Raw genomic sequence first — 72,089 nt, 5'->3', positions numbered from 1 at the left:
TCCCTTATCCCCAAGTTTAGTATTGTCATCGCCTTCGTCGTCGCTCAGCACAAGCTTTCTTTTGCGAGAATCTGCTTGCCCAGTCGGATTGGGAGCTTTGGATTGGGAGTTTGACCTAATTTTTGGTCCCCCACTCCCATGGACGGTCTGACGACGGGGAGATCGGCGTTGAGCAATTGGGGGGTCAGACTTCATCAAAGCAAATTCCTAAATAAGATGCTTTCCACGGTCAGTTCATTCAATACGTAGACACAATCATATTATGAGGAAAGTTGAAGAACTTTAACACATACCGGTGGAGGGGGGTTGAATGCGTTATATGGCACAACTGGCAGCAGACGTGAATAGCTGATGACGATAGCGTTTGAGAAGATCTTGTACATCCTCTCCTTCATGATCTTAAAGTCCAATGAATCTGGATCTTCATGGTTTGGATCATGCTTTCCATCGAATTCAAAAGCCGTGCGAGATCTTTCCTTAATTGGAGCTAGTCAGCTCTTGATGAAGTGCCGAGTGATTTGTTCTCCTTGCAGACCTTGCTCCTTTAGCTTCAGCATGCGTTCCATCAGCTCTAGAGCTTGGGCAGCTTCATGTCCCATGGGCAGTGAGTTCCAAGTTTCTTGGTATATTGGGGGAAGGCAGGAGTACTCGGGAAGAGCAGGCTCGGGATTTTGGACATAAAACCAGTTTGCATGCCATCCTTTGATTGAGGTCTTGAAGGGCATGGAAAAATATTTTTGGCTCAAGGTCCCTCTCAGTTGAAATCCAGCCCCCCCAACTACGCATGGTTTGTTCTTGTTTGGTTGGGGCTTGAGGAAGAAGATTCGGCGGAACAGGGCAAAATGAGGCCTAATGCCCAAGAAAGCTTCACAGACATGGATGAAATTGGCAATGTGGACTATGGAGTTTGGATTCAAATACAGATTGATTCCATAGAAATTTAAGATCCCACGGAAAAACTTTGAAGTTGGAAGAGCAAATCCGCCATAGAAGAAGTGAGAGAAAACCATGACCTCGTGTGTATCGGGGGTTGGGAAAGCTTCACCAAATGCTGGCTGCCACCCGATGATCTCCTTTGCTGGGAGAACGCCGTGCGCCACCATCTCCTTCAAGTTCTCCTCCGTCACGTCGGACGGCAACCATTGGCTTTCAAAGCTTTCCATTTCTTCCGCCATCGATTTGATCCGAATGAGTTGATTTGATTCGAGGGATGGCTGGGGAGAGATGTGGAATCGAAGCGGTGAGTTGCGTGGAGGATTTTTGTGAACTTTTGAAAGTGGATTGGGGCGGAATGGTGAACCCTAGTTTCGCCGGCACAGCTCTGTACTGTAGCAAGGAATGGGGGAAATGGCGAGAGTTCCGGCGGGGAAGACGAAGCGCTGCTTAGACTTCGGGATTTTTGTTAAGGGTTTCGGGGGTGCTAATGGGCCTAGGCCTGAACAGTACTTCAGCCCAATATTATTAACAGCATGGCCCGTTGTGCTCCTTAGGGACTTAGGCATTTTTGCTTTGGCAATTTATGCTCGCAATGGTGTGGCCTAATGCTGATAAAATCCTTTTTAATGCGGTTATATAATTCTTTGGAATTATTGCAATGCAAATTAAAAGGTACCCTGCAGAAAAGTGTCATACTATTTTTGTAAGCTTTTTTAGGCTGCAAAAGCTGTCAGGGTTGATTTGGGATGACTTATTTTTACAATGGTCATTCTCTTGGCGTGTTATATGCCTATTTTAATTATGGTGAGAGTCATAGCCTAGGCTATTAGACTTATTAATTACCATAATTTTTACAACATTTGATAGATCATCGTGAGAGTTTTTACTTGGATGCCTGTCAAATATGTTCATTTGTGAACCTTTTAGAGTGTTATTCACTCGGATTCTTTTTACTATGGCTAGAAAGCAGTCGGCAAAATGTCTTGTCGGACGCCGCATGTGCTTTTGCCATATGATGCTTGATTGTGCAATTATTTTGTTCTTGACTATATGTTTAGTTTGTTTTAACTAATCATATAGTCGGGGGCTACACCTAATTAGGTGCATCTATTCGATGCACCATGTTTTTTATTTTTTCGCCCTTTACAGTCTTCGTCTTTGCTACTTGGCAGCCCTTAGCAGGAAAAATTAAAGCACTCGGATTATTATTTTTGAGAGAGCTATGTTGTCGACTGCAAAGGTCTCAGGGGCTACTGTGGAGATTATGGATACACCATATCTACACGGCGGTTATATTTAGACTGGATATAGGATGCCCAATATAGATAGAATATCTTTATTTGTATCTCGGGTTTGTTTCTTAACTTGTACGTCAAGGAAATACTCTGAGGTTTAGTCGGTTACGATTGTATTTTATCTGTATTTTCGTATTCCGTTAGGGATATGAGCTATACCTTGTAATACGGACTCCTTCCCCTATATAAAGAGGGGTCCGAGTCCTTCTTGGGACATAACTTCTTTTGGAGATCATACATCCAATAATACACTCGGCGGATTCATCCCCGGACAGGAGTAGGGTATTACTTCTTGAATAAGAAGGCCTGAACCTGTATAAATCCTTTGTCTTCAAACCCATCCACTTTTCTAGCTTGATAGCCACCCCCTTTTAGTATTGCCGAAATCTTGTTTCGACAGTCGTGATACTCTAACTTTGAAAGAAGTTTATGATGCTTTGCATGCCAAAGAAAAGATGAAGAAGATGGTTCCCTCTGAAGGTTCAAATTCACAAGCAGAAGGCTTGGTTGTCCGGGGCAGGCAACTGGAGAAGAACACAAAGAACCAATCAAGAGATAAAAGCTCAAGTAGCTACCGTGGGAGATCAAAGTCCAGAGGCAGGTATAGGTCATGCAAATACTGCAAGAGAGATGGACATGATATCTCTGAGTGTTGGAAGCTGCAGGACAAAGACAAGAGAACCGGGAAGTATATACCAAAAGGTAAGAAAGAAGAGGAAGGTAAAGCCGCAGTTGTTACTGATGAGAAGTCTGATGCAGAATTACTTGTTGCTTATGCTGGTTGTGCACAAACTAGTGACCAGTGGATTCTTGATACTGCATGCACCTATCACATGTGCCCGAATAGGGATTGGTTTGTCACCTATGAAGCTGTGCAAGGTGGTACTGTTTTGATGGGTGATGATACACCATGCGAGGTTGCAGGTATTGGAATAGTTCATATCAAGATGTTTGATGGTTGTATTAGAACATTGTCAGATGTGCGGCATATTCCAAATTTCAACAGAAGTCTCATCTCTTTATGTACTCTTGATCACAAAGGGTACAAATATTCCGGTGGAGACGGAATTTTGAAGGTAACTAAAGGCTCTCTTGTTGTGATGAAAGCTGATATTAAATCTGCCAACATGTACCATCTGCGAGGTACAACTATATTAGGTAATTTTGCAGCAGTTTCTGATTCATTATCTAATTCCGATGCTACTAATCTTTGGCATATGCGTCTTGGGCATATCAATGAAATTGGTTTGGCAGAATTGAGCAAGCGATGATTGCTAGATGGACAAAGCATCGGGAAGCTCAAATTTTGTGAGCATTGCATCTTTGGCAAGCATAAGAGGGTGAAGTTCAACACATCTACACATACTACTGAAGGTATTCTTGATTATGTGCATTCTGATTTATGGGGGCCTACTCAAAAGACATCCTTTGGAGGTGCTCGTTACATGATGACTATCGTTGATGATTATTCGCGAAAAGTTTGGTCTTATTTCTTGAAGCAAAAATATCAAGCTTTTGATGTGTTTAAAGAGTGGAAAACTATGGTTGAAAGACAAACTGAAAGGAAGGTGAAAATCCTTCATACTGACAATGGGATGGAGTTCTGTTCTAATATATTTAAATCATATTGCAAGTCTGAAGGCATTGTGCGTCACTACACCGTTCCTCACACACGTCAACAAAATGGTGTAGCTGAGCGTATGAACAGGACAATTATATCAAAGGCCCGTTGTATGTTGTCTAATGCAGGTTTGCCTAAACAGTTTTGGGCGGAAGCCGTTTCCACTGCTTGTTATCTTATCAATCGATCACCCAGTTATGTCATTGATAAGAAGACTCCAATTGAGGTATGGTCTGGTTCCCCAGCAAATTATTCAGACTTAAGAGTATTTGGTTGTACTGCTTATGCTCATGTTGATAATGGTAAATTGGAGCCTAGAGCTAATAAGTGCATTTTTCTTGGTTATCCGTCTAGTGTGAAAGGCTATAAGTTATGGTGTCCTGAAACCAAAAAGGTTGTGATTAGTAGAAATATTGTCTTCCATGAATCAGTTATGTTACATGACAAACCTTCTACTAATGTTCCTGTTGAGAGTCAGGAGAAAGCAAGTGTGCAGGTGGAGCACTTGATCAGTTTAGGGCATGCACCAGAAAAAGAAGATGTTGCTATTAACCAAGATGCACCTGTTATTGAAGATTCAGATTCTTCTACTGTTCACCAGTATCCAAAACGTTCTATTGCAAAAGATAGGCCCAAAAGAAATACTAAACCTCCTCAAAGATATATTGAAGAAGCGAACATAGTTGTTTATGCTTTGAGTGTGGCAGAAGAAATTGAAGGTAATGCAGAACCTTCTACATATTCTAAGGCTGTTGTTTCTGACGATTGCAATAGATGGATAACTGCTATGCATGATGAGATGGAGTCAGTTGAAAAGAATCATACTTGGAAATTGGTGAAGTTGCCAAAGGAGAATAAACCTATCCGTTGCAAGTGGATCTTCAAAAGAAAGGAAGGTATATCTCCAAGTGATGAGGCAAGGTACAAAGTAAGGTTAGTTGCTAAAGGTTATAAGCCAGATTCCAGGTATTGATTTCAATGATGTATTTTCCCCTGTTGTGAAGCATAGTTCAATTCGCACTTTACTCAGTATTGTTGCAATGCATGATCGGAATTTTGGGCCCACAATATATTCGGATTAGTTTCCTAGTAGGAGTTCCTATTAGGTGTCTTTCTATTTCCCCTATATATACTCTTCTAAGCCGTACGGGAAGGGGTGACGTTCCCATTGTTATTCCCCTACGTTTGTAATCAACTCCTCTATAGTGATTATTGCCGGTCAGCGCCCGTGGTTTTTTCTCGCAAGGGTTTTCCACGTAAAATTCGTGTCTCCGTTGTGCATCTATTTTCATAACAGAATTTGATATCCAATTAAACTCCCTCGAAATCTCAATCCTGAGAATTCCTGAAAACATAAATAAGCATTATTCATCATGGGTAAACTCTCTATTTTTCACCTCCTATGCAGCCTACTCTGTTCTGGTCCTTCTTACAGTCTATGGAAATGGAAATACTCCCTCTATCACAATTTGATCATTATATTTTCTATCACATGGCAGAAGCTCCTAGACAACATACTGTCCGGGTTTGGTTGACATGGCAATTGGGACTCATGTGGGCCACACATGGCAGGGCTATTTCTTCTTCCTCCAATGTCCCTTCTCTCTCCTTCGTTTGCATGCCTTCACGTGGAGTGTCCGATGTGTACAGCTTCGGCGTGATCCTCCCAGTGCTGCTCACCAGGAAGGCGTCATTCCAGGACCTGATGGAGATGCACAGTGGTGACATCCCGAGCTAGGCGCGGATGGTGCACGAGGATAAGATGGAGTCTGGCGGCACAGAGGAGAAGCTCGGTGCGCTGATCAGCATTGCCCCAGCCTGCATGGTGACGGACCTAACGAGGCGGCCAACCACACTGGAGGTGCTCCTTATAGTGAGGAAGGCGAGGGTGGAGCCGTGGAGGCGATGCCATCGTCTAACAGTAGCGATCGGTCACCGCAAACTGATTTTGCCTGGTGGCATCGCAAACTAATTGGATTATGATACCAAATCAGCCATTGCTTCTGAGTTGAAGATGCAATGTATTGTATGCCGCCAGAAATGACCTTCAAGATCCTAGATGTTGGGATCTTTTTCCTTGTAGATATTGGGTATTGAGACACATCAAATATCCATGAAAGAACAAACTCATTCTCCACCGATCTCTAGCTCTCACACTGCAATGCACGAGCACTTTTTCTACTAAGAAGAAAGATATGCAATTCACACGTTTTTTTTTTTGTGACTATTAATTTTGTTAGGCACGCTTAGTCCGAGGCCTTCAACCAAACAAAGCAAACTCAGGGATGCCTCATCAGGCAAAAAGCATCAAAAAATTCAGGAAGTCTCAGGCACCGCTTCTGCTCAGGCATATCACTCAGGTAGCAACAAACAGATCCTTAGTATGGGATTTATCATATTAGCTAGCATAGTTGTTTACAATCATTATGAGGTATAATATTTTCTCCTCCAATTAATAAAGAGAACAAACTAGCAAATGGAGCACCATCTAGCCAGTCAACCAACTCACCATGTTGGACAGGGCCAGACGTGGATTATACTGTTCTTGACCAATTCGGCACACAGTAGCGAACGATATAGACATGCAATATGTAGAACAAGACATCCAATGCGTAAAATCAGATTTTTTTTTTAGAATTACACAGTACGACGCAGAAACTTACAATACACGCACACTCACTCCTATAAACGCACGCACACAAACCGTACCCCTATGAGCATCTTTGAAGATTGGCCGGCAAATCCTTAATATTGACAAAGTCACCACAGACGCCTCGTTTCGACGGGTACGTCGCTTACCACTGAAAGCACAATACTGTTAAATCCTAGAAAATTCGTTTTCATGGGGTGTTTTTTTTTCTTTTACCTTCAAGTGGCCGGAGACTAACAAACGACTACCAATAGTCGAAGAAATCTGAGCGCAATAACATATTCTATAAATAATTGGGCATTTGGCATATAACGATCAGTAGTTTCACGAAGAACTAGCATAGTAGACAGAGTTATATATTGCCGATAGCATATCAGCATGTAGAGTGCCCTTTTACTGGTAATCCTGCTGACGACAGCGCTTGCTACCGGCGTCATCGCAGCGTATAATGACCCGCTCCGGCCTGACCACCCACCTTCGCAAGTTGATTTGTGCTCCCCAATGCGCATGAATATGTGGGATATTTATTTAATTAAGCGACTATTTCTTGAATGATTTTGGTTCGCGTGGTCATTAACAGTGGATCCATAATTCTTCACTTTTTTTTTTGATAGAGTTGAGGTCAAACTTTTATAACATTGACTATGATAGTTTAAAAATATTTAGTTTAAATGAACTAGAACAGTATGTAGATTTGTTTTATGAAGTACTCGCTCTATCTACTTGTGATAGTCATATTCCCAAATCTGAAAAATTTATTTTTGATAGGCATATTTCAATCCAACAACCTATCATCTTAATGATTTTCTCGGATTTAATGTATGACTCTCCATTCTTCCACACAAGATTGGCTACAGAGACATTGAGAAATGTAAATATTAATGAATTGATTATTTACGAGGAATTACTAGTAGCATGTTTAAATGGATGATAAGTAGAATTATTTATCCTTGGTCTGTGTGCCAAGATGAAATATGCCTATCAAAAATAGATTGAAGGAGTATTGTAACAAAACTATAAATGTATTTATTTATTGTGTATATTATAGTAGAAAAAATATAGTTTAAGATATATTTTGGATGCCGTGTCATAGTCGAAAAGGTTAAAAAATACTCCCTCCATCTACTTTTAATAGTCATATTTCATCTTGGCACACAGACCAAGGATAAGTAATTCTACTTATCATCCATTTAAACATGCTACTAGTCATTCCTCGTAAATAAGCGATTCATTAATATTTACATTTCTCAATGCCCATGTAGCCAATCATATACTCCCTCCATTCTAAATTGATCTACATATTTCATAGGTACACCAAGAACAAGAAAAACTAATAACTCTCTCATACTATATTTACTCTAGCAGCAAACTCGATGCATGCACCATCCCCAATATTTCCTAGCCAATAGCAAATCAAGATATTACATGTGGGTTATAAATACTTGTGTGTATGGATGCATGCATCAATGTCCATTTACTCCAATGCACAAATAACGAATAGACTTAATAAATGAACACAAATATGTAGATCATCTAGGAATAACCTCAAAAAAAACTATATGTACATCAATTTGGAATCGAGGGAGTATGGAAGAATGGAAAGTCATGCATTAAATCCGAGAAAGTGATGATAGATTGTTGAATTGAAATATGTCTATAAAAATAAATTTTTCGGATTTAAAAATATGACTATCAAAAGTAAATGGAGGGAGTATGTAACAGGAAGGAGTAATGGAACTTCCACTGATGTCATTTTCTTTTTTTGGTTGGGTCATGACCAACGTAGGAATTAGTGGACTGGGCACTAATATAAAACCATAGGTGGTTGAGTCGATTCATTTCAGCAAGCGGTCTTATTAAAGTAACTGTGTATGAAAAATAAAATCAACTTTTTGCAAACGGTTTTCTTAGTACAATAGCCTTTCTGTGTAAATGAAAATCATTTCTGACAGCCTTCACTAAAAGTTACATTATTATACTACAGCGTGAGTTATTTTAATGCTTAAAATTCCATGTTTCATTTTTGTTAAACCATGCTATGTGTGAATCTTGTTTCTTTTCGTCTTATTTTGTCCACAGGCACGACGGGCCGTTCTGATGATCGTTCCAGGCATCCTTGTTCCCAATACAATGGCCCGTCACCTCTTTGCACCCATTTGCCATGTCTTGAAAGTTGAAATGAGGTAGTGATCACCTTTTGAAAAGAAGATTAGTCATGGCAGTCCCAACCCTCCACCTAGGATAGTGTCTATAGCATTAACTACATTGCCATGTAGAACTTTTAGCTTATGTGGCACTATATTAATTTAGAGAGATAGTGAAGAGAGGAAAAAACTGGGTCTCATGCAAGAGACAGCTTCAACACGAGAACCTATGCACTAGACACTATCAAGTTTTGCATTGGTAAATAATAGTGTCTTCATAATATATGAAGAATAAATATGATTGGTACAGAAGAGAGATGATGTATTTATTAATGGACCACTTTAAGAAACCATGTGTTGTAGAGTGTAGTTTCTATTGTGATGTCTTATTGACATGGCACCATAGACACTGCTTATGGACACTATGGGTTGGGACTGCCCTCAGTCAAAGGTACAATGGCATTATTAGGCATGTCTGCTTGTACATATAGCTAGATGAAACCCCGCACGTAGTTGTGGGAGTTTAGTATGATAATAAGTAAAAAAATTGTGTAAGATAATTAGACAACATAAGATTATATAAGTTAATGTGGTTTATGATAATTTAAATTTAAACAGTAAATAGAACGATGATTCAAATGTAAAAGTAAGGCGATATGATTTTACGAAAGAAGAAAAGCACTAAGATAGTTTGGACCGCAGATTAATCATCTAAAGGTTAAAAATAATTGAGATGATATGAATTAATGAGAGAAGAAAATGAGAGAGATAATTTGGACACAAATCAATCATTTAAGCACTAAGAAAAATTGATGTGATATGGCTTAATGAGATAAGAGAGAAATAATATTAACTAAGTGAGAATGAACTATATAGATACATAGCATGTAATAAAAATAATAAAGATAAATATTGAAATATTATGTGAATTATGTGGGATGATGATTTAACATGCTTGCATTTTAAAAGCTTTAAAATTTAATAAATTATAAAATTATAGATAATATAACATGTTTGCATGGTGTTTAAATTTAATGATTGTTAGTGGATGATGATGTGGCATCCTGTTAATAGATGATGATGTGTCATCTTTGCATGTTAAGCTTTAGGAGTTAGTGGGTTTTAACATTACAGTAAGAGAGGATAAAGCACTTATTTTGGTGGATTGTAATGCAAAAGTTATCAACAAATAGAATAAAATAGTTTTTGCTTCTTTGGGAACCACTGATTGAAAAAAGTATTTGTGCTTCTGAGTTCTAACTTTCTTTTTTTTTCCCTCGTCTTGTCCCATTCTCCCCAAGGCCATGACTATGGCCGTGTTTAGTTATTTTGGTAAAAAAAATTTTGACGTATACGGACACACATTTGAAGTATTAAACGTAGACTAATAATAAAACAAATTACATATTCTGCCTGTAAACTGCGAGACAAATCTACTAAGCCTAATTAATCTTTCATTAGCAAATGTTTACTGTAGCATCACATTATCAAATCACGCGCGTAATTAGGCTCAAAATATTTATCTCGCAATTTACGCAAACTGTGCAATTGGTTTTTTTCGTCCACATTTAATTCTTCATACGTGTTCAAATATTTAATCTGATAGAAAAGTTGGAAGTTTGAAGGGAAGTAAAGACGACAGCCTATGGCAACCAAGCATATGTGACGACAAGAGGTACAGAGGAAGGGGCTGCAAAACTGCTGGCTCAGATTTTGCAGTCTCTTTGGAATGTAGGCTGTATTTAGTTCACACCTAAATTATTTGGTTAAAATTGGAACGATGTGACGGAAAAGTTAGAAGGTTGTTTGTGTAGGAAAGTTTTGATGTGATAGAAAAGTTGAAAGTTTGAAGAATTATTTTGAAACTAAACACGGCAGTAATTGTAAAATAGAGAAACTGAAAATAAATGAAAGATACAAGAATAATCATTTGAATAGACCACTCCAGTCTCCAGGAAAGGGTTAGGAGATATAACTTTTCTCTGTAATCTTTCTCTCGAGCCATTCCATTAAAAAAATTAGATTTAATATGTGGGGTAAGGCCGTTATGAAAATTAATTCTTTGAAAAAACACAAAAACTCACCTCATGAGAAGGCATCATGTGAATATTTAAGTACCACCTTAGCTATTCTATGAGACTGATATCATCTTAAAAGTGAGAGTGCTCCCCTCGCGTACGTGATATGTGTGTGAATGGTCCACCAAAATTACCTCCTCATGCTCGTACAGACATTATATATAGGCACCGTGAATTTACTATTTTGCCGATGAACATGATAAATTAACTAATGTGTACTTCAAGTATTGATTTTGTAATTAATAAATAATCAGACCATGCTAGCAAAAGGAGGACCAGCTAGTGGGGATAAAAACAAAGCGGATATGGACGGATAATGCTCGTACCATATTTATTTACATTTTTTTTTGCTGAATACGAAAACGAATATAAATAGCTCGGATACGGAAACAAATACGAATTATCTAAAATACGAATAAGGATCAAATATGATCAGACATGAATACGAAAACATTTTTTTTTCTTGGAACACGAAAACCACCTCAACTTCGAATAGAAACAAATATGAGAAAATATAATTAGCTCATTTTATATAAAATATAGTATAATTTATAAAAATGTTTAAAATTTTAAATAATATTAATAGTGTGTACTAGTGTTAAAAGATGGGCTACTATTAAAATCTAAAAAGATAGATCGAAGACCGTAGAGTTATAAAGAAATGTGGTACGTCTCATGGCTTTAGCGGATATCCGAATAGAACTGTTCATCGAATATTCGTATTATTATACATATCCGTCAGAAACCCCGATACCATATGTGCATGTGATCTATCCGAGAATTATCCGCTTTGAGAGGTATCCATATTCGTTTTTTTCTTTGGAGCAGACGGAAACTATCCGCTATGTTTTCATCCATACCAGCTAGCCGGTCAACCAACTCTCCGTGTCTTGCTCATCGACAGGGCCAGACGTGGATTATACTTTTCTTGACCAACTTGGCACAGTAGCGAACGATATAGACATGCAAATATGTAAAACCAGACATCCAATACGTAAAATCAGATGGTTTTTTACCAACAAAGCGGGAGACTAGCAAACGACTATTAATAGTGGAAGAAAACTGAGCCCAATAACTTACACTATAAATTTGGGCATTTGGCATATATCGTTAGGTACTTGTACGAAGATCTAAGCTTAGTAGACACAGTTTTAATTTCTTCCCGATAGCATATCAGTATGAAGAGTGCCCTTTTACTCGTAATCCTGCTGACGACGACGGCGCTTGCTACCGGCGTCCTCGCAGCGTATAATGACCCGCTTCAGCCAGACTACCTCCTACCTTCGGATGGCAAGCCAGGTTACCCATACACGAGTAAGAGCAAATTTAATACTATAACTAACTACTGGCTCCAAATTATCTGTAGTCAATTTAATAGAGATGACTACGCGACGTCCGACGAATCGGACGATCCACATGCACTGGTCTTCCTCTCGATCTCCACGCTGTAGTATGCCGCATGTAGTGCTCTCTGCTCTCTCTCTCTCTCTGCACGATGCAACCATGCCTTCAACTGTTAGCATAGTTGCTCTCTCTTCCCTCACGTTCACGTAATATAAAAATCTATTTGACTCTATGCTATTTTTTCTTCTAAAATATTTATCCGACGTATGATCCACTATATTTGACGCAATTAAATCTTTCCATCAAGATCCCACATGATTATATTTTGATAAAAAAATATTTGTCAAAAAATGGGATATTGCTTCACCACTTATAAAAGAATGTTTCATCACTTTATTAAATGTTTTATACACATTAAATGAAATGTTCCAGAAGATACAACATTTAAAATATATGGACCGCAACACCATCAATGAATACATACATGGAACATTGAGTCATAATGAGTGAAACATAAAAATAATATATCATATGTAACATATATTATATTTTACAAATACCTAGTAATTTTTATATCACGTATGAAACATCATGCTGTAAGTGTTGAAACATCACAAATTACCAACTAAAACATTCTTAAAACATGGTATGTGATATTTTCAAATAAACTAGTGAAACAATATGAAATACTTATTGAAACATCTAAATAAAATAATTGAAACATAAACGAAGATTTATTGCAACAAAAAGATAAAAACAAAAGGTTTTGATTGGAATATAATCATGTCATATCTTGTTATAAAGATTTAACTACAATAAATATTACAGTGTAATCGAATCACAATTTTAATATATGGTTATCTGGAAAAGAACATTTGAAGCTTGTTAAAAAGCTACATGCATGAACAATAAAAAAAATGGATGAGTAGTATACCAGCTAACCGATGAAAGAGAGAAAGGTGTTGGGTGTTGAAAAAGGAACGAAATGCATGCTGGCTCATAATTTGGGTTAAGTGCTATACGGTGCGTCCGGTCCGATCTTTTTCGCTGGATCGGACGTTCGACCGTAAGCATTCACGCAATTTAATAGCTAATTCATAAAATAATTATCTATAAACATATACTACACAATTAATATCTGGTTCCACCTTTCATACACACATGCATCTTAGAGTCAGTGCTATAGCTAGCTACAAATCTGTAGCCCGCTGCTCTTCTCTCTCCTCTCTTATCTCCGCGAAATGTGTTTATAGCTGGCTAATAGTCTGCCATTGTACCTGCACTTTTGATTTGTCTCCTCTCTTATCTCCCAATGCACATGAATGTGCTGGATAATTAATTAAGCGACTATTCCTTTAACGGTTTTGGTTCACGTGTGGTCATTAATGGTAGGCATCCATATTTCTTGATGTTAAGTCAAACTTCTATAACTTTAAGTTATTGATAGCTAAAAATATTTATTGAATGTATTAAAACAACATATATAGAGATTTGTATTATAAAATACTATAATAAAATTATTGCTATATATGTGTGTATAGACATACATATATATATATATATATATATATATATATACTAAAAGTCCATTAAACTTACTACAAGCACTCTCAAGCCACCACGTTGGATTCGTTGCAAACACTACTAAGCCACCACGTGGCGCTCTAATAAATTAGACAAAATCTAAGAACTTGAAAAAAAGGAAAAAAAATCTAACCGTTTGTTTTTATTTAAAACGGTGGACCCGATAATACTAACCATTGGATTAAACCCCTGATCCGATCACCCTTTCCTCTTGGACCCACAAGTACGTATCATACGTACTTAACACACATCCTCCCCCCCCCCAATGCATTCTTCTCTTTCTTTTTATTTTTTATAAATGTTATGCATCATAATTTGTTACTATAAAAAATTATTAGATCCATTTTTACGTGGAACATTAATTTATATATGAATGATCTTGGTGACATTCCTACAAACACTCTGAGCCATTATGTGGCACCCTATAAATACTCCTAAATCACCACGTGGTACTCTAATAATATAGAGAATCTGACCATCGATTTTCATTTAAATCGGTGGACCCATGATTTTAGATCACTAGATCTATCTTAGAAAACCAGAACCTCCCATCATCCCCACCTCCATGCAGCATGCACGTACTGATTTGTACACTCCCTATGTACCTTTCTCCTTTTCTTATCCCTACCACAATTAAAAATAAAATTTATCTTAATGAAAAAAACCCCACAAAAAGACATCATATAAATGTTTTCTAACCATTGTGTGGCACTATTAAATTAGATAAACATCCAACCATTGGTTTCAACTTAAATTGATGGATACATTATTTTACGTTGTTATTAGATCTATTTCTTTTTTTAAAAAAAACACCCCAAACCATCTATCATTCCTCTCCATCCCTATGGGCATTAAAGTACATAAACACTTTGTTAGGATGCTATTTGTCTTGCTTAAATTAGAGAAAATCCTAATAAATCTATGAAAAAAATAAAACATCCAACTGAAACATCAACACATTATTTCAGGGCATTAGATCAACCTTTTCTTTTGAAAAGAGAAATATCCCAACCCTCCCTCCATCCCTGTTCCCGTGCAGTGTGTGGCGTTACTTTTCTTACTTTTCTCCATTTTTTTCTATCTCTATGTCAATTAAAATTAAAATTAATTATCTTTACGGGCAAAGAGAAGACCAGAAATGAACCTCGACTTATTAGGCCTAGCCAGCTATCCCTATGTCCCTTATGATCTGTTTGAACTATCATATTATTCTTTTAAGTGAAATCAATAATTCCATACCCATATTGACTATATTTAAATGCCAACAAAAAATACATTATGGACCCACATACATATTGAGGCCTCCACTAATTAAAACAAAATACTAAAATTGCTCACTAAAAAACAAAATATCCCATCTTAAGTTTTTGCAAAACTGTTAGACCCATTACTTATATCCTGTGAGACATCTAACGACTTTCTATCAACTTAATTAATTCTTCTCACAACATGTATATAGGAGCAATTTACCCATACAATTTTATATTGATGCTTTTATCAATAAATGATATTTTTAGGAGATAAATAATAATCTTAAGATGATCATAGCATCTAAATTATATATATGATCTATGAAGTCACGTGGCCAGTCGAACATCATCTAATCGTACTAAGCACGTGGTTGCACCAAGGAATCTTAGCGGTGAAACAACCATGATGTGGTCTCAGCAATATATAAGCCAATTCCATATAGGAATTAAAAGACCATGTCCATTTTTTTTAAGTAAAACTTGCTACGGTATATCATGAATTCCTTCCATTTAACATAGAGCAATCTAGAAACGTGTATTTGTTACATGACACTCAAGTTTAGTGGTAATTTGCTAAAAAATACTATGACCTCTATATTAAATTTTCTTACCTAATTGGAGAGAGATAATTTAGAATGAATGCCTTTACCCCATACCGGTTGTAAGATCAACGCACTTATATTTTTCATCCTGAATTACAGATATCAAAGCATTTCAAGGATGCTTCGTAGAGTGGAATTCTCAAAAAAAAATGAAGATGAAAAGAATAGCAAATTGAACAAGTTTTATATAATTTTAATTTTTTTGTTGGTTTTAAAACCCATTCTAAAGAGAAACATTCAAACATTTTAGCAAGACTAATAAAATGAATATATCTAAAATTTCTAACAGAAATGAATAGAAAAATTGGACTTTCATAGGAAACATATCTATTGTTTCGATATAAAATTTTCTCATAAATTTAAAACTACACGGTATAAAGTAGTTTTAGTTCACAATTTAGAATTTATATGTCGTAAGGGTAATATTTAGAAGAGAATCATGACCAACGTTCAAAGCATGTTAAATAACTTCAAGTTTAGTTTAGGATAAAGTAAAAGAATACTTTTGATAGAAAACTACATGTAAATGGACATTTATAAAAAAAATTTCACACATACTAAATAAGGTGCCCACGCATATGCGAGGGCTACTCCTAGTTATAATAAAAAAATATAATTAAAGATATATTTGGAAAGGCTGTGTAATCGTTCAAAGCGGGTGATCAGTACCGAAGGGAGTAATGGAACTTCCAATGAAGTCATTTTGTCTTTCGTTGGGTCATTTGTGGACTGAGCACTAATACAAAACCATATCTACAAGCGGCTAAAATGCATTTTATAGAGGTGGTTGAGCGATCCACCTGCAAACGATTCATTTCAGCATGTGGTCTTATTAAAGTTACTGTGCGTGAAAAAAAAAGGGGGTTTTGCAAACGATTTTCTTAGTACAATAGCCTTTCTGTGTAAATGAAAATCATTTCTGAGTGCTTTGACTAAAAGTTACATTATCATACTTACAGCGTGAGTTATTTTAATGCTTAAAATTCCGTGAATCATTTTTGTTAAACCACGACATGTATGAATCTTGTTCTTTTTTCCTCTTATTGTTTTGTCCACAGGGTTTAGTAATGGTGATCCTTCCATTCGAGCTTCTTCCCCGTACCATCGTCCGTCACCTCCTTGTTCCCATTTGCCATGTCCTTGAAGTGATGTATTCCTTTTGTCCTTTATAGTCTTAAAATATATTACATCTATACTAGATTGTACTTATATATTAGAATGAAAGGAGTAATGGTCACATTTTAAATAGAAGATTAGTTTGTCGAAGGAAAAATGACATTTATTAGGCTTGTATGCTTGTACTTATAATAAAGTACTTATATTGGTGCAGTGTAGTGCAAAAGTTATCAACAAATATAATAAAATAGTTTTTATTTCTTTGAGAACCACAGATTAAATAAAGGATGTCCTTCTGACTTTCTTTTTGTCCCCCGTCTTGTCCCCTTCTCCCCAAGGCCATGACTACGGCAACCAGGCAATTTTCCATGTGTTAGTTGTTTCTTTTTTATCAAACATTTTTTATGAAAAAAATCTACTAAATTTCAGCTCAGCTCCTTTTAGATCTAGCCCTCACATTTATGTACGTTAAAAACTTAGGTACATTACCACCTTAAAAAGAAGATGTTCAACCGTATAGGTAATTTAGGGGTCGAGATCATCTGATGTAGAGAATTCTACGTCAGAGGGACGTCCTGCCTCGGATCACCGTCCCTAACCGCATCAAATGGCAGCACTTGTTTCGCTCCCACGGCATTGAACTCTGGCCGCCGGATTGCCAGAGCCGCTGCTCGACCAACTCCTCTCTCGCTGGCGAATCGTGTGCCCCTATGACATTAGCGGTTCCAGCTCTAGCTGATGCGGGAAAAGGAAAAGAAGAAAGAAAGAAAGAAAGAAAGGAAGGAGAGATGGGCGAGTGTGGGCCGCATTGCAGAAATCGTGCATGGATGGAGGAATCGAGGTGTACCACCGCTACAGACGAGGCGACAACTACGCGCTTTGGCGCTCGCGGGAAACGATCTTCGCCCGCCATGCACGTGCCTCAACCTCTCGTCTGGTCAATCCACGCGCCTGGTTTTTTTTTTCTCGCTAGGTGTACACTAACTTGGGCCACGGGAGATTCCTATACGGTAAAAACATGGGTTTAAGCAGTAGAAATACAAATTGGGCCGGGTACCCTCTTGGTCCATTCGGCTCTGGCCCTGCCCCTATTGTTGTTCCCCACGCATAGGGGTACGCGATGCACACTACTAGACAAAGCTTTTTCACAAAAGTTGGCAAATCATTTTTACAGGCGGAGATACGCGATGGAGAAAAACCCCACCAGCGAAAACTATAACCGGGGAGGAGTTGCGAAGATCGGTTATCGCAAGCGGCGGCTGCGATAATCATATTCACATACGGCCTCCTCCCGCAATAATCTCAGGAGAGTGTCGCCGCCTGCGAAGATTGGTTTTGGCAGGCGCCCGTTATGTGTTCCGCCTGCGAAAATAGCGCTGGATAGTCATCTTCCTCCCCAAGCTCTATTCATTCTATCCGGTGTTTCTCTCTCCTAAAGCTCAGAGAAGATGACCCCAAGAAGGCCGCTGAACTAGCCAGAAAAAAATACTTTCCAATTGATGGCTGCCAGGAAAAATACCAACATGGGAAAGCAATATGGCTGGATTTTGCACTTGATGACGGTCCATGGGAGATGACAAGGTTATATAAATGGTACATGGATGCCAGCAAGAAAGGCCTAAGTCATATAACAATTCGATCACCGCATGATGCTTTCGCCGGCGACGGTTACTTCTGGCTAGATTTTGAAGATCTCCACGCCATATATCGTCAGGAAAAGATTGACGTCAACTATATCGGTGCTTAGTGCATGTGAGTATGAGTGTACATTACTTACACGAAAAATCTGTACAATACAAAACCATGTTATTATTACTAACAAACTTTTGTAGGAATGCATGGATGCTAAGAAGGAAAAAGAACCTATCGGATTCCTGCATCCAACTAGGATCTGTCAAACACAGCATACCGTGAGGCTATCACCAAGGTCGGAGCAGCTGAAAGACAAGACTCCCGAATAGATAGCTGAATATAAGAAGGGCTTGCACAAGCAGAAAATAATTACTGTTGCACAGTATATTGGACGAGCCTTCTTGCACTTTCAAAATAAGAGAGTCGTCCTAACCGTTTATAATTTTAAGTCTGGTAAATTTATCTTCTACATATGTGTCTTGTTTTATCCGTGACTAACTGCACTGTCATTAATATATACATTAATATATAGCGATCATTATATCTGTTTAATCATCTACCCGAAGCACGGAATCGTGATAGTCTTGGACCCTCTCGATTACCGTCACGAGTCATACAAAGAATTTCTAATAATCTTACAATAGTAAGTGATTTTGACACTTGTATGTCTACTATGAATGTATTATAATTAAATCTCCTCCTTAATGCGAAACGATACAAAATCCATACAGTACGTACAACTACTACAAGTTCATGGGTGGAGAACAGATTCGAACAAGTGAGAAGCTGCTAGTACATACATATTGGCCGGTAATACTCCACTCACTTAATGTATTCCAATTGTTTCACTATTTGCAAAATTTAACTATTTTCTTCTATGATATGTCATGAAGTGTCATAAGCAACCTAGAGGCACTGTCCTATACGGGTATTACGCGTGCGAATTCCTCAGGGTTAATGGAAGGTACAGGGTTAACGCAAAGAATGTAAGTCTTTAGACTATGGACTAGACAACTTCACATATAGATGATACTATTATATTATGCTTCTTCCATGCATACAGTTGCCAAGAATAGAACGTCGAACAAGCTTTGACAATACAAGCATCACAAATATCCAGCACGATCTCTTCCACTTCATCCACCGTGAGTATTGTCATGTGGAAGGAAAGTTCTTCAACCCAGAGGGTGCCCTAGCTACAAGTGATGAATACAAGAATCTTCGGGAGTGTAGCAATGCTATGCCATAATGTAATTAGATAACGTATTTCAAGTGACAATATGTAAAAAATATTGTAATATTTTGATGACACTTTTCACTTATGCAATATATGTAGATTTCTCAGTATCAAAAGCTTGTTTTTTACTAATATTATTTATGCATCAATTATAATTAAATAATTGAAAAATAATTTATGAGCAAATTATTATTGTATCAAATTTCAAATTGTTTACCTATCCTCGCAGACGGCATTTCATTGTTTTTGCAGTCAGCAATTCTCTACTTTCGCAGATGGCCCATCTATCTCCACTCCGTCTGGGAAAATGATCTTCCCAGGCGGACCACCAACCCGTCTGCGAACATCAACGATCTTCACAGGCGTTGGGCTGCCGGCCGTCCGCCTGAAAAGACGCGTTCTCCCTGGGCGAAAATGCTTTTTCTAAGTAGTGGCAGCTGCCGGCGAGGGAAGCTCGCTCCGGCGAGACAGCCAGACGCCACGCCCCTTCTTTTCCCCACAACTCCAATCGCCTCCAAACCTCAGATCCGACGGCACCAGCTCTATCAACGCGTGACGCGACAGCGGAGCCGCGACTCGAAGCTAACTGAGCGAGCTCGCCTCGCCGGCGGTTGATTTCATCTTGGTCTGGCTCGTCGTCTTCGTGGGGTACGGTCCAGTTTCAGCCTCCAGGGCATCGTGACCTCCTCCTATTTCCCATATGCACTGATCGCACTTTAAATTGTAGCAGGTCAATGTAAAAAGCTTACTACAGTTTGCCTGGCCCAGTTAATATAACACTGTTCTAAAAAAAAAAGTTAACATAACACTAATGTCTACGTGCAAGTCTTATGGTTACGGTGTTTCAAGGCATGTGCTTCATTTACATTGACACAGCTGACAATAATAAATTTGCAAAATTATTTGTAAGCTTATTCTGTAGTTTTCTTACCGAACCTTAATTTGGTATGCTCTATTGTTTACTTGTCCAGAAACCTAATGCACCGCTGCGTGGTGTTCCTGTTGCCCGTGGGGAGTGAAAAGTTTTCTTTCACTCTTCCCTTTTTTTTAAGGTCACTACTTGTTTTAATGTAAAACAACCGAGTGCGCGTACTCTCACCGGGGAACACACAGGAAGCAAAATGACCACTCTCCAGCTGCGAGATTTGGTGTTAATTTGGTGTGGCTGGTTTTGTTTCTTGCTTTCAAGGTTTGTGGACTATTCAGTTGCGAGGTGTCATGATGATTCACTATGTATGTGGGTAACGAATTGTTATATTTCAGTCTTCTCTTTGATCTTTTGGAATAAAACCTTCGGGTTGGGATCTGCTTTTATATATTTTTAAAATGGAAGGCACACCCCCTGCTTTTGATTGAGAGCAGTTGCCATAGAAAAATGCAGAACGGACAACAGTTCAATCACTTTAAGGATTATTAGTTGCCTTGAACACCATTCTTCTAATGCAAATGTTCAAGCAGAATATGCCATAGAGCTTGGGATTTTTCTGTGCTGCGTGTGTAAAACCAAATAGTTTAATTCATCACCGGGAAATACAGTTTGTAATGTTCTTCACCCATCTTTTCTTATACATTGCTGTCTCAAAACAATATATTGCACAAGATAATTCACTTGCTCAATTAAATTTTACTGCCACTTCTGTTAGCTGTTGAGCAAACATATCAATATATCATGAATCAGGAATGCGTCAGGGTTAGCGGCCACCTGTAGAATCAGTAATTAATTACAGTGGCTCATTTGTTTCTTGGTTTCAAAGTTTTGTTGACCGGAGTTATTTTAAAAAGAAAATTCTGCGTAGTTGGATAGGGAGTTGTTTTGTTTTCATGCTCTTTTATACCCGTTTGGCATATGCATAGCAAACCTCGTTTCAGAAATCTCCACATATATTATTCTGTTTTGTCTTAAAAACACCCGACGATTAGATAAACACGAAGGTTGATAGGGGTACGTAATATAGACTTATTTATATGTACTATGTTTTAAATATGACAGATCATTAGTTTATTTTAGAGTTGTTCTGAGCTGTGTTTGGCCCAACCTTGCCTCCCGGAAAAAAAAGCACATGATAATAGTAAGATTAATTAAATATTAGTCTAAAAAATTTGGAATACAAATTAATATGATTTTTAAAGCAACTTATCTACAGAAACTTTTATAAAAAATACACCGTTTAATAGTTTGAAGATCGTGCAGGTGAAAACGAGTGAAGTGAGTTGTGAAAAGGGGGCCTAGGATACTTGCATGCATCTGCGTTCGATGTTCGGGTATAAAAGAAAACACTGAAACACAACAACTGGCTACCCAACTACACAATGACTTATAAACATTTTTCGAAAATGTACCTCCGGTAAAAAATATACCACGCGCACAGCTTGGTAGTCCACAAACCTTGAAATCAAGAAACAAATCAGCCACACCAAATTAATACCAAATCAAGATGCAGTAGTTAAGGAGGAAAATTACAGAATAATTTCCCCCGTTCAAAACACTGTTCGGTTCTGCACGCACAACGTAGAGAAATTCCACTCTCCACGTCATCTTCTCCCTCATCTTTTGCAGTAGAAACCTCTGTTTGGCTCTGTTTTTCTCTGAATCTTCGTTCAGTTACTGTAGCCCGTGTGAAAACCTTCAGATAGCGAGTTTCAGAGCGAGAGTGGTGAGTGATTTGGCAGGCAGAGCAAGCGTGACCATTTGCGTTCTCTGTTTCTTAATGAGAGTACGCGCACTCTGTTTTGCATTAAATTAAATTGGTGCATTGTGACAATAAAGCATAGGAGCAGGTTCATACAACCTCCCTCAACTGTCAGGTTCATACACAAAACACGATAACAGAGGGAGTCATAGACTGACTTCTTTCCGAATACATATGTCTGGTTCATCATTTTTAGGTGCAGATACGATGATGGTGTCACTACTAACTCATAGTGACTATTACATCCTTCAACTAATCTAAAACAAGTATAGAAAATAACAAAAATAATGTTATGTGACTGGATCCGCCCCTGATCTTTTCTAGTATCTTCTCATAGGATTATTAGATAGAAACCAGTAATAGTAACCTCGGTACTTGAGGTCTGCTTTGTACTTCCTCTGTCCCAGTTCCACGATAAGTTAATCTAGTACTAAACGTTACATATCCTTATACTATAAATCTAGACATATTATTGTTTAGATTCATGAAACTAGGATGTATCATATCTGATACATTATTTTTTTATTATTTTATCTCGTAACATTATTTTTGTTATTTTTTTATATTTGTTTAGGTTAATTAAAGAATATAATAGTCACTATGAGTTAGTAGTGACACCATCGCCCTAAAATTCTGAATCTGCCCCTGATGTCGGTCCAGTCTTTTGGATAGACATATATTGATAGTGTATACGTGTGTGCGTCTGTAACAGTGAGTGCGCGTGTGGTGTTTCTAAAAAATATTATGCTCCCTCCATTCTATTTTAAACGTAACTATGGGTTTACATATCCAACGTTTGATCCTCCGTCTTATTTAAAATAATTATGAAAAATAATAAATAAGTCACGCATAAGGTGCTATTCATGTTTTATCATCTAATATCAATAAAAATATTAATCACAATAAAAAATTAAGTAAGACCAACGGTAAAACATTGAATACAACAACCCACGAGTGTACTTAAGATGGGACGAAAGGAGTAGTAAATTTTTTTTGGGCGCGTAAACAAAGGTCAACACTTTGAGTTGCACAACACCGGCCAAAGAAAGCTACTAGCTGGGACGTGTCGTTTCTATCGTTGACAGCTCCGCATTCCTAATCTCAACTACTAGCAGCGTGTTCCATTTCTTTGACCAAACATGCATGTGTTCCTCATTTGACTTTTACATTGACCATGCGTTTTTGACTCACCATGTAATTAGGTGACCGCAGCTCAGTTCCACTTGTACATTTAAACTACTTCCAGCTTTTAAATATATGCTTTTTTAAATAGAGTAATATATCATATGCAGACAAGGTTCTCTTTTACACTTCATACACACCAACTAGCAAATATTACAAAAAATTAGAAAAAAAATTAGGCATATATCCTAATAGTATTACATATATCTGCAAAGTCTCATATTCAAATTATTATATTTTAGCAGTAATAATAAAAAGAAAAATCCAACAATTTTAACAGTAAAATTTGTCAGAATTTTGTCTTTTTTTTCACCGCTAAAGTATAATGAATTTAAAGATAATATTTCATACATAAGTGTAACACTATTGGAAGTATGTGTTCAGTATTTTGTTTAGAACTTTTCATTAAATTTATTAGTTGTTGTGCATGGAGTGTGCAGAAAAAGTTTATGTGCATAGATGCCACTGTTAACTTTTAGATAAATATTTAATCATGGCAAATTCTGCTAAAAAACATCCAAAACTAGTGTAATTTGCTTATGGAGATCGAAAAAATGTGTCATGGTTGAAAGACCTCCTAAAAAGTTTGCTGGAGAATACCTTGAACTCAATTGAAGAGGAAATTTTTTTAAAAAACGACGAGAATGCCTCTAGCACCATATGCTTTAAACATGGCGTTAGAGTAAAAGTTTAGAAATTAAGCAACTCTAAATTAACCCTCACCCAAGTATATCACTAGCATATATCATATTCCATCTTCACTAGTATTCTCATGTTTTTTAAATAATTTTTATCTTCAATTGAGACAAAAGTATCGTTTCTAGAGTGTCTTCCGGTAGTTATTAGCAAATTACATAAATTTCAAGTGTCTTGTAATAAATTTTGCCTTTAATATCTCGTCTTATTCAAAATAATTACGTAATTATTACTCCCTCCATTTCTAAATATTTGACGCCGTTGACTTTTTAAAATATGTTTGACCGTTCGTCTTATTAAAAAAAATTAAGTAATTATTAATTATTTTTCTATCATTTGATTCATTGGCAAATATACTTATATGCATACATATAGTTTTACATATTTCACAAAAGTTTTTGAAAAAGACGAATGATAAAACATGTGCTAAAAAGTCAACGGTGTCAAATATTTAGAAACGGAGGGAGTATTTATTTTGTTGTGAGTTGTTTTACCCTTAAAATAATAATTTAAGCCTGATTTATATCGCATGGATGATAATACCGGATGACGTTAGCTTTTGTATATTTATTTAAACCTTCTGAATAGGAGGAATAATGAGAACGTACGTCCAAACGTATAATAACAGTGTGACCTATTAAAAAAAACAGGTGGTGTATTTATTATAAGCAAGTGGTCTGAAAGCAGGTACCATGAAGCACGAAGACCTATATGAATGGGAGGGCACAAATGAGTTCTGTAAGGGAGCTAATCACCTATAAAGGATGGTTTTAAGCATCGCTTGATTGCTTGAAACTTCTCCTCAGTCTCACCGTGCCTCTCATCATCTGGTACGTCCACCTCGCCCTCCCTCTACTTAAGGCAAGTACTCACTCCGTTCTGCTGTTTATTATCTCGTTATGCATGACAAGGCTTTTCTAAAGATTACTTGATAAGAATATAGTTTTTCTATAACACAAAATAAAGTTTATTTACGATTGTACTTCTGTATTACACAAAAATAATATTCTGGTAGAGCAATTGTTGATCCAATTTAGTTTATCCTAACGAAACAAAATACGATCTTATATGTGTGGCATGCTTCTGCTGCCTCTCACTTGCTCCATGTAACTATTATAGACACAAATAGTTAAAGGAGCCAATTTCTATGGGTGCCTATAAACCGGTTCAAAAAACATATTTAGCTATAATTTATATATTGTGATCATATTTATATCCTGTCAGTCCAAACTTATACGGCACACGTGTCAAGCTAAATTCGATCCAAACCAGAGTAAAACAAGCGAGTGAAACTTTCTCTATTTTGTTGTATCTCCATCCCCTGAACTTATTAAACCAGCTTTCCTGGATTATCGTAGAAGATAGAAGAGTAGTTTATCGAGTTGAGTGAAATGGAACATTTGTTTGCTGCCATGGAAGTTGGGATGAAGTGGTAGTAATCGGATTAACGTTTGCCACTAGATTTCCCTTCTTTTCCCCTTGTATAGATAGATACACGACATCACGGGTAAAAACAGAGGAAAACAGAGATAGATGTAGCCATCTAGCAGCAAGCCAAGCTCTCGATCGTCGCCTTGGCGCCATGGCTGACGCAGCCGTCTCAGCAGCTGCAGAGCTGCTTGATGCGGCCCTGCTTTGCTGTTGAGTTGATATTTCTGGAAGGTAGCAAAGCTAGCCGGATGGAAGAAAAACCAACATTGAGATTTATTTTTCTTTGTTATTTTCTTTGGGGGGTGCATTGGGAGTTACTGCCATGCACTCTATTCGCCCAAAAATATTCTCATAGTACTAAATCTCTTATATTTTGAGACAAGAAGAGTAATATATCAGACTCTCAGTCGACCATTCATAGTCTGGTTTGGTCCGTCTATGTGTTCTGATTTCGGTTAGACACATTAGGCCAGCGTTGTTCGGTGAAAGAATTTATTTAGGCGTGGGGCAGCTTATAAGATCTAATTCACTACAACCATATATTGCACCTTTGACTTAATCATTTTGTACACTAAGCGACGATGAAAAGCAGAAGTGTGGTGCTATGTTTTGTTTGTCAATGGCTTGTACTGGATAGAGAGGGGCAGATTTGGAGTACGCCCTCCACTAATTAACATGAACCATAGTAGTTTTTTTTCCCAGATTTATAGTAAGGATTTGAATTGTTTTTCTCCAAACAATCTGAACGTAGCTAGTGTTATCCAGATTCATATTAAGAATTGAATTTTCTTTTTTCGATAGAGGGAGTAGGTAGCAAGAAAAGAAAATGTTGGATAGAGAGGGGTAGGTACCCAGGTATGAGAACAAAGAGAGGAGAGGAAGAAGGCGTTGAAAAGTCAATTTAGATTTTTTTTCGTGGTTGGGATGCGAAAAGAATTGTTTTTTTTTCGTGGTTTCTCTGATTTTTTTTTTCGGGGAGTAGTTTCTCTGAATTCATCGCTAGATACAGAAGGATATGGGCAGCAACGAAAGAATAGGAGGAAGAAAGGGATGTGACGAAAAGTTGGGTATTTTCGTGGTTTCACCAAAATCGGCTGGTCACAAATATTACGGTCCATGCTGTAGCTGGTCACTGATATTTTTTAATTTGTATTGCTACGTCAGGTGGTATAAAATAAAGTTATATTGGAACTGGATGTAGTTGTTTTTGCCACATAAAAATTGTCACACTTTATCTAAATTGAGGTGGTCAAATTCTTAATCAAGACTTACAAAACTTAAGAGAATTTCTGTCACACTTTTTTAAGTAATTAATACATGGGACCTAATTTATTGGAAGAGAATTTTGGCATAACTGTGACTGCAACTGAACACTTGCCAAATTGGTGTGGAAAACTAGGATAAATTTAGAGTGGTATGCAACCAAACACCCGTTTGTCCAGTATCTAGTATCTGCCAAAGTTTGTCTTAAGTTGATTTATATCATCTACTATTTTCGTTCCAAAATAAGCGTAGACGTGAGTTTCTATGTCTAACTTTGATCGCTTGTCTTATTTGAAGTTTTTTATGATTCAATTTTTATTGTTATTAGATTATAAAATATGAATAGTACTTTCTGCGTCACTTGTATTTTTAAATTTTTGAAACAAAATTCAAATAAGATGTATGATCAAAGTTGGATACGAAAAACTTATAGCTGCACATATTTTTGGGACCGAGGGAGGACTATCAATGTTTGTCTTCTCTCGATTGACATGGCAGTGGGGACATGTTTGACGGTAACTTGTCGTTTTGAAATATTAGAAGCATGGTATCGAAGTTTTGAAATTTACTACCTCTGTTCGAAAATAAGCGCAGCCGTGGGTTTCCGTGTTCAATGTTTGACCATCTCTCTTATATAAAAAATTTATAAAAATATAAAAGAAATTAGTCACAAATAAAATATTATTCATATTTTATCATCTAATAACAATAAAAATCCTAATCATAAAAAAATTTTAAACAAGATGAATGGTTAAATGTTGGACATCCGTGTTCAACGTTTGACCGTCTCTCTTATTTAAAAAAATTATGAAAATATAAAAGAAATTAGTCACACATAAAATATTATTCATATTTTATCATCTAATAACAATAAAAATCTTAATCATAAAAAAATTTCAAACAAGATGAACGGTTAAAAGTTGGACATGAACTGTATGAAACTGCATTTATTTTGGAACAAAGGCAGTAGGATTGTTAGGAGAGTTACAAGTACGATCGCAGTGCGCGAAGTACTAAGGTTGTGTTTAGATCCAGGGATGAAAAGTTTTGGCGTGTCACATCGGATATACGGACACACATCTGAAGTATTCAATGTAGACTAATAACAAAATAAATTACAGATTCCGTCTGTAAACTATGAGACTAATTAATCAATCATTAGCAAATGTTTACTGTAGGACCATATTGTCAGAGCATGGAGCAATTATGCCGAAAGATTCGTCTTGCAATTTACGCGCAATCTGTGTAATTAGTTTTTTTTCTATATTTAATACTCCATGCATGTGTCAAAACATTCGATGTGACATAGTGAAAAAATTTGGCAAGGGAACTAAACAAGCCCTAAATTAGAAGTGTGTCAGCCAGTCCCTCCCACATCCTGTCCTCCTTCACCCATCATTTTTTTAAGGAGACCTTCACCCATCATTATTAAAGTATACCTCTCCGTAAAAAAAAAAACCATCATTAGGGTTTGTCTTTTTTTGACGGAGTAGTAGGATTTACTTAGATGAAACAATTTCCTTCCCTCACACCCATTGTAAACGATTTACTCCAATAATACCACCTTCTTCCCGCTCCTTTCTCCGCCCACCCTTATCTAAGTATTTTTCTTTTTATAACTCATCTTGCTTTGTGTATATGTTATACTTTCTTGTATCCGATCAATCCACCATCGCAGCCTGTGGATCAGTGATAACCTCGGGGCATCCTAATGGGCGACTGGTCGCGCCAGGCGCGCGACCACCACCCTCCAGTCCTTTAGTCTCTACTATATACTAGTACTAGTACTACTACTACACTAGAACTAATAGTAGTACTAATGTATGTAGTATATGTATATACATGTATATAAACTTTGTGTGTACGTATAAAAAATCTAAAAAATATGTGTATACAAATTTTGTAAATGTGTATACAAACTTTATATACATACGTATATACGTGTATTTTTTTTAGATTTTATACATATGTATATAAAGTTTGTATACACGTATACAAAGTTCGTAGACGTATATACCAAGTTTGTATATGTGTATACAAACTTTATATACATACGTATAAAAATCTAAAAAAATACACATGTACAAAGTTTGTATACATATATATAAAGTTTGTATACGTGTATATAAAGTTTGTATTTTACACGTATATAAAGTTTGTATACGAACGTATTATAAAAACCGAAAAAATGAAAAAGATACGAAAAGAAAAAAACAAAAATACGGAAGAAAATAGAAAAAACGAAAAAAAAAAGACAATGTACACGCGCGGCAGAAGAAAACAGAAAAAAAAAAGGGGGATCCGTACGGCGCAGTCCGCCACTTCTCTCCGCGCGCAATACGTGTCCCAGATTAGTGATTTCGGCATCCCCGCGGCAGTAAGGAAGGATCAGTGGGGAGTAGGCGACTCCAGTGGTGGCTGCATCAAGTCCCTCCGCTGATCAGCACGTGTCGTGCGGCTGAGGATGACAGGCGTTGACACGTGTTGACTCACCCTCTCTAGCAGAGGGATGATCAATAGGGAGTATAGATCGTTAAATGGGAATACAATGAATAAATATGTACCGACATGTATTAGATGTTCTGTTAAATCCGATGGAAGGGGAGTCAGTGGCAGCGCTCCACAGGCGACAGCAGCGAGCTCCCCTTAATCAGATCTGGTGGGACAGGAGACAGCGGGAGTGACGACGGCGGGCTCTCCTCGTTCCGTCAGATCCGGTGGCCTCTCTGTCTGCCTCTCCTCCCTTGCATGCCTCCTCCTCCATCCTACGGACAGCGGTGGTCGGCACCTTGCCGATTCTCTGATTTGGATTAGTTTTTAAGATATTTGATTTCATGATGTGAAGCACTCCATAAATATTTGATCATGTGATCTATGAATGGTTGATTGTGTGATGGCTGATGTGTAGTTGTCCTTTTTGGTTGATTTTTGGATAATTTAATGCATTGGCTTGGCTCAAATTGAGCCAAGCTGGATTTTTTTTTCACATCATATACCTTAAAGGTGTCCGTTCCTAAACCGGCACCTTAATTTGAGTCTTTATATTACTCATGTGATCCATGAATGGTTGATTGTGTGATGACTGGTGTGCAGTTGCCCTTTTTGGTAGACTTTTGGATGTCTTTTGGGTTGCTTTGATGCATTGGCTTCGCTCAAATTGATCCAAGCTGGATTTTTTTTTTACAAATCATATACCTTAAAGGTGTCAGTTCCTAAACCGGCACCTTTGAGTCTTTTCATTACTACCGCCTTCGTGGTGCCGGTTACTTTGTGGGGTTTCTAACCGGTACCAATTACCTTTTCTGTGGTAATGCGTGCACCTTTTGTCTTATGGAAAAGATTTGATTGTTTATCTATAATTATCAAATTAATAAATATACCGACACAAGTACAAAACAGTTTTTTCCGTGCGGTTCAAGAGGCTTTTTCGCGTGTGCTAGGGCTAACCACATGGACGAAAGGGTCTGCTGAAATGCAATTTTTTCGTGCGGGTGGCGCACCCGCACGCCAAAATCTGATTTTCATGTGAGGGTGCTTATGTCACCCGCACGCAAAAATTAAAAACCAAAAAAATATCCAAAAAACTGAAACCCTAACCCTAGCTGCTGCCATCGTGGTCGCTGTCGTCCTCGTCGTTGCCATTGCCGTCGTCGGATCCACCGCCCCCATGACTCCCATCTGTCAAATGCGTCGACGTCGAGGTCGTGCGTCACTGGAGGGGCCCCGCCCGCGCGAAGCCACCGCGGCACCGACCGCCTCTTCCTCCTCATCGTCGTCGGCGGGGCATGCACACGGATCCAACCACCCCCTCCTTGCCGTTGAGCCTGCCCGCCTGAAGTCACCGCCGCGCCCGCCGCCTCTTCCTCCTGATCGTCGACAGCAGAGGCGTGCGCGCAGATCCGGCCGCATCCTCCTCGCCACGGAGCCTGCCCGCCGGCCGCCGCACCCACAAGCCTGAAGCCACCACCGCACCGACTGCCGCCACCACGGGATCCGCGCGGATCCTGGTGTGAGACGGCCGCCGCCGCCAGATCCGGGCGGGGGCCGGTCGCCCGTCAACCCTCGCCGCCTTCAACACGGGGCCGCCGTCGTGTGCCAGCCACCATGCACCAGCCGGCTACCTAGCGGCTCGCTGCCGCTCCCGCTGCCACGCCTCTCCATCTCTCGAGCCATCGCCGACGTCGTCAAGAAGTGGTGGAGGAGGTGGGAGAGGAAGAGATAAGGCTGTGGGGGGGGGGAGGATGGAAGAAACGTGGGGAAAAAAAATTTGAAACTGATGAGATGGAAGAGATGTGGGAGGATAAACTTGTAGACGGACCTTTAAGAGGCCCGCACGTGAAAATTGATTTTCACGTGCGGACCCTTAAAAGGTCCACCACAAAAATATGCTTATTTTTGTATGCGGACCATTAAGAGGCCTGCCAGTGAAGATCGATTTTTATGTGCGGTCCTCTTAAACGTCCGCACGTGAAAATGATGAGTCGATTTTTGCAGACGCGACCAATTACGGTCCGTTTGCAATCTAAAGAGCTCCTTGTACAGACAAATCGTTTTTTAAGCAGTGCGAGTTGAACAAAATAACACCCCGGCTAGAAAGATATCGATGATATCCTTTAGACCACGTGACTTGAATCTGTACAGGTTAATCCCAGAATTTGAGATAACATTATTTCAACGTACAGAACGGATATTTAAAATCCAACTGTCCATCACTGAACTTGTATTTTATTTAAGTTTTATTACATCAAAGGACTGTACATTTGAAGTTACCGTTTGTTACGTGAACCATGAATTTGATCAAATCTTCCTATGTTCCTCCTGTATTCCTTTAAGAATGTGCAGTCGCGAAAGTGATCTTCTCATCCTGAAATTCCACCGAAGCAGCACTTCTCAAATAATTTTGTACAGTAGTTTATCCATATAATATCAATATTGCCAATTTTTACAAAACTATTTACGTTATTAGTTTCAGATATATGACTCGACGATCCTTTCAAGGGATCGAAATAGTTTCCCCTCACAATCTTTGCTTCAAGTTATATCACATTGAGTGGTACACGACCCGCGAATGATGCTGCTGAGTTCCTCCTACTCCGGCGGACAATTCCCCGGAGTTTCACCCCTTGGGACGCGACCAAAGAGATCCACCACAGTAGTGCCTCGTCCAGTGGTCACAAGAGGTACATATATGGCCGATGTTGTTAGGCTGAAATGATAAATCTGTCATCTTTCACGTCTCTTTGTGGTGAGTATCTCATGTGTTTCCTGTTCTTTAATCCCTTTTCTGGCCAGCAACAGCAGGTGGTGTGAGGAATAACCTGGAAGTAGTGGGAAATGCAGGAACCCTGCAAGGCATGGTATAGTATACCAACATATATTAATGTTGCACATATGATTATGTACATATAACATATATATCCATCGTTGATTTCATTATTTCCACTGAATACAGGACATAGATGAACTGCGGGTGATAGTGAGGAAGCAGCTGCAGGGAGTTGAGTTATCACCATCTTCATACGACACGGCATGGGTGGCCATGGTGCCAGTGCAGGGGTCTCGTCAGTCTCCATGCTTCCCGCAGTGCGTCGAGTGGATACTTCAGAACCAACAGGAGGACGGATCATGGGGCCATTCTGCAGGGCCATCAGGAGAGGTAAACAAAGATATTCTATTGTCTACATTGGCATGTGTTCTTGCACTCAACATATGGAATGTTGGTCAAGATCACATCAGGAGAGGTATGAAAGAGACTATTGTCCATGCTCTCTTCATGTTTGTGTTTGAGGCCTGAACATACTTAATACCCATGAATCTGATAGGACTGAGTTTCATTGGAAGAAATTTCTCGGTTGCCATTGATGGGCAATGTGCCGCTCCTGTCGGTTTTAACATTACATTTTCTGGTATGCTTCGCCTTGCCATTGGGATGGGTTTGAAATTCCCTGTTATGGAAACGGATATCGATAGTATATTTCGCCTCCGGGAGGTCGAATTTGAAAGGTCAGTGCAAGGAAAAGCTCAAAGACAAACATCTCCATTATACGTAGCATTTTGGACATCGGCATAGTCTCCAATACATGTTCTATATATCATACACCTCTTTTTTTCATCTGATAATTCCCACGGGCTTCACGAATTTTGCCATCAGGGATGCTGGTGGCACAGCTTCAGCAAGGAAAGCCTTCATGGCATATGTATCAGAAGGGTTGGGGAGAGAACAAGATTGGGATCATGTAATGGCATATCAAAGGAAGAACGGTTCATTGTTCAACTCGCCTTCCACAACAGCAGCGTCAGCGATCCACAGCTGCAATGACAGAGCTCTAGACTATTTGGTCTCTCTTACATCCAAATTGGGTGGCCCAGGTGCATACTGTTCACTACGGAACCAAAAAAAAAAAAGTGGCCAAAAACATATGTCAACCAGCTATGAGTGAGATTTTTTTACAGTAGATTCTTTTTTTTTTCAGTGCCAGCGATATATCCAGACAAGGTATACTCCCAGCTCTGCATGGTGGATACCCTTGAGAAGATGGGGATCTCTTCTGATTTTGCTTGCGACATACGCGACATATTGGACATGACCTACAGGTATTTGCAACTCGTAAAGATTTTACGACAGAAAAGAAAAAAGAAAACGAGACAAGCAACTCACAAGCTGTTGTATCATTGTACCTGACCTATTCCGTTATCTTGATGATTGTGATCTGCTCGAAGTTGCTGGATGCAAGATGAGGAGGAGATCATGTTGGATATGGCAACGTGTGCAAAGGCATTTCGCCTCCTTCGTATGCACGGTTATGACGTCAGCTCAGGTGCTAATCTACTGAATTTTGAACAACCTTATGCCTTTGTTTTGTTTTTTTTTTCTTTTCTTTTTCTGTGATTATTTCTAGAAATTTTATCGCCAACTTGGAACCGTTGAGCAGAGGGAATGGCTCGATTTGCTGAACGATCTAGCTTCGATGATTCAATTCATGCATATCTCAATGACACTAAGCCCTTGCTGGAGTTGTACAAAAGTTCACAAGTTCACTTCTTGGAAGAAGATTTCATACTAGAGAATATCGGTTCCTGGTCAGCTAAATTACTCAAGCAACAACTCTCGTTCAACAAGATATCGAAATCATTAATGCCAGAGGTAAGTAAGTACCACGGTAAAAAATGATTTTTCTGTACAAGAACCCCTATAGGTTGCAGGCATACCATAATTAAGTGGTCGCGCCTGTAAGAATCGATCTTCGTTTTCACATATAGGTCCCTAACATCGTCACATGCAAAAATCTATTTTCGTAGACGGGCCACTTGATGAGCCGCTTGTAAAAATGAGCTTACTTTCTCATGCGGTCCTTTTAAAGGACCGAATGCAAAAATAAAAAAAAATCGCATGCAGGCCTTTTAAATGGTCGGCATATGAAAATACCCTCTCTTTTCCACGGATATTCTCTCCCTTCCTCTTTCTTTTCACTCTCAACACTTTAATTCTTTTCACATCCCCTCCTCTTTCTCTTCCTCTCCTCTCTCTCTTCCTCTCCTCACCGAGCGGGAGCAGGCGGCGCCAGACAAGGTGGCCGGGAGCGGGTGGCGCAACTACCAACAACAAGAAGGCAGCCGGGAACGGCGCTGCCCCGCGTGGATCCATTGGCCGTGGCCCGTCCCCGCGCGGATCTGACACCTAGGGTCTTCCCTCGCGCGGATCCGCCACTGGCGGTGATGACGTGTTGTGGGGGCGGCGGATCCGACGGCTACAATGACGGCGGGCGGCGGCAGCAGTGCGGCCCCGCACGGATCCGGTGCCTACGATGACGACAGCGGGTGGCGGATCTGGCGCCAGCGATGATGGCAAGCGGTGGGGGCGTGCGGAGGGGGCAGCGGATCCAACGGCAACGATGACGAGGCGGGCGGGAGATCCGGTGTGAAGGACGACGGGCTCGGGCGGCGGCAGCGGCGCCACCCCACGCGGATCCGGTGCTAGCAATAACGACGACGATGGGTGGGGAGTGGGTGAATCTAGCGGTGATAACGACAATGGGAGGTGGGTGTAGCGTAGAGGACGGTGGACCCGAGCAGCGTGGAGCCGGCCAACGACGGCGGCGAGCTAGGGTTCGGCCGATTTAGGTTTATTTTTATTTTTTTGCTGATATTATTTTTGCATGTGGCTAGTATAGGTGACTGCGTGTGAAAAATAAGATTTTCGCTTGTAGTTGCGTTGACAGCATGGAAAAATCTGATTTTTTAGACCTTTAATTTGTGCATACGATTGCGTTAGCCGCATACAAAAATCACTTTTGGATGCATGTAAAAACGATTTCCGTAGTAGCGTACTACTCTATAACAACATCACAGAAATTAAAAATGAGTCGTTCTTTCTCAGAACATCACTGTCATCTTTTTCAGGTTGAGTATGCCCTTAAATATCCCTTCTATGCAACCGTGGAAGTACTAGAGCACAAGGGGAACATAGAGCGATTCAACGTAAACGGCTTCCAGCGTCTGAAATCTGGATACTGGTGAATTCAACATCAATTACCTCAAGGGTACAAATTCTTGCTTTACTAATATTAACCTGAATTCTAAACTCCGGTATGTCGTACATTGGACCAGCGGCTCCGGGGCAGACAAAGAAATTCTAGCTTTGGCTGTCAATAAATTCCACTACGCCCAGTCTGTTTACCAACAAGAACTCCGGTATCTCGAGAGGTGAAGATCGAGACCTATCCATAAATATATAGAGTAAAATCAACATATAAATTTGAACCGCATGTATTATTGCAGCTGGGTGGCAGAATTTAGGCTGGACGAGCTGAAATTCGCGAGAGTGATTCCACTGCAGTCGCTTTTGTCTGCTGTTGTCCCCTTGTTCCCCTGCGAGTTGTCCGATGCCCGCATTGCTTGGAGCCAGAACGCCATACTGACGGCTGTGGTTGATGACTTGTTCGACGGCGGAGGGTCCATGGAGGAGATGCTGAATTTGGTCGCGTTATTCGACAAGTACGTGCTACCTTCGTTTTTTAACAGATGACGCCGTTCACTTTTTCTCACATGTTTGACCATTCGTTTTATTCAAAAAATTTATGTAATTGTAATTTACTTTGTTATGAGTTGTTTTATCACTCATAGTACTTCAAGTGTGATTTATATCTTATACATTTAAATAAAATTTTTGAATAAGACGAATGTTCAAACATGTGAGAAAAAGTCAACGGCGTCATCTATTAAAAAACGGAGGGAGCATGTACGATCAACAGCCACGTCTCCTCTTATTCGTGTGACCTATACAGTTAATTGTATTGTACTCTCTCCGTTTCACAATGTAAAACTTTCTAGCATTATCCACATTATTCATATAGATGTTAATGAATCTAGACGCATATATGAATCTAGATTCATTAGTATCTATATGAATGTGGGCGGTGTTAGAAAGTCTTACATTGTGAAACAGAGTATTGTTTTGTGATGATTGATTAATAATTCGTGTGCATGCATATGCCTGCCATTAATTACTTGCTTTGTGCTGCAGATGGGACGATCACGGTGAGATTGGCTTCTGCTCCAGCAACGTAGAGATTATGTTCAATGCTGTTTACAACACGACCAAGCGTATCGGCGCAAAGGCCGCACTGGTGCAGAAGCGTTGTGTCATCGATCATATTGCCGAGCAAGTAAGACTATATATATATATACCCTGATCGATTGATGCGTGTGTGATATGAGTTAATTATTTCCAGTTTAAGGTATAGTCTTGGACCGGTGGCTGCGGTTCTGAGAGTATGCAGTACGAAGTAGAATTTAAATCCAATCATGGATCACTAGTAAAAAACCTCTATAGATGCCGGTTGGGAACTGGCTATAGGTGCCGGTTTTCCAGCCGATATCTTTTAGTCCGCGCCTTTATCTCAACTTTATTGGTGCCGGTTCTAAAACCAGCACCTATACTATTAAAAAAAATGGCACCAAACACTGCCGCCAGCCTCCTCCACCGCCCTCCACTGCCGCCACCACCACCTCGCCGGCACCTCGCCACGTAGGCGGCCTCCACCCAACGCCGCGCTGGAGGGGGGAGGTCCCCCGGGAGAGAGGGGGCTGGCTAGATCCAGCCCTCCACCACCGCCATCCCAGCATCAGCTGCCGCGCCCGCGCCCGCGCCAGCCGGCCATCTCCACCCACACTTATATTATATGTGTCGGTTTTTCTCTAGAACCGACACCTATATTTATATTATAGGTGTCGGTTCTATTAAAAAACCGGCACCTATAATATAGAACCGATACCTTTAAACCCTATAGGTGTCGGTTCTATTAAAAAACCGGCACCTATATTTTTTTATGGTGCGGAGGTGGGAAAATAACCATAGGTGCCGGTTTTGAATGAACCGCCCCCTATAAGGCCGGTCCCTATGAGGGTTTTTGTAATAGCTGATTTTCCTAGATATTTCAAAGCCATTCTATCGTAATTAACTTTATTCAGTTTAACTTTAACCTGATACTATATGATAGGGAAATTCAGCATACTGTGACACACACACATATATATATATATATATATATATACATATATATATATACATATATATATATATATATATATATATATATATATATATATATATATATATTATCCCTTCAAAATTTCTACTATCCATTGAAAACATAGCAATCGATAATAATTTTAAGGCTAAAAGGAAAACTCCCTTATATATTTTAGGGCCCCTTTATTCGTAGGAAAAATGTAGAAATTTTAGAGGATTTTAATCCTATGGGAAAAAATCCTATGAAGGCCTTTGAAACAAAGGATTGAATCCTATCCAATCCTTTAACATTCCTATGGAATGGGTAATCCTATGCATATTTTGGAGGAAAGTTAGCAAGAGGTCTAACCTCTTGGAACATTTCCTCTGAGTCTATCTCTCATCTGATTCCTGCGTTTTTCCTGTGGTCCAATCAAACGGCCATTCCTGTGTTTTACAATCCTCTATTTTACAATTGTATTCCTGTCAGAATTCTGTGTTTTTCCTATTCCTCTGTTTTTTCATCCCTACGATTCAAAGGGGCCCTTAGAGGATTCCAATTCTATAGGAAAAGTTTTCTATGAAGCCATTTGAAACAAATAATTGTATCAAATTCCTATAGAATGGATAATCCTATAGAGATTTTGGAGGAAATTTAGCAAGAGCTCTAACTTCTTGGAAACTTTCCTGTTGAGCCTATCTCTCTCATCTGATTTCTGCGTTTTTCCTGCGGTTCAATCAAACGGTCAATCCTGTGTTTTTCCTGCGTTTTACAATCCTCTATTTTTCACTTACATTTCTATTAAAATCTTTCTTTTTCCTATTTCTCCGTTTTTTTATTCCTACTGTTCAAAGGCCATTACTGTGTGTCACAATTAATATATCTTGGGGTGCAGTGGCAGGTGATGGTGAGGGCCATGCTGACCGAGGCAGAGTGGGCGGCGGGCAAGCACATCCCGGCAACAATGGGGGAGTACATGTCGGTGGCGGAGCCGTCGTTCGCGTTGGGCCCCATCGTCCCCGTGTCGGCGTACCTGCTCGGGGAGGAGCTGCCGGAGGAGGCGGTGCGGAGCCCGGAGTACGGCCGTCTCCTGGGGCTCGCCAGCGCCGTGGGCCGCCTCCTGAACGACGTGATGACCTACGAGAAGGAGATGGGCACCGGGAAGCTCAACAGCGTCGTGCTGCTGCAACCTCTCGCCGCCGGCGGCGCCGCCTCTCGCGGCGGCGGCGGCGCTCCGGCTCCGGCTCCGGCGTCCGTCGAGGCGGCCAGGGCGGAGGTGCGGAGGGCCATCCAGGCGTCGTGGAGGGACCTGCATGGGCTGGTGTTCGGATCAGGCGGCGGCAGCAGCAGCAGCATCATTCCCCGGCCGTGCAGGGAGGTCTTCTGGCACACCGGGAAGGTGGCCAGCGTCTTCTACCAGGAGGGAGACGGCTACGCACGGAAGGCAATGCGGAGCATGGCCAACGCGGTGATTCTGGAGCCACTGCACCTGCAAGAGTAACACCTGAATTAATTCCTACGTCTTGTTGCTTGGCAAATGACACATGATGCAAATGGCCACTCTCCCTCGCTGAACATTTTCTAAAACTAGGAAGAAAACCCGCGCATATGCGCGGGCATTTGATTTATTCTTTTACGAAAATAATGCTTACAGAAGTCATATATCATTTTAATATATTTAAATGATAAGGAGGCCTCCTAGATTAAATAAAATCATTTGCCCCGACTACATATAAATGTTCTTAGGACCCGTTCTATACTCCAACTGCAAACTTCAACTTTCTTATTTTTCATTAGCACGCTTCCCAAATTGTGAAACGCTATATTTTTGCAAAAATATTTTATATAGAAGTTTAAAGAAAAAAAATCAAAATTTCAAGTTTACAATAATTAATATCTAATTAATCACATGGTAATGAGCTTTCTATACCTAATCACTTCAACTTACTACATATGTACCTATTCATGGATGATACTACATATGTACCAAGAAAATACGCCTAATACATCATTAAAACACCAAAATAACCACTACACGTAAGTGTTTCATGCCTCACCTATTTTCAAATCCATATATAAATATTGTAAAAAAAACACATGTACAAATCAATGGGACGACATCATTGAAGTTACAAATAGATGCCTCTCTAATGGGTGAAGATGGATGCGATCAAAATAATATTTTTTAAAAAGGTTTTGAGTATATTTGTGGTATATTGTAGATACCATTTATCGTGTTAATCATAAATACTCAAATGGTTATGGTATAGATATAGGATACTCTAATTTGAAAATGAGCGAGGTTATCAATCGATGGTACTAAAAAAATTATAACTAAAGAGACATACTACCATGATAATTTCTAGGGCACCATATTATTATTTATATTTTGACAAATATCTATAGTTTAACCATTAGTTTAATTTCAACACCTATTGTTGGTAATCACATGAGACACCTTTACTAAGTTGAAAAACATATTTATTTTTTAAACTTATTAACAATAACTAATATGTGGGCGAATATTTATAGTCGCATCGGTGAGGTATGTGACATACATCCATCAAATATGCCTGAAATGTTGAAATTCCTTAACCATAAGAAAATATAACATGAGTAGTTCATTTGACATGTTACTTGATTGTTCATTTGTTGTCAAAACTATTTGGCAAAGGAAACAAAATATACATATACGACCATAAATCTCATCATGAATTAAGAGGTTATGTTATAGCAATATTATTAATTCAAAATATTTTTTATGATTATTTTCACATCTACGTACCATGTATGATACTCAGTTCTCAAATACCAAATAGTGTTGAAATATTCATAAAAAACTTTGAGAATATTAATCTCGAACAAATTAAAATTATAGTAAATTTCACAAAACTATAGGTACTTTGATCATCTGTTGTTTTGTGAAATTTAGCCTTAAATCTACATTCTTAAATCATGTCTACTTGAGAAAATATGAAACTAAATTTTGGTGTTTTTATTTTTTGTTTTACATATGTAGATTTGAATTAGCGTCGTATAATTTTGAAGTGATTTTTGAAACCCTAAATTATGATGTGAAATTATTTTAAAAATTATCATGATATTAATTATTATTTGTCAGCCCCAATGCGTCATGATGTATTTACGATAACAGACTTTGAAAATATTTAACTAAAGGAATACAACGGTATCACACATTAAATATATAATTTGAAAATATTTTAAAATGTGAACATTTATAGAACGTTGATTTGATATTTGATATTTGTATCCTAGATCTAGTTTGTGGAATAATATATTTTATTTTTATATGGTATAAATTCTATTTTAGAGATCCTCGATTTTTTTAATGGTTCTACGTACGTATGTCTTTTTTTGGCTTTATGTTATATATGTAGAAAGTTCTATTTTTGATTTTTTATACTACATACATATATTTTTTTGGCTTGATATTTTCTTTTTCTTTTGCATATGGTTTTTTTTTATCGTAAGAACGTGGGCATGTTTTTGTTCTTGCTGTCGGAATGTATTTAAGGTTTAATGTTTTTTCCCAATCTTACGTACTTATGTTTTTTGTTTTTCCCGACGAACCTATTTTCTCTCGTACATACATATGGAAGGTATTAGTATTACATATATATATCTAATCTTGATCTAACATAATGGGTCCACTTATTTAAATGAAAAGCAATGGTACATATAGATATAATCTAATGGTTTAAAATAACGGGTCCAACAATTTAAGTGAAAATTAACAGTGAGATTAAACAGTGTCACACGGCGGTTTGGGATTGTTAGTACAAGCGCGCGCGGCACATGACTGTTTAGGAATGTTTATAAGAAGTTTAATAAACTTTTAGTATTTAAGTTATAAATTGAAGAGTTTGTTCTAATTAAAGTACTTATAGGATTAGCTACTCCTTTATTTATTTGTAGCGAGTATGATCATCAAAAGGATAAATGGTGCATTACATGGTGTGTGCTTTGCAAATACTTTCTATATTAAAGTTTTCTAAAAACAAATAAATCATTTTTATTTTTGTAATATTTAATACTCAATTAATCACGTGATAATGATATGTATCATTTCGTGTCCTGATAAAGTCACTTAATTAGCTAGATCAAACAAAGCCTTAGTATTCCTTAAAGAAAACAAAAAGAGTAATTATCAAGTCTATTTAGATGAGTAAGACACAAATAGCTAAATATGATTTTATGTGATAATTTTTTAATTAAAATATAGCTAATATGTGATGTACTCGTAATATTTTTTAATAGAAATTCAGATACCTCCTTTTCTTTTATATAGTAGGTTCATATATGTACTTGGAAACATATATCTTCCCAATCGTAAGTACATTATGCTCTTATTCGTTTTTTTGTTAAGTAGTATACGTACGTACACGGTAATTTTTTTCCCGGTAATAGAACGTACATGTTTTTCTCCGGTGAATAGTTGTACATACACGGGAGACTTGTTTTTTCTTCAGTTTTTTTATTGTGGCAGATTATCTAAGATAATGGGTCCACCAATTTAAATGAAAATCAACTATACACATAGATATGATCTAATGGTTTAAATTAATGGGTCCACCAGTTTAAGTAAAAATCAATGGTGAGATTAAACAGTGCCACATGGCGGTTTGGGAGTGTTTATAGAAGCTCCACATGGCGGCTCAGGAGTATTTGTAGGAAGTTTAATGGACTTTTAGTATATAATAGATAGATAGATAGATAGAAGATGAAAGGCCTGCATAAGCCTAATTGAAAGCAGTTACTCCCTCTATTTTTTTTTATGCGACGTCGTTGATTTTTATTACAATCTTGACTATTCGTCTTATTCAAAACCTTAAAAATATATAGGTACTGCTTAAGTTTATTTGGTGATAAATCAAGCCACAACAAAAGAAGGGTTATTTACTGACTTTTTTAATAAGACAAGTGATCAAACATAATTTAAAATGTTACATGTTAAAAAAACAGATGTAATATCACAGGAAAACAATAATTAGACGACTGTTCAATCATTTTTTTTCTTTTTTGTTAGGACTATAAATATCACCTTGAACACACGACTATTCTACTGCAAATGATCATGCAGAAGATGCCGTAGAGCTTGGAGTTTTCCTATGCTGAGTGGATAGAACGAAATAGTTTATTTTTTTCACCAGAAAATACAGTTTGTTCTGTTCTTCAACATCCTTGGCTGATTTTTTTTTTTGATAATGGAAGCTTTTATTGAACTCAGTCAATTACATCAAGGTGATACAATTATCCTGAGAACACTTACGGCCTCTGCATAACTAAGATACACACAGCCGAACAAACAAAACCATACTCGAAAGGAAAAAAGAATGACATGGAGTATTGAGGACCATCAATCTAACGACTAAATTTCCACTCATGAACAACTCCTTGGCCATCTGCTCCAAAAGCACAGAGTTTTAAGGAACGTCAATTCTAAGACTAGATCGCCACCCATATCCTTAGGTAAAAAACTCCTTGACCACCTTCTCCAAATGTTGACATGCCGCAACTACCATTTCCGCGAACCAGGCTTCTGTAGGATAGCCCATGTACGAAGCCAATGGATAAGAGAATATATAACCTGCAAAGGTGAAGATATGACTTTTTTTATCAAAAACCACATTATTCCTGCATAGCCAAAGCGACCAACAAGTAGCAGCTGCTCTTAACAGAACATGTGATTTCAAATTATTATGAATTCCATCAAGCCAGCTCCCAAACATATGCGCTACACAATGTGGTGGAGGAAGTCCAGATGCTGCTTGGATGATGGACCAAACAGAAAGGGCAAAACGGCATTCGAAGAAAAGATGTCTAATTGTCTCGTCATTGCAACAAAAACAACAGTTCTTATTGCTTGTCATTTCCTTTTTATCAAATTGTTCTTCGTTAACACCACTCCACGGCGCAAGTACCAAAGAAAAATTTAACTTTTAGGGGTATCTTTAATTTCTAAAGACGGTTATTAATGTTGGGAACGTTGCTGTGAATTAGAGCTAGATAATGAGACTTCACCGAGAAATCCCCATTTGAGGTTAAGTTCCAATGAAACTCATCTTGCTCCTGAATTAAATAAAAACCAGTGATGCGCGGTAATAAATTATTCCATGCCGCTAGTTTTGATTCTATAAGATCTCTTCGCCATTAAAAAGATGGAGGGTTGTTTTCGAAGGTACATTGCTGCGTGAAAGACAAAATCTCGGAAGATGATTCATTTGCATAATTTTTAATGCCAGTTGAACATCAGTTAGCCGTCGTGTAAAGCAAAATGAAACCCTAAGCCAGCAATTCATCAGGATTAGCGGTGCTGGCATCATCAAGGCATCTTTCTTCTGGCACAATAGCCACAGCAGGCTGCCCAAACATAAACACCTACCGTAATCTCCAGCAGATAACTACAAATACAAATACAAATACAAATATGTCTGAAAAAAATGAATTAAGTCTAATATTTTTAAGATGGAGGGAGTAATCCAAAGGGAGTCAGCATCTCTTTTCTAAACTAAGGTTTACTTATTTACGAATCAATCATATAATATGACATTAATTATTTATGATATATATCCATCACTTAATACGACGTGGAATGTACGGGTTAGCGACAAGTATCTTGAATTATTACGAGATTGGTTGGGCTATTTATGGTGGACCCAGTTCATCTGAATTCATGTTATAGATGTGACACGAGTATTTGCATTCAACGTATTATTTTTTTATTAGAAAACGATGTACCCATCGACAATAAGACATTCACAGTGATTTCATCAATTTAAAGTTACATCAGTCCAATCTTTACAGAGATATATATATGGATAGTGTATACGTGTGTGTTGATATGGATGAGTATTTATGCGGCGCTTCCAAAAAAAAACTTTTAGAGATATATATATGGATAGTGTATACGTGTGTGCGTTGATACGAGTGAGTATTTATGTGGCGTTTCCAAAAAAAATATAGATAATTCCTTTTCGGTGCTTAAACAAGGACAACACTTCGATTTGCACAACACCGGCCAAAGAACGCTAGCAGCCGTGTCATTTCTATCGTTGACAACTCTGCACTCCTAATCTTAACTAATAGCAGCGCGTGTGTTCCACCATGTGTGTTTGACTCACCATGTAATTAGGTGACCGCAGTTCAGTTAATCAGTTCCACTTTTAAAAGGAAAATATATTATAAGCAGACAAACTTGTCATGCACACTTCGTATACACCAACTAACAAATATTCTGAAAAAATTTAGAAAAAGTTGAGAATTTACTTTTAATAGTATTACACATATCTGCAAAGTCTCATATTCAATTTCATTATTTTAGCCATAAAAAAGAAAAATTAACAGTTTTAAGAGCAAAATCTGTCATAATTTTGTTTTTTGTCACCACTAAAATATATTGAATTTAAAGATAATATTTCACGCATAAGTGTAACACTATTGGAAGTATGTGTCCTATTTTTTCTAGAATTTTCCATTACTTAGTTGTCACAAAGGGAGTGCATGAAAAACTTATGTGCATAGATGACACTGCTAACTTTTAGATAGTGTCGACGAGTGATACTCGTAGACCGGATGATTACGGTATTGGGGTACGTTGGAACGAGGATCTATGTAATACGACATCAAGCAAACAGAAGACAAGGATTATACTGGTTCGGGCCTCTTATCAGGTAATAGCCCTACTCCAGTTTATATGAGATTGATATGGAAAACTACAGACTACAACGGAAGTAGACAGAACTGATAATACCGACAAAATCATAGTCGATGTATTCGACGAGATCTCCTGACGACTTGGCTCAACGTACTCCGGCTTTGTAGACTATTGGTGGGTGTGTTGGCGATGAGATTCGATGCCTTGCACCCCTCATTGGGGGTCCCTTTTATACCGTGGATCATCTTGGTCTCCATGTAAGACTTGGAGACATCAGATCTTGTACGATATAATAGAAACTCTATCCCCCCCGCGTGCAGGACATTGGAAATCACTTGACTCGTAGAGGTATTTTCCATAATTTGTAATAGATTCCTACGACATATACAAGAACAATCCGTGTACATGAAGGTATACCATATCCGTATATTTAATAAGTCGTAGCATAGGATGTATGCTTATCAGTAACAATGACAGTAGCCCCCGACTTCAACTTAAATGAATTCATGTTGTCATCCGCGACTTCACCTGTCAGCGGCTTGTCGTGCTTGCTTGGTCGATCTCGGTGTAAAATCGTAGAGATATGGAGTCATCGACAACGCTAAAGGAGTCCAACGGTCCAAATATGAATTTTAATTGAAGTCTGAACAGCCGCCCATAACGGGCTTCAGGATTTTCCGGCGACAATCTTTGTCCTTCCTTGAAATGTGAGCCGTCAAGTAGTATGCCTATTTAAAGGGGTTTTGGGATCCATTTCAAGTCCGTTTGCCAAAAAATCCTCCAGTTTTGTTAACCCAAAAAATCAACACGCGGTGGCTTGGGAGATCTGCTTAACTCCAGTGCAGGTCCGCGAAAATTGCCTTCGGGTTCTGAGCGTGCCAGATGGTTTGATCCTGCAACCAACAAGGTAGAAGACAACAAAGAGTTAAATCCATCAACGATAGCCGATCGACAAAATTGCCGATGACATATCGTTAGGGGCCACGTCAATGCAACTTGAGTCAGATCGGCGAAGGTAGATAAAAACTTGGAGATTGTTTGGCATACTCGATCAGCTGAAAATGCCAGCAGTACGTAATCCATCCGATGGGACACGCTTAGATCGAACGACTAGGATAAATCGATGGTGGTATCGAGACAGTATAAACCGCTCTATATCTAAACGTGCTGCACAGTAGGGAATATGCATGCTCACAGCATAGCCGATAGGGTAGACCTAACCTGTACCGGTTAGTACTCCGATACCACCTTATGCCAAGATACCAGCGGATGAAATATAAGAAGCAAGGCCAATCTAGCGATCGGGAAGCTTGATATATTTCAAAAGAATGGGATCTTGATATAAGGGGCAAATTTAGACGTTCTAGAACCAAAAAGGAAGTAAAACGGCTAAAACAGGTAAGATCGGCTGAAACCCCGATACTATCTCTATTAGCAGCGAAAGGAGAGATTAGACGAAACGCTTCAGGATAATAACCTAACCGATGCAGCATTAAGCATGAAGAGAAGCATAAGATCTAGTCAAACCGATGAAAGCTCACTCGAGATGGTAGATATACCGCATAATATAGCTCAATATCAAGGCCTAAACCTAACGGCTGTTTTTGATGATAGAGGCTAGCCGATGAAGCTCAGATAACGAGATCGATCTAGATTATGCGATATATATGATAACTCGGCTACTTGCGTAGATAGAATTAGAGTGTCATAAAGATGTATGCACTAATCCTGAGAACGCAAGCCACCATGACAAGATTTACCTTTTCGTCAGAAATCGAACCCGATGCAGCCCAACTCGAAAGCAAAAACTCGTCGAAACAATGAAAGTAAAAAGGGTGACGATGCACCAAAGTGTATTGAACTGTCATCCTTGATTACATGGGGTCGGGGCATATTTATACCCGAAGTACATGATAGGTCCTTGCTGAACACGACTCTTATCTCTAACATAACTTAAAATACGAATGACCCCTCGAGTTAGGCCCTTACCAAAATATCTCTAAGGAAACTAGAAAATGTCCTAATTAATAGATACAATTGCCCTTCTTAGGACTCTTATCCTTGTGTGTCAATAGCTATGGAGGTCTTTATCTAACCCGACGACGATTGTGGGGCCACCTTTCCCGAGATTGGCAACGTCGGCTTGACTTCGTCGGACCCGTTGCATTAGCCAATATGTGGTAGCTGATGTAGCTGATTTGAGCGGCAGCCAATGTTGTACGTAGTCAACTTTTACTCTTCTTTCCCGAACGGGCTTTTTCCAAAATCTGCTTCGTTTCCAACTTCGAATCTAGCCCATGGAGCTACCAAATTTGGTCGTCAACACATGCCCCCAAGTCCGCGATATTTGGGATGTGGCGGATTTACTCGACTCCGTCTTCATTTGCATTTTGGTTTCCTTCTCTATCTAGACCGTTGTGGACACGGCGCCCTTTCCACTTCCCTTGATCTTAGTCAAAGGAACTCCCGATTTCTCCGTCGGCTCTCCCGGTGATTTCACAGGCGCCTTTTCTCCCTCAACAATACTCTGGCGATGGCTTCCGCTACTCCTTCAGACGCTCTAGCAACCGAGTTTTCTGAGGTAAGGGTTCGTCGGTTGTAGCTGTTCCCCACTCGTCCTTCTTTTGCACGCAGTCCTCTTATTGTGGCCTTGGTTTTTCCCCTTTTTCTTTGAATGCAACATCTTTCCAGTCAGGTCGCAATCCCCAATCTGCGCCATGAAAATCAGTTCTTTCTAGGTCCGATTGGCAATGCGGATCCCGCTCAATTTATCAACGCTGAGACCAATCAGATCCCCTTCAGGTAGGTGAACCCTAGCTTGAGCCATTGGACCAATACCTTCAAATCATGGCCATCGGCCAATGTCAAGACGTGGCCGGATTGGTACAAATGAGTGTCGGCTAGCAAACAAGCTCACTGGGATGAACTGGGGATCTCGCAGTGCCTGGCCCTCACATTAGCCGATATGAAGAGAGAAGAATCCATGTTATTGGCTATGGCCTACTTCTGGTCTGATACCCTCAACGCCTGAACTCAACAATCGGCTCCCTAATCTTACTGATTGACGTCGCCACCATCGCGACGATTGTTATCGCCATTGTCTCAGCACAGGCCTGCCGATCTCGATCTTCGTTGGGGCGCCCTCCTCGTTCATTGTTCCCTCCTCAGCGTGAAGGGGAATGGTGGCGGTGTCGATGGTGAGTGGTGTTCTCTCCTCATCGAGAGGGAGAACAACGTCGATGACGATCAGTGTCGTTCCGGTCTCACCCCTCTGTCAGTCGTCCAGATGTTCATGAAGGTCACGATTCTCACGAAGTGGTGGATTTGGATCTCAGGCTACTCGTGGAAACTGGGCACCGCGGGGGGGGGGGGGGGGACGCTCTCCAGTAGGGTTTTCTTCTTCCGCGTTCCCTTTAGCTGGTTTGCCGTCTCCTCGTGGTGGATCTCGCGGCAGAGGCTCAGTTGTTGTGTCCGCAAATGCGCTATTGAGATTGACCATGGTTTCCCGTAGTTGTATTGCCCACTGATCGACGTCAGGGCTTAGGACGGGGTCAAAAGGGCTTTCTCTCCATTTCGCGTCAAGGTTTAGCAATTGTTCAGCAGGCGTCCTTGCTGCCGCGGACGTACTTGTCTCCACGATATTGATCATGTTCACGTCTCGCGGTGAATTCGACGAAGAGGACTCTTGATCTACCAACAGTTGTAGCCATAGTTATTGAGACCGGACCGGTAATTGAACCGGTGATGTTCTTGGTTCAATGGTTCATTGGTTCAACCGGTTGAACCAGTGGTTTAACCCGGTTCAATAGATAATAAATATATTACTTATTCCTTTCTAACACAACAATGATGATAGCATAGTGGTTGGTTAGCTTCCTCCCTCCTACGTGGTCCTGTGTTCGAATCCCCCCAAAAGCGCATTTTTCCTTCATCATCCCCCCCCCCAATTGCTCCCTTGCATGCACCTACTCCCACGCACATGCGCCTGAGGCCGGTTCAGCAATGGTTTTTTCTCCGGTTCTGTCTGGTCTTAATAACTATGGTTGTAGCACAGATGGCTCGTCGGGGTCGACACCGACAAAACCCACGAACCGATCTGAAGTCATTGTTACGTCCCGTTCCTTGGCCACGCACAAAGATTGACCTCGTGGTTGTTGGATGTGAGGACGTGGCGACTTGAATGTCCTAAGGAAGATTTTGCAACTCGTGAGTTCTTGATTTATGGATCGGGCAATAGGTGACACCTTCTGGCGATGTGCGTTGAATCCCACGCTCCCAGCAGGTGTAGAGCTCGGCCTTCACGTGGAGTATCACCGGGCAATCTTCCAGAGTATTCTTGAATGTCTTATGGACGGGACACCAAGATCTCGGCTTCTAGATAGGTATCCTTGTCGACTTTGGGTCTCTGCGCGGATGACATAACTCGGCCGCTTGAGGACTCCTTCCAAGTGTTGGGGCCGTCGATATTCCGTTCTCCACTTGCATGGGAGGAACTATCGGCGGGATGTCGTTTCTCAAAGTCGTAGCCGTGCCGTTTTCGTTCCTGATAGTAACTAGGCTAGTCGAGATTGGCGTAACGGTGTAGATTGAAAAGACGATAGATCCGACCTGAGTCCACACCAGCGATGTTGAGGTAGAAGCTCCTTGATTGACGCCGGTGTTGGTACTGCTGTCGGCATGGCTTGAAGTCATATTGGCAGAACCTTGAGCACCAAGTCCACCTACATGCCGTGCCACTGTCGATGAGTGATACTCGTAGACCGAATGGTTAGGGTATTGGGGAACGTTGGAATGAGGATCTACGTAATACGAAATCAAGCAAACAGAAGATAAGGATTATACTGGTTCGGGCCCCTTATAAGGTAATAGCCATACTCCAGTTTATATGAGATTGATATGGAAAACCACAGATTACAATGGATGTAGACAGAACTGATGATACTGATAAGATCGTAGTCGATGTATTCGACGAGATCTCCCTATGACTTGGCTCCGCATACTCCGGCTTCGTAAACTATGATGTGTGTTGGCGATGAGATTCGATGCCTTGCACTTCTCTCTGGGGGTCCCTTTTATACCATAGATCATCTTGATCTCCAAGCAAGACTCGGAGACATCGGATCTTATACGATATAACAGAAACTCTATCCCTTCCGAGCAGGACTTTGAAAATCGCTTGACTCGTAGAGATATTTTCCATTATTTGTAACAGATTCTTACGACATATACGGGAACAATCGTGTATGTGAAGGTATACCATATCTGTATATTTCATAAGTCGTAGGATAGGAGGTATGCCTTATCCGTAACCATGACAGATAGATTGAATGCAAATTATGCTAAAAGACATCCAAAACTTTTGTTATTTACTGGTAGACATCGGAAAAATGTGTCACGGCCAAAAGACGTCCTAAAAAGCTGGTAATTTGCTAGAGGATACCTTGAGTTCAATCGGAGAGATAAATTCTTCAAAAAAAAGGCGAATGTACCTCGCACCACATGCTTCAAACATGATGTTATGGTAAAAATTTAGAAAATATGTAACTCTAAATTTGCCATCACCTCAAATACGTCATTAGCATATATCATATTCCATCTTCGCTATATCCTTAGTCAGAATCTTTTGACCCTAGAGGTATTCTCATTTTTTAAAAGAATTTCTCTCTTTAATTGAGGTGAAAGTAACCTCCAACAAATTGTCTCTATTTTGAGTGTCTTTCGGCTGTGACTTGTTTTTATAATGTCTATCCGTAAATTTTGCCTTTAATTATTTGCCTTCTTCTTAATAACTATGTAATTATTATTTATTTTACTATGAGCTGTTGTATTATAAAAAAATACTTTAAGCGTGATTTATATATCATACATGAAAATACCAGATGACGTTAGCTTTTCAATTTATATAAACTTTCTGAATAGGACGAATCATGAAACGTATGTTCAAACGTGAATATGACGAAAAACGTATGTTTAAAAATGTAACAGCGTGCTGTTAAAAAAAAACAGGTGGTGTATTTATTATAAGCAAATGGTCTGAAAGCAGGTACCACGAAGCCCTATATGAATGGGAGGACACTGATGTATTTTGTGCCGGCACGGACGTAGGGAGGCAATCACCTGTGAAGCATGGTTTTATGCATCGCTTGAAACTTTCCTTTGTCAGGTTTTGGTTTTCCTGCCTCTCATCATCTGGTACGTCCACCCCTCTCCCTCTACTTAAGGGCAAGTACTCCCTCCATTTCGCTGTTTATTGTCTCGTTATGACAAAGGCTTTTCTAAAGATTACTTGATAAGAATATAGTTTTTTATAACACAAAATAAAGTTTATTACGATTGTAATTATGTATCACACAAAAAATATTCCGATAGGGCAATTGTTGATCCAAGTTAATTTGTCCAAACGCAAAATAACCCAAATATGTGTGGCTTGCTTTTGCTGCCTCTCACGTACTCCCTCCGTCCCAAAATAAGTGCAGTTTTAGCATTGTTCATGTCTAACGTTTGACCGTTCGTCTTATTTGAAAAAAGATTATGATTAGTATTTTTATTGTTATTAGACGATAAAACATGAATAGTACTTTATGTGTGACTAATTTTTTTAATATTTTTCACAAATTTTTCAAATAAGACGGATGGCCAAAACGCTGAGCACGTATATCTATGGCTGCACTTATTTTGGGACGGATGTAGTACTCGATATAACTATTCTAGTCACAAATAATTGGATTAAAACAATCAACTTCCATAGGAGCCGAGCTACATATATCTAGGAGAATCTAGCTTAGAAATTTTTTTTAAGCTGTAGTTTATTTATTTTTATCATATATATATACCTCGTCAGTCCAAATTTAGACACCCGTATCAAAGCTAAATTTGAACCAAACTAGAGAAAAGCAAACGGGCGGAAATTCTTCTATTCTGATCTAGCTCCATCCCTGCAGTTCTGATTAAACCAGCTTTCCTGGATAATCGGTGATGATAGATGAGTTGTGGGTGAAAACTGAAATGGACTATTTGTTTGCTACCATGAAAGTTCGAATGAAGTGGTAGGAATCGGAAACGTTTGCCACTAGCAAAAGCAGAGGAAAACACAGAGAAGACATATAGCCATCTAGCAGTAGCCCAAGCTCTCGTCGCCTTCGCGCCATGGCTGACACGGCAGCCGTCTCAGCATCTGCAGAGCTGCTTTGCTGTTGAGTTGATGTTTCTGGTCGGTAAAAAGGCTAGGCAGAAGGAAGAAAAAACAACATTGAGATTTTTTTTTGACCAATATTTAGAGCTACTACTGTGTAAAAATTAAATCTTACTTACGAATCTAAGAATGTATATTCTAAGTTTATAGTGAGGATTGGATTTTTTTTTCGAAAAGGTACTACTATGTAATACCCTAGTCAACTATTCATAATCTGGTTTGGCCCGTCTACGTGTTCTGATTTCGGTTAGACACATTAGGGCCTGCATTCATTTGGGGAAACAATTTATTTAGGCATGGGGGCAGCTTATAAAATCTAATTCACTACAGCCATAGCACCTTTTCATTAATCATTTTATACACTAAGCGACGATGAAAAGCATAAGTGTGGTGCTATGTTTTGTTTGTGTCCGCCGATTTGGAGGTGGATGTTGTGGTGTTATACGGCTGTGCTAATGGCTAGTACCATCCTGCTGCTGTGTGCCTTCCTTCTATTGTTTCGCGTGTTGACTGTAACTGGATAAAGAGGGGTAGGTTAGTGGAGTACACACTCGATCCACTAATATGAACCGTAGTGTTGTCTAGATTCATAATAAGGATTTAATTTTTTTTACTCCAAAAATTCTCTACCCTAAACAAAATTAAATTCCAACTATGAATCTGAACTACTAGTTAAGGGCTTATAGCATCCAACTTTATATAATCAGTCAAGCGTTTGAAAATGTTTTGAGCCTCCTCTCAAAAAGTTCTGAACCTTCTCTTAAGCTTTTTGAAATGGCAGAAATGCAGTTTGTTTTCTTACATTCGATTATCTGAAAACAAAACGAAAGAAATCAAAGCAGTTAAGACAAAATTAACCCAAAAAATAATCACTGCTGTCGGATTATTGTCCAACAGAAGTCAGCACTGCAGAAAAGAGTGAACTGCTAGGAGTTACTCAGAAAAAAAAAGTCGGATTGCAAAAAAAAAAAAGAATGGCAGCAGATATAATTTGATCAATCACAGCTCTTGGAAGAAAGAATCTCAACACGCTGGGAGAACCCATTGTCCCCACGACCTCCGCCGTAGTTGCCATCGGGACAGGCGTCCCCTCGGGTTGCCACCGCCATGGCCCTTCCCCTCTGCCACCACCGCCATGGCCCTTCCCCTCTTCCACCACCGCCACGACCGTAACTAGACCTACTGGGCACCCTCGTCTTCAGCGTCTTTCTCGTAGTAGGCATAGGGATCCTCCGCGACATTATTTTCGGCTTCTGATTGAGTTTGTAAATCGTAAGGGTGAGTACCAACCGTACTCAGCAAGTCACCACAGCAACAATACATATGACAAGGTTTTTCCAACGCAAGGCATGAGTTCTTTTGCATAAAGCTAGTTTTGCAATTATTTTCACAACTCCAAGACCTTGCATAGACTGATCAAGTTTTAATACCAGTGCTCCCATTAAACAACGACGGTTCTGTCCACCATCCATTGTGATCCCAAGGATAGCTTCCCGTCATTGGGTCGTTGTGGTTTTCTAAGGACGTCCACCTTCCCTCCTCTAAGGAAGTAGCTCCATCAGCATAAAAATCATCATGCAATATCCCATCCCACATAGAGTAAGAGTTTATAGTCTAGTCAAGTGTAATACATGTCCCGGTGCTCAAAAACCGCGAGCACGGCTATTTGAATAGATTTGGTTTACTCACACTGTAGTGGATGTACACTTTACCTGTACTCCGCAACTGCCCAACACATGAGCCTTGTCCCAACACATGAGATGTGTCACAGCAAGGCCTTTCAATAACCTCGCATTGGCAGTATCCGCTCCATAAACTTACATCCTCATGAACTCTGGGCGTCATAAGTTTCTAGCAGTGAAAGGAGTTCTGGCGCTCCCGACAAGGGAAGTCTCACACACACATTAAGTAATGGTTTAAAGTTAAGTTCTCTCTCACACACTCATGGCAGTCCTACCAATGGCGACACCGATGTAGGAGCTCGCCTCGCGGCCCTACCTCAATGGTTGCCCCACTGTAGCGCACCTGCCTCACTAAATGAGAAACCACTATGCATGAATATTGCCTCTGCTCGGCTATTTACTCCGCTAGGTCTATACCCATTCGAGAAATACGGTTGTACGGGGGTCGTTTCATGCTTAACTTCATGGCTCGGTCCTTAACTGACGAGGGATGGAATTAGCCTTTTCAGATACCACCCAATTCCTTCACCCGCTCCAGTCGAAAACAGTTGTTTAGTTCTATTCTTTACCTTTCACAAATCATGTCATTAATATCATGGCAATGTGGTGCTCCTGCCTCCACATGTCACATCTCCATTACCTTCCCTAAGATAATTGCCCAAGCATAAAGCATTTTGATAAATATGTGTATGCATGATTCTAGAGTAGCATTTCTAAGCATTTATCATAATTGACTAGGGGACTCATACGTAAACATGGTTACAAGGGAATAAGGGGTAAACAATAATCAAGGCATGGCATAATAACAACTAGGATATTCATCTTGCATGTAACTTTATTTGTAAACATTTATCATAATTGACTAGGGACTCATACGTAAACATGGTTACAAGGGAATAAATAAGGGGTAAACAATAATCAAGGCATGGCATAATAACAACTAGGATATTCATCTTGCATGTAACTTTATTTGTAAACAAATTAATTTTGCAACTTGGGATCAACATGCTCATAGAATAGTGATGACTTGCCTTGCTCGAAGTCTTGTGGGTCTTGTTCCTCGCTCGGATCCGCAACTCCCTCGGGGTCTAAAAGTACGTGCGGAGAATTGATTTGAATTCGATTAGAATTCAAATAAAATCCAAATAAATCCAAATAGAAAGCGAGCGCGAAAGTCGGTTTTCTATATCGACCAAAATTATTTATTGATCGACATATACTATTTTAACCACCTAACTTACTTTCCTTCACCGATTTAAAGCATTTACTAACGCGATTCACCTAATTAATCTGCTATAGGATTAAGTTCCTAACAATTAGTCCACAATACTACCGCATTACTACTATTCCCTAGGAATTTTCCAAAAATAATCTACGATTAATCCCCCAACTATTTTTATTTCCTAATTTTCCCCAATCTCTCTATTTTCTCTATTCTCCCTCTCTTTTTCTATTTTCTTTCTCTCCTTCTCCTTCTTTTCTCTCTGTCTGCTTCCTCCCTCTCTTCTTCTCTCTGCCTACCGAGACCGACTAGGGGCGGCGGCATGGGGAGCTTACCGGCAGTGGCGTTGGCACGGCGGAGCAAGGCAGCGGTGCACCGGCGGTGGTGGCACGGCGCAGGCGATGCGGGATGGCAGCAAGGGCGGCGGCGTGGCGGCAGCGGTGGGGAAGATGGGGAAAAAGGAGGGGGAAAGTGGTGTGGGCAAATGGGTGGAGAAGAGGGGGTATTTATAGGGGAAGGGCAGGGAAGTGGCCGGCTTGATTGGTGACGCGACGGCGAGGGCGATGGCGCATGGCGCGCGGCGTTGGCGACGCGACGGCGACAACGGTGCGACGAGGGCGACAGCACGGTGCGGCGCGAAGGGATGACGTGCAGTGGCAGCGGAGCGGGACTCTAGGCGACGGTGATGCGCGTATGGGGCGCGAGGTGGTTCGGCGTCAGGCGCAGGGCGCGAGGCAGCGAGCGCGACAGGCGCAGGCGCGGGGCTCGAAACGACGGCGATGGGCGGCGACAACGATGGCTCGTCAGTGGCACGGTCAGCGGAGGGCCGCGACGGGACGACGATGGCGACGGCGCGGTGATGATGATGACGGTGACGACGTGCGGCACAGCTCAGAGCGACGACGCGCGGCACAGCTCAGAGCGACGGCGACGGCGATAGGACGGTGCGCGGTGGCTCGGGGCGCGAGGGCGCGGCAGGGCGAGCGGCGTTGCGACGGCGACGCGTGCACAGCGTGTGGCAGGGAGAGGGCTAGGGAACCACATCAAGCACCTATGCCATAATGAATAGTGTCTTTTCCTATTTAGTCCTCTTTTAGTCCTATATAAATCTCATCCCATAATTCCTAATTTTACTCCAATAAACATTCACCATATTTGTGTGCTAAATCAACATGAAAATTTATCCAAGATTAATACCACCCATTATTTTATCTATATACTCCCTCCGTTTCAAAATGTTTGACACCGTTGACTTTTTATCACATGTTTGACCGTTCATCTTATTCAAAAAAAATTGTGAAATATGTAAAACTATATGTGTACATGAAAGTATATTTAACAATAAATCAAATGATATGAAAAAAAATAAATAATTGCTTAAATTTTTTGAATAAGCCGAATGGTCAAACATGTACTAAAAAGTCAACGGTGTCAAACATTTTGAAATGGAGGGAGTATATTTTTGTAATTTTTCTATTAACTCTAGATCCTTCCCATCCTAGAATTAATTTAAAAACTTCTAGGGCGTTCGTACAATTATTTTATTTATTCCTAAACCTTTTCTAATATGTATTCCAATTATTTATTTGGCTAAAACTTTTTTGGGTTTATTCCTAATTAATTCATCCTTATAACATGATTAAATAAACTCTGCACAAAAGATCCAAATAAGAGGGCAAATAAATCTGGCGTGATGCAATTTTATTAAAAAGTTTTTGAACGTTTGTGTTTTCGGGTTTCGTTTTCGTTGGTCGAATTTTCAGGGTGTTACACTAATTGCCTTGCGGTGATATGGTGTCACCAACCACTTTAATATAGCCAACAGGCCAAATCAAGATGGATTTTGTAGAAAACAACTAAACCGGCTAGCTGAGCCGATTTAGAGATCAAGATCAGCCTCTAGGCCGATTTAAATCGATATGAGGATAATTACCCGTCTCGTGGGCAAAACGGAAGGTTTTTTAGGACAAACCTACAAAGAGGTGTCGCACTTTCGCAGCGGCGGTAGACGATTTATGGCGCAAATCGACAAAGATGAAATAAAACTAGGGTAAAGTAGAAAACATGGCTGAAAAGTAAACATAAAAGAAAAGGCTATTCAAGTAGATTGTGTGTTCGGTGATTACAATTGAACCGGCCTTGTCCCTTAAATAGGGGTTGGTCTTGTCCTCTACAGGCCCTCCTCCACGTTTAACTCAGGATAGAAACCAATGGAAACCCGAAACATAGCCTCCCGAGTAAGGAATCCTGAGCCCCGACGTAAACAGACTCGGGCTCGGACTCTGACGGTCTGACCGGCCACATACTAGAGGTCAGACTGGCCCTACAAGCCGGTCAGACCGCCCACATACTTGCGGTCTGACTGGCTCTGTGAAGGAAACCTGGCACTTTCCAAACTTTGGCAAATTTAACCTATTTCGTTCATAAGTGCTAAATTTGGGTGTAAATAAAAATGAAAAAAATATATATTGTAAATATTGAGAAAACAGAAAACTATGGAGAGAAGGAATGAGATATTGTGAAAATCAGAGGGAGGTAGTGTGGTGTGGTGCTTGAACTAATATTTCCTGCTTAGGTGTAGGAATAAAGGAATCTGGCACTGACTTACCCCTTTTCTCTTATTTTAATTATTTTACTACTCTGGATTGAAAATTAAGTGCGCAGAGGTTTAAACTACTCTGGTTTACAACGTAGTTTTAATAATTGAGGGGTGGGGTAGAATACAAGCTATTATTTACGTTATTTTAGGGAAAAAATAATTGAGGAAAAAATATGGACTTAGCCCGCTTTCCAGATAGAACTCAAATTTAAGTTCTTTTAAATAATGGAATATAACATCCCGACCATTGCTCCAAACGAGCTACAACCAATTTTTATAAAGTAGCACTCCTGAAAAGTAGAACTCAAATTTATGTAGCGGGAGGTTGGAATTCGATCGTTGTACAGTTGGCTGGGGTGTTATTAGTATAGATAATCAAGTTGCATGGTTTTGCTGGTCTTCTTAGTATCTGCCCATTGGTTTTAGTTTCGTTTGATTCAAACAAGTGGTATCACCGAAACAATGGTGCTGACTGGATAAAAAAATGTTGCAGCAAAGTTGTAGACAATCTCCCCTAGATGCTTTAGACGTACTCAATGTTTTTTGACTGGAACGTACTCCCCCTGTCAAAAAGAAAAAACTCAAACTCTAATACGACATGACACATCCAAGTACAACGAATCTGAACATGCTCTATGTCCAGATTTATTGTATTAGGATGTGTCACATTCTAGTACTAGGTTGCCTTTTTTTTTGGGATGGAGAGACAATATCCGTTGATTTACCAGTCAAAACATTATGGCTAGAACAACACGCAACCAAAGTACGGTTATAGCTTGTTGTTGGCAAAATTCCTAGCATTCATTTTTTAGAATTTATATCGAGAATTTAGTAGATAGCAATGCGGTTGTTTAAAATTAGATCTTGCTATTTAGGTTTGGATTATTTCGTTGCCACAAGCGTGGTGCCTGGTTGTCCTCATGTCCTCATTGTGAAGACATGTGTATGACGAACTTGTTTGCTATGTGTTTAATGGTTTGGTTGCTCTAGTTAATTTCTTATCTTTGTTTCATTATTCCTGTGAATCTTTATTATTTTTGAAATGATGTTATGTTCCTATCATGTATGTAATAACTTTTCAAGTTGATGATCAAGCTTATCACTATGTTATTCTATTTATATAACTAAAGTGACATGTCGATGTAACGCCCCAAATGGATACTACGAGTGCTCGCACCATGCACACTGTACCACCAGCTATAACATTTATAATTTTGTTAGAGTTTTCTCAATATTCTTGTAAATACACGTTAGGCTTTGTGAGAAAACAATATATTCTCGTCCATGAATAGAACATCACAATGAATTCCAAGAAACCACACAAATTATCATGGTAGTTCTAAAACGACCGCAACCATCTACAAACAATAATTTGCCACAATACGATTATGAAACTAAATAATATGATTTAGACACCCTCCCCTACATACCTCTAAAATTTTGCCCAATCCCTTCTATGCCCTCGTGTTTTGATCATTCTCCTATTTACCCGCTAATTTCTAGTTTGAATCCCTTCCATACCTTATTCGTTAGTTGACTATGAGTTGATCGTTAAATTCATATCAAATAGTCTTTTTTTTTGGTATGAGGAAACATACATATTTATGGGAGTATATTATAGGCGTATAGAATTTTTTATAAAACTTTTATATTTATGAATTTGTTGTGCGAGATATTATTAATGATAAATTTTATTTTTAGATATGACATAAAGAATAATATTTATTTTTAATTTTTTGGTAAGTATCATATTAATTATTAATAAATAAATATTATTTTTATGTCCTATCTGTAAATAATAATCTGTCATAAATAATGTCTTGCATAAAAAATCATAATATAATAGTATCATACATCAAATTTATAATCTCCAACAATATACTCCACAATATATATATATATATATTTTTCATACCAAATAGTAAAATAAAAATTAATGGTCAACTGATAAATAGGGTATGGAAAGGATCCAAACTAAACTTTAGGGGTACATAAGGGAAACTGCAAAACTCGAGGGCATAGAAGGGATTGCGTAAAATTTTATAGGTAGATAGGGGATTTTCTATATAATTAATTAAGGGGTGTGTCAATGTGCAACCGTAAAGGGCTGGTACTTTTGGCACATGGATGCCAATGACACTTAGTACGTAAAAACCAAATAAAAGGCAGTGGTGAAATATATAAATACTCAGCAGCAATAATATATAATTAGAAATATATGCACATTGTAACTAAAACAAATTATTTTTTTCTTTGAAAGACAATGATAATTGGAGAAAAACATTCTTTGGAAACAAGATATAACTTTCTTCTCTTCCAAACAATGGGAAATATCTCTTTTCATTGAAACAAAACACATGAGTTCAATGAACAGTTGTTTTAGTTCCAGACAATCATGGATATAAGCAGTAGTTTTCATCCCACACAATCGTGTATCTATCGATAGCATTTTCCTGTAAATCCAAGTAGAGAAAGTTCTTCTCACAAAAACATGAATAAAGATCCATGATTCTCTAGGAAAATGAATTATTAATTTAAGCAGAATAACGGATTTGTACATCCATGACTAGCATGGAACTTTAATTATTCAACCAAAGCAACAATCATCAACATTGATATCGAAATAACATTATCAACTCAAAACAAAATTTTTAACATGAATGAACGGCCAACAACAATATGAAATTAGAATCAAGGCACATGGATCGGATGAATAATGATATACTTAAAGTTAAATTAATACATAGAGTAAACTAGTCTTAACCTCGATGATAACTCCACATCATACCAATAGCACCAGAGTCCTCCAACCTAAATAACAAAATAGCATCAAAATATGATTCTTAGCAACTGTATGGCTAGAAATATAAACATTGTTGCCAATTACTCAAAATTCTTATGACATTCTAATAGCATGTTATTGTTTTGGTTCTTTAGGATATTTTACTAAAGAGATTTGCTCCAGTCCAATAAAAAGTAACTCGAGGTACCAGTACCTAAAGATAACAAATTGTTTCTGATCATTGGATCTATCAATGTTATCCTGCCCAGCTAGATCCAACGATCGAAAACGATTTGGTACCGTGAGATACTGGTACCTCAAGATACTTTTTGTTAGACCGAAGCAAATCTCTTAACTAAATATAGCGAAGAAATATGTCTAAAATATCTACAGAAAATTATCTACATCTTTCGTCTGATGGAAAAGATTTAATTGTTTACCTATAATTACCAAATTAATAAATATACCGTGTTGAATAAAACTAACACCCCGGCTAGAAAGATATCGATGATATGGTTTAGACCACGTGACTTGAATCTCTACAGGTTAATCCCAGAATTCAAGATAACATTTGAACATACAGAATGGATATTTAAAATCCAACTGTCCATCACTGAACTTGTTCTTTATTTAATTTTCATACATCAAAGGATTGTACATTTGAAGTTACCGTTGTTACGTGAACCATGAATTTGATCAAATCTTCATATGCTTCCTCCTGTTTTCCTTTAAGAATGTGCAGTCGCGAAAGTGATCTTCATCCTGAAATTCCACCGAAACAGCCCTTTTCAAATAATTTTGTACAGTAGTTCATCCATATTATATCAACATTAATTGCCAATTTTTACAAAACTATTTACATTATTTTTCTGGTATATGACTCGATTTTCTCTTCCTTTCAAGGGATCAAAATAGTTTCCCCTCACGGTCTGTTTCGAGCTGTATCACGTTGAGTGGTACACGACAAGCGAATGATGCTACTGAGTACCTCCTGCTCCGGCGGACAATTCCCGGGAGTTTCACCCCTTGGGATGCAACCAAAGAGATGTACCACAATGCCTCTTTCTGCTGTCACTGGAGGTACATATATAGCTGATGTTGTGTTAGGCTAAAAAGATAAATATGTTGTCTTTCACGTCCCTTTGTGGTGCATATCTCATGTGTTTCATAGATTAGGCTCCTCTACCTTCAAAGGTATGTGCCTTTGTCATTGACATGTGCGGTCGATGAACCACGGGCCCACCTGTCAGTGACAAAGGCATGGTATATTTGAAGGCAGAAGATCTCACTCTTTCTGTCCTTTAATCACTTTTCCGGCCAGCAACAGCAGTTGGTGTGAGGAATAACCTGGAAGTAGGGGGAAATGCAGGAACCATGCAGGTACTACCAACATATTATAATGTGGCACACATGGTTATGTACATATACATCTATCCATGGTTGAGTTCATTATTCTGGTGAACGCAGCACATAGATGAATTGCGGGCGATAGTGAGGAAGCAGTTGCAGGGAGTTAAGTTATCACCATCTTCATACGACACAGCATGGGTGGCCATGGTGCCAGTGCACGGTTCTCCTCAGTCTCCATGCTTCCCACAGTGTGTTGAGTGGATACTTCAAAACCAACAGGAGGACGGATCTTGGGGCCAGCCAGGGGCAGTGAACTAAGATGCTCTCTTGTCTACGTTGGCATGTGTTCTTGCACTCAACACATGGAATGTTGGTCCAGATCACATCAGGAGAGGTATAATAATATATACTATCTATCTCTTCACGTTTGAGTTTGAGCCAGAATATACTTAACGGCGCCATGGATTCAACTGGCAGGGCTTAATTTTATTGGAAGAAATTTCTTGGTTGCCATGGATGGGGAAAGTGTCGCTCCTGTGGATTATAACATTACTTTTTCTAGTATGCTTAGCCTTGCCACTCGAATGAGCTTGGAAATCCCTGTTATCAAAACAAATATCGGTGGTATTTTTTACCTTCGGGAGGTCGAATTGGAAATGTTAGTGCATGGAAAAGCTCGAGGACAAAAATCTGCATTATATTACTTTTCTTTTCTATTAATGCTACAACTAAGTTATTGCATGTGTATTCCTTTTTTACTTAGCATTTTGAACACCGACATTAATTGTCTCCAATGCATGGGTCATCATTACTTTTTTCATCTGTTTATAAATTGTATAACTGTATGAAAGATTTAATATGTTATATGGAAAATCTATTAATATAATTTTATATGATTTTATATGGAAAGATTTTATATGTTATATGATTAGATTTGCTCTAAGATTCGTGCTAGCAAGTATGAGTAAAAAATAAATTGGCAAGTGCAGCTGCTGCGATTTGACCTCATGCCCTTGAGTTCGTTGAGCATCTATGCTACAACTGCGCCATATAATTTTTGTGATAGTTTTATTCCAGTTAGATGTAAGTTATAAATGAGTTAGAATGTAGTTACATATGAGTTATATTGTACTTACAATCCAGTTACACTATAGTTATATTTAAAAGCTTTATAACCAAAAAACTTGCGACAGTTTTTTATGTAGTCCCAACAACAAATAAGTGAGAAGGAACTCTGAGTTAGGAATTTGCTGTATCTTTATTCCTATTCCTTTTGCTTGAGGACCGTGTTCTGCTTGAAGGTGCTGGATGCAAAATGAGGAGGAGATCATGTTGGATATAGGTCTGTGTGCAAAGGCATTTCGCCTACTTCGTATGCACGGCTATAACGTCACCTCAGGTGCTTGTACTGAAATGTAGACATCTTTTCTTCTTTTTGGGTTTCTGACTAAAAGTTTGATTTTTGGAAATTTTAATCACCGGCTTAGAACTGTTGAACAGATGGGATGGCACAATTTGCTGAACAATCCAGCTTCGATAATTCGATTCATGCATATCTCAATGATATTGAGCCTTTGCTGGAGTTGTACAAAAGTTCACAAGTTCGCTTCTCAGAAGATGATTTGATACTAGAAAATATTGGTTCCTGGTCAACTAAATTACTCAAGCAACAACTCTCCTCCAAAAACATATCAAAATCTTTACTGACAGAGGTAATCAAGTACAGTATAAAATCACAGTTAAACGAGCCAATTCTTTTTCAGAACAGATTTTTTAGTATTTTTCAGGTTACGCATGCCCTTAAATTCCCATTGTATGCAACGCTGGAACCACACGAGCACAGGAGGAACATCGAACGATTCAAGACAAATGTCTTCCAGCGTCTGAAATCTGGATACTGGTATTAACTTCAAGTGTACTGATTCTTGCTTTACTAGCTAGTATCAGCCTGAAATCTAAACATATCATACAATGGAACAGCGTCCCCCAGGCGCACGAAGAGATTGTTGCTTTGGCTATTCAGGAATTCCGTTCAACGGTAATTACCGGCCGACCGGTGTTCCTTTTCGACTTTCTACCGGCCGAGCCATATGGAAATGGTAATCGACCGAAATAGAAATGGAAATGGTAAAAAATATGGAAATGAAAACGGAAATGGTTTTGCTGTTATACCGATCGTATTTACCGTATTCTTGCGGGAATTACTGTTTCTTATAATATGGTAATTACCGTATTCTAAATATGTCGATATTTATAGGGCATGTCTATACTTGACCCACAGCTTACAGATTGAATGACTCTTCAATAAAATCTCTAACTTTTGTACATGGCTAAAATGAAGTTAATTTATAATTTATATAGTATAAGCTTGAATTTATGTATATATATAATATACTTATGTAAAGTTAAATATATGTTTTTATAGTTTAATGTTTCCGTATTTGTTACCGGTTTCCGATCTGTACTGACATGTTTCCGTCTGTATTGTTCCGTTTTCGGTTTTTCGATATATCCGATATCGTTTTTGTTTTCAACTTTACCGTTTCCGATTTGATTTCCGAGAAAAATATGGTTACGGAAATGGTTGAGGCTGTTTTTCGATCCTTTCTGACCGTTTTCATCCCTACGTTCAACGCAGTCAATTTACCAACAAGAACTCCACTATCTCAAGAGGTGCAGAGTTCTAGCTATATGCCTGACCACCACCACTCATATCCATCCCTAGCTAGGTGTAATTTTAACATTTCGTCAGTATTAATATTTAATTTGAACGTCTGTGTTTCAGCTGGGTAGCAGAATTTAGGCTGGAGGAGCTGAAATTCGCAAGGATAATGCCACTGCAGGCGCTTTTGACTGCCGTTTCTCCTCTGTTCCGTTCTGAATTCCGATGCCCGCATCGCATGGAGCCAGAACACCGTGCTGGTGACAGCGGTGGATGACCTTTTTTGATGACGGAGGGTCCATGGAGGAGATGAGAAACTTTGTCGCCCTAATCGAGAAGTAATAAAGCTCAGCTGAACCACGTCTCTTTCTACTTAAGTTTTCTACTGTTCTACTATACTCCCTCCTTCCCAGATTGATCATCATATAATGAAATTAAAAATTTCTCAAATTGATCATCATATAACCGTATGGAAACAGATTTCTTCAAAATACAATTAATGCAACATGGGAGAATATGTGCATTGTGTCTTGATCGATGTGATTTAAATTATCCTTCGTCTTGGTGTATAAACAAATATGATGATTAATTTGGAAGGAGGGAGTATTACTTTTGTGATGGTTTGTTTGTGCATGCCGTTATTACTCGTGCTGCAGATGGAACGACCACAGTGAGATTGGGTTCTGCTCGAAGAACGTTGAGATTCTGTTCAATGCTCTATACCAGACGAATAGTCGTATTTGTGCAAAGGCCGCACTGGTACAGAATCGCATTGTCATGGATCATATTGCCGAGCATGTAAGAAAACAAAACGAGCTAATTCAACTTCCAGTTCAAGCTAACCTTCTGTCGAAGTGCTAGATTTTATAGTACCTTAGTTCCACATGGCAGTAAATTTTGAACTTAAAACATTTTGTTCCATGCCTTTCTATGGTAGCTAGCTTTTACTCATTGATCTATTTCAACATGATACTATATGATACTGTCATATATTCCCATTCCAATATTATATCCCTTTGAAAAATTCTACTATTCATATCACAATGTGTAGTACTATCATTGAAAAATTTAGCAACATATAAAATATCAATTTAGTTTCATTAAATCTGCCACTGAATATATTTTGATGATATATTTGTTTTATGTTGAAAATACTATTATATTTTTATATAAACTTGGTTAAACTTAAAGAAGTTTGACTAGAAAAAAAAATCAAACAAACGGAGAGAGTAGTATAAAAGAATTAGCTCCATAGAATACAAAGAGCAGTTGATGGCTAAGAATAACTTCAGGGGTAAATGAATTTAAAACCTCCTAATTTTAGAACTTGTCACAATGTTTGGTGCAGTGGCGGCTGATGGTGAGGGCCATGATGACAGAGGCAGAGTGGGCGAGCAGCAAGCACATCCCGGCAACGATGGAGGAGTACATGTCGGCCGCCAGCCACTCCCTGGTGGGCGCCATCTTCCAATCGGCGGCGTACCTGCTGGGCTCGAGGCTGCCGGAGGAGGTCGTCGGCGGCGAGGAGTACGGCCAGCTGTGGAGGCACACACGATCCTCATCAGCCGCCTCCTCAACGACGTCATGACGTACCAGAGGGAGGTCAGCGTCACGTCGCGTGCTCTTGCCCTCGGCGGCGGCGTCGCCGGCGTCCGTGGAGGCGGCCAAGGTGGAGATCGGGAGGGCCATCCGGGCGTTGAGGGGGGAGCTGCAGAGGCTGGTGTTCGGAGACGGCGCCGGGGTTGTTCCCCGGTCGTGCAGGGAGATGTTCTGGCAGACGAGTAATGTGGCAAGTGCCTTCTACCGGGACGGCGATGGTTACTCGCCTAAGGAGATGCTCAGCGTTGCCAATGCAGTGATTCTGGACCCTCTATAAACTGCTAGTTAACACATACATTTCCCTTATCTTGGTGGGGAATGTTATGAGTGAGTGTGTCATAACATGCAGTTTTTTTAAAAATAGAAAATAAAAATGCTTGGTAGCATCTCACTCCTGCATAAATTATGTGCCTGTCTGACTGTAACCCTACTGAAAGTTTTTGTGTTTTCTGCTGAATTTTTAGCTATTGGATATTCCACATCCCGTGCGAGGTGACTTGCCTCCCGCCGTCCCGACCACCTCCATCGTGAGCTGCGGGCGCTTCTGTTCTTATTGGATCTGTTTTATCAGCCCATTTATGTTTTGTCCGTTAAAGCTAAAAAAAAACAGATTTAAACCCAGCTCATCCACAAACCATACAACTGTAAGAACTAAAAAATGGAAAAGCCCAACACATATGGGCTTAAAATGGCACGACCTAGCCCACTAGAGAATTACAATACAACTTCGATATAAGAATTTAACATTTCAGACATTCAGAAATCCAAACTTTCTCATGCAAAAAAAAAAAAAAAGAAAATTCTTAACTTGACTTCTTCATCTGTTATACAAATCATCTTGACTTCTTCATCCGTCATACAAATCAATTAGGGGTACTCCCATGAACTTGACTACTTTTACAATTCTTGAGTTGAGTTACTATCAGTTCATCAGTTCATGAGTTGAGTTACTATCTCCCTCAATAACTATTACAACCTAGTCGTCGGCGAGGAATTGCGATGCCGGTGAGTAGGAAGAACTTGGGGAAAGGCGAGAGAATTCTAGAGAATCGAGAGGAAGCAAAACGAGAGAGAGATAGTCGGGAGAGATTTGTTTTCTTTCATTTTCAACTTGTCAGATACACTACAACAGCTGTAGCTTTATATAGCCAGCACTCATTCTCCCTCTGCCCCCCCCCCCCCCCCCCCCGCCACACACACACACACACTAGACTCACACAACTAATACGCTTTCTTTACCTGAATACGCGTTACCCCGTTGCGCCTTGATATGTACTTCCTCACGCAATAGCACGCTGCTCTATTCTCCCAGCTATGCCATATCGCCAGATATGACAGTACCCCCGCTGGAGAAACGGTTTGTCCCCAATCCCGTGCAGATGGAAAAAGAGCCCGTAGTGTACGTCATAATCTTCCTAGGTAGCAGAAGAAGATGGAAGAGACCCCCAACAAACTTTGATCTACACAATACCTTTTTGTACCATACGCCTGTCCAGAATAGTAGTAGGGTATAAATCCTTTGCATCAAGAGCAGCCAGATCAGGAAACTCAGTGAAAACAGGAACATTAAATGGAATCGACTGCTTTAACTAAGAAATATGAAAGACTGGGTGAACATGGCTATTAGCAGATAACTGAAGACGGTATGCCACTGATCCAATTCTCTCTAGGATTGGAAATGGACCGAAAAATTTCATAGCCAACTTATGACAGGCATGATTCACCACAGAATGCTGAGCATACGGTTGGAGTTTGAGGTAAACTTCATCACCCACTTGAAAGGATTGTGGAGTTCTCTTAGAATCAGAAATTTGCTTCATATGATTCTGAGCCCGAGCCAAATGATGCTGCAGCGGACTTGTGTAGAATTTTCATTCCTTTAGCAGGATATGAGCCACTTCAGAATCACAGATATCAGCAAGGGAATGATTAATATCCAATGGAGGTAGTAAGCCATAAGAAGGATCTGACCCATAGACTGCTTTATGAGGGGAGCACTGTAAAGCAGTATGAAAACTTCTATTATACTAGAATTGAGCTAGAGAAAGCCATTCAGCCCACTTCTTTGGTGTATTAGCCACAGCACAACACAGATACATTTCCAGGCACTCATTAACTCTCTGAGTTCAGCCATCGGATTGAGGGTGATATGTTGTGCTTAGATTGAGAGGAATGCCAAACTTCTTGAAGAGAGTTTTTTAAAAGGAACTGGTAAAAACCCTATCTCTGTCAGAAACTATAGACTTAGGCATACCATACAGCTTAGCCACATTTGCCAAAAACACTTCAGGCACAGTCAAAGCAGAAAATGGATGTTTCAATGGCAAAAAATGAGCATATTTACTAAAACGATCTACTACTACAAAAATTGTGTTATAACCTCGAGAACAAGGAAGGCCTTCCACAAAATCCATATAAATGTCATGCCAAATCCTATATGGAATTGAGAGAGGTGGAAGGAGTACAGGATACTTACAATGCTCATGTTTTGGTTGTTACAAACATCACATTGCTGCACAAATGCTTCCAAAGCATGTTTCAGTCCAAACAAGGAAAACGTTTCTGAATTCTATGGTAAGTGGCTTGGACACCAGAATGCCCTCCCACTAGTGATGCATGAAAGGCATAAATTAATGTGGTCTGCAAGGCAGAATTAGAGCCAACCTAAAATTTTGCATTCTTTCTGATAAGACCACCAAATAAGGCAAAACCCTTAACATTGGGACTAACCACAGCTAATTCAATCAGCAATTGTGGAGCAAAAGAATCCACTACATAAGAATTAAGCACTTCTCTGATCCATTGAGGTTGAGCAACAAAAACTTCCTGAACAGCAAAACAGTGACCCACCCTAGACAAAGCATCAGTAGAGAGATTATCCACACCTTTCTTATATTGAAACTTATACTGAAGTCCAATGAATTTAGTCGTAGCTTTTCTCTGTGGGTCACTGCCCAACACCTGATCCTTTAAGTGACAAAGTGATTGATGATCAGTTTGATAGTAAATGGACCATTAAGCATGTAGGAGCGCCATTTATCCACAGCTATCATAATAGCAAGAAATTCTTTCTCATAAATAGACAACTTCTGATTTGTAACACCTAATGCCTTACTGTAAAATGCAATAGGGTGGCCTTCCAGTTGCACAAGCATCAGTTTCTAACACAAATGGCTTAGTGAAATCTAGAAGGGCGAGTTGTACACAGCATCCTTAAGTTGCTGAAAAGCCAGAGCAGCCAGAGAAGACCAAGACATTATGGTCAGAGGTTTAGCCAAGACACCATACCCTTTCACAAGTTTTGTGTAATAGCTAGTGAGACCCAGAAATCTCCTCAATTCAGTTGTGTTAGTTGCAATAATTCTTGTTTTGTCAGGATTTGTGGCGACTCCATCAATAGAGATAATATGACCCAGATACTCTAATTGAGTGGCAATTGAGTGGCAGCAAAAGAACATTTACTCAATTTAGCATAAATTTGATGCTGCTGTAGTAATTGAAGAACAACTCTCAAGTATTGGACATGTTCCTCCAAGGATGAACTATACTAACACAAACTTTATCAAATAAGAAGCAAATATGGAATTTATTACACATATAAGGGTGGCAGGAGCATTTGTGAGACCAATGGACATCATCTTAAAACGAAAGTGCTCATGATGAGTCTCGAAAGCTGTTTTCATCTCATCTTTAGGATTCATACGAATTTGATGATACCCACTCCTGAGATCAAATTTAGAGAAGTACTAGAACTATTATTTTTATTTTTTAGATGGAACCTACAATCGATAGTATTTATTAGAAGATTTACAGTGCCATACATTTCTATGCAACAAAGCTTTTATATATATATATATATATATATATATATATATATATATATATATATATATATATATATATATATATATATATATATATATATATATATATATATATGTTTTCACGTTTCACCCATATTTGTGTTATATTTCCATGTTCTTATTTGAGTATATATTATATTTGTATTTCCCAAAGATAATAACATAAAATATTTAAACATATTAAATATTTGACTTATTTTGTTTTTCCTCATCAGCTAAAATACAGTTGTTGTCGAAACGACAACCGCGTCACGTCGAAAACATGGTTCACTCAACAGTAGTTGGAAATAAAGACAATTATATTGCTTAGTAAAATTTTTTTTGGGGTCCCCTGTTACATGGCCCTAGGGGGGCTATTTATAGCCTAATTACAAACTCCTCCTTTAGGGTTTAGGCTTTACATGGGAATTTATATGGTTATCCTTATGATGATAGGGACATTATTGGGGGCATATTGCATCCTTTACATGCATGGGCCCCAAGTGGGCAAGGCGGCTCAGCCCAATCGTTGGCAAAACCCCCGGAGGCCACGACGGCCCGTTGGGCCTTCTTCCAGTGAGGTCCGGTTCTTGGCGAAACCCGTGTCCTTCGCAGCAAGGCTTTCGCCCCATAGTCTTCGCCCGTATGGCCCGCCAACAAGGTCCATCCTCGGTGAAGCCCACGTGCTTCATGCCACGGCTTTCGCCATACTGCTTTTGCCCATGTTGTTTCTTCATGGGACGTAGTCGCGCCTTCTTGGCCTTCGCCGCGCGCCTCCGGCTTGAGTCCTCGCGTAGATTCCTAGTTTCGGTAGGCCCGGTTGAAGGTCCTCGTGGCAGTCAAGTAATTATTTGTTTGATGGAATCATCCTATGAGTACATAATTGCATATAATTGATTGAAGGTATTGTTATGAACTTCAAAGAAATACAATGATCATTTTACAAATATGAAGTGAAGTTGCAGTTATGCACGCTGCACGCACACATATTGTTTTATCTCTCGCTTTCCCCATTTTTGTCTGCACACCGCTTTTTTTCCTTTCTTTTACACTTCTCCTCCTCGATTTTATTGGAATGGTCGTGTTTCAACACAGCCAAGCCAAAACGCAGCCCATCTACGCTCAAAGAGTTTCAAGGCCCAGCTGCCTGGAGCGCACGCATGTGAGCAACGGCCGAGAGTTTCAAAGAGTTTCAAGTTTATATATACGTATGTATGTATGTGTGTGTGTGTATATATATATATATATATAGGTAAATTAACTGGTGCTACATGAAGTATGGGCTCCAAGATTCAAATTGAGTATATACCCAATTTGAATGAGTATGAAATTTTTTTAAATGTTTAGATATGAACATTAACTTCTTTACTAACAAGTTCAAACAAGTTTGAACTGAGTTTGAACTTTTTTTTGTTAGATTTTGGTTCTAGGTATATAACATTCAAACATATAATTCGTTAGGTATGTAATAATAAATTGTGAAATAAAGTTGAGTTTGACTTGTTTTGTTGTTAGGTATTTGTATAAATCAAATTCATATACCTAGGTATATACTCTCAATTTGAAAATTTTTAAAAATTTGAGAGAATTTGTGTGTATAAAGCCCAGGCACCATGGAGTCCCATATATATATATATATATATATAAACTTCCGGCCTCCACCAATTAAGAAACACACAACTACTACCTCCGTTTCTAGCATTATTCACATTTATATAGATGTTAATAAATCTAGGCACACATATATGTCTAGATTCATTAACATATATACGAATGTGAACAATACTATAAAGTCTTATAATATGAAACGGAGGAAGTATATATTTACGAAGACTAGGATTAACCCTGGTGGGTGAACTCATGCTCCTATGACTAGCTAGCTTATAATTTTGTATGGTGAATAACATCTGACATATTATATTGTCAATGCAGCATTCAGAATTACTTGCAAGCAAAGAACGACGCATATACATGAAAGCTATTTTCATGACGCCTTGCACTCACAGAATGGCGACAACACACTGGATAGGACTCCTAGCGTAGGCGGTCATGATTCGGGACAATTGTTTGTCCAGATCTCTCTTGGTTTTTTCTGGGATGGAAGGTGTAGCAAAAGTGAGGGTGGCTATTAAATTTAGTAATGTACATTGGTGGAGAAGTGATTTTTACTCTCGGTTCGTAACCCCTGTTTAAACCGGACTACAAATACGGGTGAAAAAACC

At 39.2% G+C, this 72,089-nt stretch overlaps 1 protein-coding gene, 1 long non-coding RNA gene and 1 pseudogene across 5 annotated transcripts; all 3 read left to right on the top strand.

Annotated features, from left to right (window-relative positions):
- Nucleotides 1-11,840: 11,840 nt before the first annotated feature.
- LOC107279267 (uncharacterized) lies at nucleotides 11,841-16,932 on the top strand. The gene is made up of 2 exons (XR_010737325.1): nucleotides 11,841-12,038; nucleotides 16,563-16,932. It is a non-coding gene; the product is annotated as an uncharacterized lncRNA (long non-coding RNA).
- A 7,812-nt stretch (nucleotides 16,933-24,744) lies between these two features.
- Nucleotides 24,745-38,991, top strand: LOC136354096 (stemar-13-ene synthase). Of its 4 annotated transcripts, none has more exons than XM_015762027.3 (14): nucleotides 24,745-24,887; nucleotides 31,718-31,931; nucleotides 32,044-32,108; nucleotides 32,204-32,492; nucleotides 32,574-32,754; nucleotides 32,903-33,120; nucleotides 33,225-33,345; nucleotides 33,472-33,569; nucleotides 33,684-33,895; nucleotides 35,152-35,264; nucleotides 35,359-35,454; nucleotides 35,530-35,745; nucleotides 36,275-36,416; nucleotides 38,158-38,991. In XM_015762027.3, exons 2-14 carry the CDS (start codon nucleotides 31,820-31,822, stop codon nucleotides 38,761-38,763), a joined length of 2,469 nt encoding a protein of 822 aa, XP_015617513.1. In that variant the 5' UTR covers nucleotides 24,745-24,887; nucleotides 31,718-31,819; the 3' UTR covers nucleotides 38,764-38,991. The 4 variants fall into 4 exon arrangements, with proteins under 4 accessions (XP_015617513.1, XP_066161838.1, XP_015617512.1 ...); XM_066305741.1 differs by having other exon boundaries at nucleotides 24,750-24,918; XM_015762026.3 differs by having other exon boundaries at nucleotides 24,778-24,918; nucleotides 31,724-31,931.
- A 22,394-nt stretch (nucleotides 38,992-61,385) lies between these two features.
- Nucleotides 61,386-66,302, top strand: LOC107277373 (stemod-13(17)-ene synthase-like; annotated as a pseudogene).
- Nucleotides 66,303-72,089: the final 5,787 nt, after the last annotated feature.

The sequence above is a fragment of the Oryza sativa genome, chromosome 11 (genome assembly GCF_034140825.1).
Source record: "Oryza sativa Japonica Group chromosome 11, ASM3414082v1".
NCBI lineage: Eukaryota > Viridiplantae > Streptophyta > Magnoliopsida > Poales > Poaceae > Oryza > Oryza sativa.
The sequence above is the reverse complement of the archived record's forward strand: the minus strand, read 5'-3'. Positions and strand labels throughout refer to the sequence as shown.

What these genes read in the sequence shown, in the direction of transcription:
- LOC136354096 (XM_015762027.3), top strand. Translation starts at nt 31,820, where the DNA reads ATGATGCTGCTGAGTTCCTCCTACTCCGGCGGACAATTCCCCGGAGTT. An exon ending in CAGGAACCCTGCAAGGCATG is followed by an intron (nt 32,109 to 32,203) that starts GTATAGTATACC and finishes CACTGAATACAG; the next exon opens with GACATAGATGAACTGCGGGT. An exon ending in CGGTTATGACGTCAGCTCAG is followed by an intron (nt 33,570 to 33,683) that starts GTGCTAATCTAC and finishes ACCGTTGAGCAG; the next exon opens with AGGGAATGGCTCGATTTGCT.